This window comes from Castanea sativa, chromosome 7 (assembly GCF_040712315.1).
Source record: "Castanea sativa cultivar Marrone di Chiusa Pesio chromosome 7, ASM4071231v1".
Lineage (NCBI taxonomy): Eukaryota > Viridiplantae > Streptophyta > Magnoliopsida > Fagales > Fagaceae > Castanea > Castanea sativa.
The window spans coordinates 17,088,063-17,159,747 of NC_134019.1; the positions used below are offsets into that span (position 1 = coordinate 17,088,063).

The 71,685-nt window shown below is 35.5% G+C and overlaps 6 protein-coding genes and 3 pseudogenes across 7 annotated transcripts; 5 read left to right on the plus strand and 4 right to left on the minus strand.

Moving 5' to 3' along the window:
* Positions 1-10,535: 10,535 nt before the first annotated feature.
* LOC142643794 (uncharacterized) lies at positions 10,536-14,317 on the plus strand. Its single transcript, XM_075818509.1, has 3 exons — positions 10,536-10,656; positions 13,660-13,798; positions 13,912-14,317. Exons 2-3 carry the CDS (start codon positions 13,691-13,693, stop codon positions 14,119-14,121), a joined length of 318 nt encoding a protein of 105 aa, XP_075674624.1. The 5' UTR covers positions 10,536-10,656; positions 13,660-13,690; the 3' UTR covers positions 14,122-14,317.
* Positions 14,318-17,031: 2,714 nt separating this feature from the next.
* Positions 17,032-17,595, plus strand: LOC142644056 (uncharacterized). The gene has a single exon (XM_075818741.1). It carries the CDS (start codon positions 17,032-17,034, stop codon positions 17,593-17,595), a length of 564 nt encoding a protein of 187 aa, XP_075674856.1.
* Positions 17,596-18,076: 481 nt separating this feature from the next.
* LOC142644057 (uncharacterized) lies at positions 18,077-19,322 on the plus strand. The gene is made up of 2 exons (XM_075818742.1): positions 18,077-18,541; positions 19,293-19,322. Exons 1-2 carry the CDS (start codon positions 18,077-18,079, stop codon positions 19,320-19,322), a joined length of 495 nt encoding a protein of 164 aa, XP_075674857.1.
* A 54-nt stretch (positions 19,323-19,376) lies between these two features.
* On the plus strand, positions 19,377-21,983 carry LOC142644058 (uncharacterized). The gene is made up of 3 exons (XM_075818744.1): positions 19,377-19,640; positions 20,046-20,868; positions 21,424-21,983. The coding sequence occupies exons 1-3, from the start codon at positions 19,377-19,379 to the stop codon at positions 21,981-21,983; spliced, it is 1,647 nt and encodes a 548-aa protein (XP_075674859.1).
* A 7,606-nt stretch (positions 21,984-29,589) lies between these two features.
* LOC142644059 (sugar transport protein 5-like) lies at positions 29,590-34,576 on the plus strand. The gene is made up of 4 exons (XM_075818745.1): positions 29,590-29,728; positions 30,150-30,469; positions 32,283-32,915; positions 33,979-34,576. The coding sequence occupies exons 1-4, from the start codon at positions 29,590-29,592 to the stop codon at positions 34,423-34,425; spliced, it is 1,539 nt and encodes a 512-aa protein (XP_075674860.1). The 3' UTR covers positions 34,426-34,576.
* Positions 34,577-36,667: 2,091 nt separating this feature from the next.
* On the minus strand, positions 36,668-43,276 carry LOC142642492 (ubiquinol oxidase, mitochondrial-like). Of its 2 annotated transcripts, XR_012845671.1 has the most exons (5): positions 42,769-43,276; positions 41,871-41,999; positions 39,290-39,778; positions 36,952-37,091; positions 36,668-36,857 (listed from the first exon to the last, which is right to left on the minus strand). XR_012845671.1 is itself a non-coding variant. In XM_075816851.1 (4 exons), the coding sequence occupies exons 1-4, from the start codon at positions 43,129-43,131 to the stop codon at positions 37,032-37,034; spliced, it is 1,041 nt and encodes a 346-aa protein (XP_075672966.1). In that variant the 5' UTR covers positions 43,132-43,276; the 3' UTR covers positions 36,668-37,031. The 2 variants fall into 2 exon arrangements, 1 of the variants encoding a protein (XP_075672966.1); XM_075816851.1 differs by having other exon boundaries at positions 36,668-37,091.
* A 7,149-nt stretch (positions 43,277-50,425) lies between these two features.
* On the minus strand, positions 50,426-53,596 carry LOC142644060 (G-type lectin S-receptor-like serine/threonine-protein kinase RLK1; annotated as a pseudogene).
* A 9,305-nt stretch (positions 53,597-62,901) lies between these two features.
* Positions 62,902-65,475, minus strand: LOC142642907 (receptor-like protein EIX2; annotated as a pseudogene).
* A 3,240-nt stretch (positions 65,476-68,715) lies between these two features.
* LOC142642535 (ubiquinol oxidase, mitochondrial-like) overlaps positions 68,716-71,685 on the minus strand; it is a 6,423-nt pseudogene continuing 3,453 nt past the window's right edge.

A 71,685-nucleotide genomic window follows, 5' to 3' on the forward strand; every position in this document is an offset into this window, starting at 1 on the left:
CAATTCACTTTTTCTTTTACTTCAGTCGAGTGACCCATTGCCCAGTGAGGCCCAAGTCACTAAGCCAGCCCAATCACGGCCCAACCTACAAGGCTACAACATCACTGCATCAGCTTGACATGCCAAGAGAGCAAAGATTAAGAGGTGCACATGATGTAAAAGTTGAATATGAATGTGCTACTATTCAGCCCTCCGTGGTGTATGAAAATCTACAACTTGATGCAATTTAAGCGGTTGATATCATAGTTCATCCTATGGTTCATATGGTTCAAGATAAAATTGTGTTAATTTCACATATTGATTTTGTGATTTCAAATGAGTTTCATAGTGTGGTAGAATTCAAGGTTTTTCTATTTTTAGTGCTCCCCAAGGCGATTACTAAACTAAATGAAGTATTAAGCAACAAAATCATAATTCTTCAACACTACAAAAGTCGAGGAGTTTTCTTTAACTAGGGGAGTATGATGCAAGAGCACAACTAGAAATTATTTCAATATTTATTTTTGGATTTTCATTGGATAATTTTAGATTTTAACGTTTTCAATTGTTTAGTTTGAGTTGTGATAGGGATTAAATTTCATGTTCTTAGATAAGGATTAGTTTAGTATTTGGATCAATATTTGAGTTCGATTAGGATTCATTTTAGGGATACTTATCTTTATCTCATGTGATTCCCAAAAACTCTATATAAAGCTCCGGATGGTCTATTATGTATCAAACTATTATTATTATTAATTAGAGATTATTCGTGCAAAATTGCATTGTGTTTGGTGGTGATTTCAAACAACCTTAGGTGGTGAAGCCTAAGGTTTACCAAGATTAATCTAAGTGAGAAGTCTATGTTGTCCTGCATTAGTCGCCTTCTACAGTTCTGCATTCTAAAAAATGTCATCTCACTTGTCAACTTACATTGTAAAGTAAAATTTCCATGGGAATACTTCTCAATGACATCTAAGAGACCATATACAAATTGCCTATGTTTTGTAATTTCAATGACATTGAATTGTTATTTGGATTTAACCAATAGCTAGCAGCATAAAATTGTTTGTATAGTTGAGTATTATAGGTTTTTTCTTCCTCATCCGAAACCCCCTGATCATCTCCTCTCTAGCTTTATGGATAGTTGCATATAAATAGCTCATAGCAAGTCTATCATTACTATCAACAATATTTAAGACATGAATAAGTGGCTCAATGACATGAACAATAACTACACATTCCCTTCAAAATATGAAATCTAGAACATTATCCACAATTTTTTTCACCTTACTTTCTTTAGCATATGTTGAAATTGTCAACTCTAAATGTTACCATAGCCATTAGTGCATCCTTTTGAGCCAAGATTCTTCGCAAAGCACTAAAATTTGCAGCGAAGCATGTTGGAACAAGTCAAAGCATCTTTCTTGCACTTGTGTTTCTTCTCATCAAATGTAATGCATAACCGAGGTTTTATACATATTTTGTAATTTTTCCAACATGAAATGCAATATCATTTACTTCATCTAACTTCGTTTTTTATTGTAACATAAAATTTAAGCATCACACAATAAGACCAATGAAATGTACAAAATTCTTTCTCCAACATCCTCACAACAATAACATAATTTGCAGCATTATCAATCACAACTTTAACAACACTTTCAGGACCAACAAATAACACCACCTCTCTAAACAACTTATACAACACATATGTGGTCTTTGAAGCATCAAAGACATCAACCAAATTTAAGAAAATAATTCCCTTTGTATAATATATTAGAAAATTAATAAGAGTTTGCTTACATGATAGTGTAACTAGTTTCCTTGTAACATGATAACTATCAACAATATTTTTGACCTCCTCAACATTCTTGTCCAATAAAGAACCAAGAAAAACATAAAATCATGGGCCCATATGACCAGGATCCATAGATAGCATCAATCATTTGTTGATAAAACTTAGAAGTAATTGCATTGAATTCAATACAAGCATCAATCATTCACTTTGATATAGCTGTTGGAAAATCTAATTTTGTATCTTATACAAGACACACAGCAGAAACAACAAACATGGATCTATTTCATTCATGATTGATAACATGTACTATGTAAATTTCAGAATTTAAGAACAAGATAGCGTATCTTGGTGTGGTGAAATAAAAAAAAAAAGATTAGAAGTACTTGGGAACACTTTTAATTTTCACTCCAATTCCACTTTATGCCCAAGAAGCGTGGTCTCTCAATCAGTTTTCAAGGGGCAATAATTGAGTGGCTACATATACACTATTTCACAATGATATATTTTTCTCTAATAATTTTTTTTTGTATGTTTCTTCTTTTATAACTAACTGATTATCTAATTGGGCTAGCTTATTGGACCTTTCCAATTGGGCTTTAGTGTGTGGCTTGGAGTGGGAACAAAAGGGACCAATGAGACACAAGCTTCAATAAGCCTTGAGCTTTTTTGATAAGTCCAAAATTACCATTAATTATATTTAATATCACTCTATAAATATAATTGCACTCTATGCTTTATTAATAAATTATATCCCAAGACTTTATTATATATGCAACCCATTTATAAAATATTCGCAGTAATACAAAGTCATGAATGTAGATTGTCATTTTGAAGATTACTACATCTTAATCCTTGAGTACCAGGTTTAATCCTTTAAGTTATTCATCATATATTTATGAAATCTAATTTCATAAATATATACTTTAGTATCTCCTTACTAAAGTGGTTAGGCCTAACACTCTAAATAACCAAACCCATTAAACTTATCTCAAAAGAATATTTTATATATCCGTCAGGAGATTATGAATTCCATTTTGAGAATATATGTTCCATCAACACTAAATGTGGCTGCCCAACATACTGAGATTTAGATCGTAATTTTAGATCTCACTCCTAACATATCAAAGCAATTTACACCTCATGATTAGGTCCATTATTCTCTCAGGATTAAGGGTTCATGCAAATAGAAGTCTTGAGATTTATTATTCATTTGACAATCGTTAGGAGAATAATAAATCTCACAACGGTCCAATTCAATATGTCTTAACTCTTAAAACATATTAGCATACCAACTAGAAGTCTCAACTTCCATGATCAAGATAAATCATCTTAGTTAATATGTTATAGTCTTGTGATTCATCACCGACTATGAATTACAATTATGAGTTTACAAAGAACTTGTGATTTATATTTTCTGTGACTTTTCACATGACTCATGTACTATGTATCTCATGGACTATATGATAATGTCCAAATATTCATGTTACCATTACTTTAGATAATAATAAAACAACTTTATGAATCATAACATTAAGTCATACATAGCATCATACAATAGGATTTAAGAGCACACATCCTAACAATAGCAAGGTTTCATCTTTCTATTGCCTTATTACTTTGCAACACATTTTTAATGGTGGGTTGAGCTCTAAAGAGTTGTTCTTGACATAAAATAACCTTATATACCACTTGATGCTTTCCCTTCTCTCTACTAATGTATTTTTCCCTTTGCCTTAACTTCCCCTAATTGAAATACCTTTTCAATTTCCTATAGAGCTAGGTGGGGGCATAGAAGAGTAGGAGATTTCTTGAATATCAACATCATCATCCACATAAATTGGCTCTACTTAATCCCCGAGACCAAACCGATATTAGTTGTGTCCCTCATACACTTGTTTTAACTTCCTATTTTTTCAACATAACCTTCCATTTTTTGTAACACTTGAAAGCGAACTTGTTATAGCCCCACCTAGCTCTATAGTATAAAGGGAAAAGACATTTCAATTGGGGTAGATCAAGGCACAAATGGAAAAACACTTTAGTAGAGAGAAAAGGGAAAACACCAAGAAATATAAGAAATTATTTTACGCCAAGAACAACTCCTAGAGCTTAAACTACCATTAAAATTTTTAAAATATGATTGTAGACATCAAAACTTTATGATGTATTCATAGCCGTCCGATTGTTTATGATAAAGTATTTGTGATCAAATTAATCTCCAATTGATGACGTGGATGATCAGCGGATGAAATCAAGTCACGTGGCAACATCAAATGAAGAAGGCCATATGGCAGCGTCAGAAGAAAAGACCTATATGGAAAGTTTTTATTAAATAAAATACCAAATTAAATTCATAATTCAACTCTCAATAAACGCTAAGAGGAAATTCCAAATTAAATACTATTGAGTTGCCTATAAATAAAGGCTTCTCATATGAAAAAGGGACGGACACTTAGAAAGAAAACCCTACTGACACTTTGTCAAAATAGAGAGTCATCTCTAAGTCCACAAGATTCCATGGTTCATCAAGGTTGATTCCTACTTCTTCAAATCAAAGTGGGGATTCTCCTTTAATCCAGTTCGAGATTAAGCCAATGGCCCTCGCATCAAATCAAACATGTTCAAATATTCATTCAACTTGGAGACATCAAAGCACGATTCAAGATCAAGTCTCATAGCCCCATTGGATCGTAAAGTTTCTTGGAGATCGATTCAGAGGAGTTTATTGTATTCTTTCATTGTAAAGAGTCATACAGAAGATTGTACTCACATATATACAAATCAATACAATTGATAATTTGTTACACTATTTCGTGATTGCATGATTCTTTTTTTACAAAAATTGTGTGTACAATGATGTAAGCTAAGGAGGTAATATAAAGATGTGATTTTGCTATATCAAAGTGGATGATTGATGCTTGTATTGCATTTAATGCAATTAATTCCAAGAATTATTAATAGATGATTGATGTTATTGCTAGTATGGATCTTGGTTATAAGGGTCCTAGATTTTAAGTTCTTCGTGGTTATTTATTGGCCAAGAATGTAATGGAGGTCAAAATTTTTGTTGATAATTATAGAATAACATTGATGGGGACTAGTTGCACTATCATAGTTGATGGCTAGACAAATCGATGTAAGCTCTTATTAATTTTCTAGTATATTGTCCAAGGGTAATTTGTTTTCTTAAAATTTGTTGATGTCTTTAATGCTTCAAAGACCACCAGTTTGCTGTATAAGTTGTTTCAAGAGGTGTGTTACTTGTTAGTCTTAAAAATATGGTTCAAATTATAACTGATAATGCTACAAATTATGTTGCTACTAGGAGGTAGTTAGACCAAGAATTTCTTATACTTCATTGGTTTCCTTGTGCAACTTAAATTTGATATTACAAGATATATGAAAGTTATGTGAAGTAAATGATGTTGTACTTCATTTTGCAAAGATTTTGAAGTATGTATATTACCACGGTTATGCATAGCATTTGATGAGAAAAAGCATGGTCGGACAAGAGATACTTTGACCTGCTCCAACATGCTTTGCAACAAATTTTACTGCACTACAATGTATCTTCACTCAAAGGATGCACTAAGGGCTATGGTAATATTTAGCGAGCGGACAATTTCAGTATACGCTAAAGAAAACAATTATACCTTTCATAAGAAGGATTTTTAGCATTATAATTATATGCTTTCTATGAGAAAGGCTTTTGATAAAATGTTCTTGGAAGAGTGTTTGATATGTTTTAAGATATATGAAGATGGTAAGAAATATATATGTTTTGTGAGATATGGTATTTGTAATATATATTAGAAATATATGTGGGAAATATGTATGGATAGTTTGTGAGGAATGTGTTTGTAAAATATATGTAAATATGATATAGATAATATGAAGGTTAAATATAGTAAATACATGATCTTATAGTTCCTGCTAGAGTGGTTTTTCATGTTATATCATGAGTTATGTTGCTTTCTAAGAAGAAAGATTCTACAAGAGAAATGGAGAAAGATACGGAGATGTGTTTATGGGCAGCAAAATGATGAAGTTTCAAAATAAGAGAGTGAGAGAGGGATGGATGGTGGTGGTAGTGTGTTTGGCTTGGTTCTCTTTATATAGAGCCAAGTATGTAACTAGATGAGATTTGGTTGAAGGAATAATTAGCAAATAAGGAAAAATTTTCAACAAAATGAGTAATTTCTTTAGTTGGTTTTTGGTAGAGCTATTGCAGTTGCAGTTACTGCTGGAGCTACTATTTCTTTTGCTGGAGCTAATGTTGGTAATGCTAGTATTTTGCTAGACAGATTTCCTTTTTTGGAAATCTATAATTAGTCAATGGTTTTATTACAATACATTTTTAGTAAGTAATAAAATGATGGATTGATACTTAATGAGATTTTAGAGATGTAATTTTGGTCTGTTTGTGTTGTGACCAAACTTGGAGAGCAAGGAGAGTATTTAATGTTGGGTGAGATATTATACAAAGATAACCAATAAGATTTAGGCATGTGTTTGGTATTGATTTAAAAGAACATAGCCCCATCTAAGTTTACCTTCACTGCAATTTGAGTTGATGGTGACCATTTGATCCGTGACTGAACCCAAGTCCTATGTTGCATATGTACTTAAGGCTTCATCTGGAAATTTGACATCAAGCCGCATGCTTTTGATGCCCACTTTTGACAAAAGGGCCCAATGTCAAAAGAGGCCAACAATATGAAGAAGATGGGAAGAGAAAATAGTAAAGAAAAGATCAACAGACTAGAACGGCATGAATAATGATCAACAGGCCCAAAAAAAATAATAAATACCAAAGAAGAAGCAAATGGGCCAAGGAAGCTCAAGGAATGAAGTAGTAAACCCATGAGAATAATGAAAGGTAAAGAAGAAGTAAATGAGTCAGGGAAGCTGAAGAAATGAATTAGTAAATTTTTAGGATAGGCATAAAAGCAAATTAGTCCGAAAAGGTAATAAGAGGTAAGGATATGGTAATTGGGCTGGAGAAGCCCAAAGGATTTAGCAAAAGCCCATGGAAGTGAAAGAGGAAGAAAATGGGCCAAGAAAGTGTAGAGAGGGAAAATTCCCGACCTATCACAAGCTGACACATCATACTACCAAAGTCCACAAAATACAACCAATTACAAAGCGCCACGTACTGCTGCTAGGTTTTGCCATCGCTATTCAGAAACCAATAGAAATTTGCCAAGTGTCATTGAAATAAAGGCATGAAATTGCATCAGCAGGTGTAAGCAATGACACAAGCAGCTCCGCACATATAAGCGATGACACAGGCAGCCTCGCACGTGTAAGCAGTGACACAAGCACTCAGCACGTGTAAGCGATGACACAGGCAGCCTCGCACGTGTAAGCAGTGACACAAGCACTCAACACATGTAAGCGATGACATAAGCGGACCAATCAAACTCCGCCACGTGTCGCTCACCTACCCCTAAACTCCTATAAATAGAAGCCTTCCTAAAACATTTAGGAGGACACAGAACAGAGAGAAGGAAGAAGATAGCTTGAGTTCAGAAACCCAGAAGCTCTGCCAGGATCAAACCTCAAAGCCTCCAAGAAATTCAAGAACTTCAACATCGAATACAAACAACATTCGAAGCAAAATCATCCAAACTACTCGTCCAGATCTCAAAGTTCACTGGAATCAAGCTCAAAAGCCTCCAGAAATCTCAACAAACCATAAATCAACGGAGCTCTACGGAATCAAGCCTCTAAAGCACCGAAGAACTTCCACCACAAACCTTCAAACACGAAGAACACACGAAGAACACGAAGAACACGAAGAACAAAGAATTTCTAACAAGCTCATAGCCAGAGATTCATTGTAATTCCGTTTCAAAAGATCTCGATCCATTTCCTCAGCCAAATTGAAGAATATCTTATGTTCAAATCAAAATCACATTACCACAATTCCAATCAATAAATCTTTCAAGGAGATCGAATCAGAGGATCACTCTTTTGTAATTACAGAGAATTGTACCACACATTTATCAATACAAATTCGTATTTGTGAAACTATTTTACTTGTTTGATTTATTTCGAACTAAGAAATTTAGTCGTATACAGAAAGCCCGGGGAATGAAATGGGCCGAGGAAGCCCAAGAAATGGAATGGGCTAGCATAGTAGGAATGTTGGCTAGTGAAGCCCAAAAGAAGAAAGAATGTAGAAAAATAGAAAGGCAGGAGACTTAGCCCGTAAGCCCAGAAGTAACAACGAAATAAAAGAAAAGTAATATCACAATAGGAGCAGTGCAATGGCGTGACATGATCATCTACTAAGCCCATAGACACAGTAAAGAAGAGGACATGGGCTAGGGCCTGCACCCAAGCAATGCTCAGTCTAAAGAGGAGATGGAATGTAGAGAATGTAAGCTCAAAGACTCATGTATTTTTCACGCCACAAGAGTTAAACGAAATCAGACAAATGCGAAGGCAATGACAAATGCATGAAGACCAAAAAAGTAATGGATTCAGATGAAAGTGGAGCATGCATATAAGGCTTAGGCACCACCTACCAGTACTCAGCCAATATAGGGAGGGATGGGTCATGGGTTAGGGATATGAGAGGATGTGGTCTAGCAGTGGGGAGAAGGGGGGAGCCTATTTTGGGGTTCCCGCTCAAACATTTTTGGGGAGAAATGTCCTACTAAGATGACATCTTACCAAAAAGAAGTAAACATGAGCTAGAATCACTATATGCATGCCATAGAGATGGGTGAGGGAGAGGTTTAACCCTTATCCAGATGAGAGTATTGAAAACAAAGAGAGGTAAGAGACAAAACAAAACCATTATTTGTCTAGGAATGAGGCGTGGTATAGCCAATATAGTGTGATGGTAGTGGTTGGGCAGCCGGCAGACCAGTGGGCAGTCTTGGAATGACGCTCACAATGAGCCAAAAGCGGTTGAAGGGTAAAATTGATAAATCCTGTTACCGCAAGTAGTATAAAAGGCTATAGGTGTGAACAGTGAAAGGGGGGAAGGAGAATAACGGCAAAAACAGAGGTAGAAAGAAAGAAAAGAAAGCAAAGTAAACGAAGGAGAAAAAGAGAGAGGAAAGATACAGAAATCCCAAAGAAAAAACATGAGTGATAGGAATAGAGGCATGCATCAATAGGTTACCCATTTGTCTCCCTCTCAATAGACCTACTCTCTGATAAGCTAAGAATCCAAGTTTAAGCCATCTAGGCCCTTTTTCTAAGGTGTGTAATCTCTACGGCTGGAGCTTCTTCTGAGGTTACCCATATTGGAGATCGGCTCCCTTTTTGGACTTGTGTTTGCTGAACAGCTAAGCCATTTTTTTGGCAGACGAATTTTGTTTTTGGTTGATGAATGATTAACTCATTATCTTATTGCTGAACTATTTGCTGCAATTTTGTTATTCGTGATTGTATTTCTCTGCCGTGACCTCATTATTCTCCCTTGTTGTGTTATTTATGTGTTATTATTATTTGTAGAGATGTTTTAGTTATCTTGTCGTATCGTGTTTCCTGCTATAATATTTGTAACAATCGTTCCTGCCGTGAGCATGTTGTACATTCAAGGCTCTAGCCAAGGCGCGTCTACATTTGGATAGCTTAACTTGCAGATAAGCTGACCTAAGGTGTGTTTCAATTAGGCTAGTCCCAACGCTCCTACCTCAGAATTACAGGTCGTGGTACACCAGGAAAAATCAAGCTCAAAACACAAAAAGGCCCACCACAAATGCTAATTCCAATCTTTTTTGGGGTGGCGAGTTGGGCTCATTGCAGTGGATCTTATTTCTTCTATACAACACCAACCAAGCAACCATAACAAAAGTCTTAAGCTGTCTAGGTTGCTAACCCACCAGTGATACTATATCAGAGATAGAATTAATTTGAGGGTAGTCTTTTTTAATTCAGCCGATGATTAGTTCTCAAATAGGTAGAAGATCCACACAACCCCATAGTGCATGGTAGGTATCTTTCAAAGAGCTAGAACAAAGGCTACATAGAGGATTATCCAAAACCTTCCTCCTCTATGAATTTGTTTTCGTTGATAAAGCTTCAAAACATGCATGCCATAGGAAAATTTTAACCTTGTTTGGGACACCCAGTTTCCAAATACGATTCCAAAAAGATTTTGGGGGGGGGGGGTTTGTATTTGAGCTTGAGGCTCTATCCCTCCTCTCCAAATCAAGCAACAATTGGTACCCGATCTTCATAGTGTAATTTCCATTCCTATTCCTCGACCAAATCAAGCAATTCTACTGTCTAATCACACAAAGTGGAATGATTATTTAATTTATATTTATATGAGTCATAAATGGGTGGTTGGATAATTATGTACCCAGCTTATCTATGACCAAACCTAAATCCCACCAAACCCAGTGTGGCTTACTAAACTATAAAGATAGAATGTAAAAGAAATCACACTTCGCTAGACACTTTTTTTTTATTTTTTTATTTTAATAATAGTAGTAAAATTTGCTCAATTCATTATATCTTCTCTTCCCTTTTTATTTTTATTTTTTATTATACCAACAAAGAAAAGAGACAAATTTTTTATTCTTTCACTTTTCTTTTCTTTTCTTTTAAGTTCTTCCAAAACATGTTTCTCAAAAAAAAAAAAAAAAAAACTTCCAAAACATAGCAGATGAAAAATTAATAACTTTCTCTGTCATCAAAATTTTCCCAAGTTTTTGTTCCTTTTATTTTATGTCACAAAAGTATGTCACACACCCCGCTCTAACTCTTACATCCAGTAAAATACCAAATAACTTCTCCATTTTCCACTCCTTACTTTGACAACTTTGACTCAGCCAGCTTTTTTCTAAAACCCTCTCTAAAACCCTACACTAGTCTCTGCTACTCTCTCTCTCTCTCTCTGCTGCAGTGATCAGGTATCTCTGGTCCCTCTTAGCTATCTTAGTTCTGATGAAATTGCTTCACCCACTATTTAGTGTTTGGTTACAAAGAAAATTATAAACAAAACCCAAAAAAAAAAAAAATTTGAAATAGTCTCATCATTTTGTTTGATGCTTTGTTTTTCCTCAAAAAAAAAAAAAAAAAAAAAAATCTTGATTGAAACAAGTGAGTTATTTTGATAGGAGCTTGATGGCTTTTTTTAAAACTCTGGTTTCATTTCTTTTTCCCTCGTTTTCTCTGAACCAAACAGAAACGTATAATTGATTCATTGAAAATTTGGTTTGTTCTGTTCTTTTCTGAATTTGGGATTCACTGTACTGATCTGATTATATTGAAATTTCAGAAAAAAAGGGCTAAATTTGTCTATGATCATTTCATTTTTAAAATTTCTCCTTTGTGTATTCTGTTTGGTTCCTAGGAAAACAGGGAGAAAATTGTGAATAGAGAAAACTGAAACATGACAGATTATTTATTATTCCTGACAACCAAAGAGTGCCTTGCAAGATCTATGTTTTGCAATATTTTGAAAATGGTCTGCGTGAAAAATCTGTACCTAGAAAATGTTGTGGCTTATGGGGCTCTTTGACATGTGGTGTTACTTTGAGTTTTTGTGTAGTTAGAATCATTGCAACCTTTGAACATTGAAAGTTCATTTAGTTAAAAGTTATGAATGGAGTTTAGCTTTTTTGGAAAGTTTTGCCCCAATGGTTAATGGGTCGATGAGCTTTCATACAAAATCTGTGAGGCTTTTGTGAACACATTGTTGACATCCTCTGTCTTGTGTGTGTTTGTTTGTTGAATACCAGATAAGAATGACCATTGTAAGTAAAATTAAAATGTGGAAGTGAAGATTTGATGACAAGGTAGGAAGAATTGTATTTGTTAGGGGTGTTTGATTTTATGCATGCCTATTGCAGTATGTATACTACAAGTCTTTTTGTGAGCTGGGTTTGTCATGCAGTAGAATGATCTTAAATATTATTTACATTTTCTTAGTTTAGTGCAGAAGAGATTTTAGTGTGTACAGATTTTGTTTTTACATGCTGCTCTTTGCCTCTTTCCCCATCCCCTTTAAAGTTTTAACAATTTTAGATAAGTGGACAACTTTATAGAATGCTCTCTGCAAATTTGTTAAATTTGGAACATAATCTCCAATAAGGCAATAACTTACTTTGGGATTGGCCATTGACCTCTAGCTCAAATGATACTTCTTCATCCCTCAATTATGGGATGGATGCCAAGGTGGTGGGTTCAAAATTCATTGGGTGTATGTGTAACTTACTAATTTCTTAAAAACAAAACTTACTTTGGGTATTGGAAATATATGCTTTTGGCAGAGTTGGTTGTTACCATTTTTAGCTATTATGGAGCTGCCACTGAAAGTAGAAATCATCTCTGCTATGATTGTAGCTTTTCAAGAAAATCTTTGTAGGATCCTGATTTTTTGTGAGATAGCAGGAAGTGTCCATCTCTTGGAATGCTGACAGAGTGGTTGGTCCATTAAGAATTGGAAAGGTGAAGTCCTTTACTATAGTCCTTGTTAAGGTGGCTTGGTCAGCTCACATCTATCATGTCTAAATAGAAAGGAACTCCAGAATTCATGGAAGTAGTCTTAAAGCCTAGGAAGCTTTGTTCTATCACAATTATTGGCTATAGAAGGAGGTCCATTTCGAACAAAATTTCTGATTCTAATAGCAACAGAAAAATCTGTTAGATGTGACTAATTTCCCAGTAGCTTTTGGGTCATTAGTTTCTGATTTGTTGCTATAAATTTACTTGCTCTGCTCTAAGAGCTACTTACTTTGTGTTGCCCCTGGGCATGAGCTTATCTACTTAGCCTGTCAGGGGTGAATATCCCTTGGACTACCCGACAACTGAATTTGGTGGGTGGGGTTAGTTGTCTGTAGGTTTTACTGGCTAAAGGCAAGTCCAAAGGCTACTCCTTAGAAAGGTTCCTAATGTTATCCAAAAAAAAAAAAATGAGCTACTTACTATGTGTGGCCATAGAGCTCTAGCTCAACTGGCACCTCCTCCCCTTGCAAGTGCTAGGTGGAAGGTGCGGTCATGGGTTCAAGACTTACTTGGTACATGTATTACATACCAATTAAAAAAAAAGGGAGCTAATCCAGCTGTTCAAAATGTTTCTGGAGCACTAAGCTGCTTGTGGTTTTTTCTGTTTGTTTCCAAGCCTCTGTGTATACTGTACTTCACTTCTTCTATTGAATGATAAATGTCATTTATAAAAGAAAAAATATCTATCTCTTTTAGTTTACATATTATCTACTGGACCTTATATGTATCTTGAGTTTAAAAAAAAATGCAGAATCGTTCAACTTGGGGTCCTTTGAACTTTAGTTGATTGTAGTGAATTCTTTGTCTGGCCTCTCTTTTAAAATATTATCTCTGATTATTCAATAAAACCCTAAGATAAAAACAAATTCTAAAATCATGGATACTTTTTTCTTAAGTGAGACCTTCTATAGCCTGTTGAAAGGAGGTCAGCTTTTCTAGAAATATTTATGAACTCTAAATCCATGTTGAAGAATTAGGTATTAAATATTTCAAGGTCCAATACAAACTTAGCCTGTTAGCCATTCTGCTGCCAAGTTATAGCTAAAATTTCTCCCCCTTCCTGATTTAATCAACTATTTGGTGGGTATAATTTATTAATTTTCTTTACCATATAAAATTTGTGACCCTATTCTTCATCATCAGAGTGGAGTTTGTTTAGCCCTAGTTGCATTTATGGAGAACCACTTGGAACTTCTAAAATTATCCCAAAAGTAGAATTGATTTGAGCACACATAAATCCCAAATACATAGGATGAGATATTCCAAATTACTCCATTGCCTCTGTTAATAGTAATGAGTCATACCATCTTTACTTGATAGTCAATAGAACTTTGTTTTTGTAATTGTTATAGGTGGAATTTTTCTAGCACACCATCATCTAACAAAAGAAATCGTGTTATCTGCAGAGAGTAAGCGACAGATTAATAAAGAAAAAAGATGGAGAAAGTTGTTCATTTCCCAAAACTCCCTATTGAGTTTCTCATGCGGCCTTCTTCTAACAACATCAGAGATGTTTTAATCAAAACCATACCTTCTGCATCAAAGGTACTTTAGATGGAAGGCTACTGTCTCTTCCATTGCTCAAATTCAGTCTCTAGTTATTCTCAGTTGTCCATGTTACTTGTCTAACCTGATTTTGTTATGCTATTTGTCAACAGCCTGAGATCAAGAGGATTCTGGAATCAGTATATGGTTGCGAAGTTGAAAAGGTACGGACACTAAATATGCGAGGAAAGAAAAAGATGAGAGGGGGGCGCTTGATTGCAAGACCAGATTACAAGAAGGCTTATGTGACTCTAAAGAATCCTTCGTCCTTCTCTCCCGACATGAATCCTATCCATTTAGTTAAAGAGGAAAAGAATAAATAAGAAGTCAATTTCAAGCATCATCAAGAAGTGAGGAATCTCACTAAATTGACTAGGATTTAATTTTGAGAAGTAATCAAGTCAGGGAGGCAGAAGTGGCATTAATGTTGATCCAGTGTTGCCCATTGGTTCTATTCCAGATTCATAACTAGAAAGTTTCTCAAATTAATTCAACAGCCCTTTTCATTGCTTTCCGAAATGAAACTCTATTCTTTAATTGTTTAGCTATAAATTCTCTATGAACTCTAGTTTTTGGGAGAGCCCATAGACACTGGAATGTCTAAGGGCCCGTTTGGTACGTGTGTTTAAACAACAATTTTAAGTTTTTTTGAAAATATGTGTGGGTGAAAAAATCTGTGGAAATACGTGGAATGTTGTTTAAAAATTGAAAACATGTGTTTATACACATGTACCAAACATGCCATAAGTTTTCATAGAGCAGAACGTATCTATCGACTATCAAGGTAGTTAGGCTTTTGGGAAAAGATTTTTATCTATTTTGAAGTTTAGGTTAGGGCTGTCCAAGGGATTCGACAAATCGACCCACCCAGACTGACCAACAAGAACCGATCCAATTCGGTGACTATATATAATGGTCGAAGGCGGGTTCGGGGACTTTAGAGTTTGATTCTGATTTCTGATGAGTCGAGTCTCGGTTTCTTTCCTTTTGCTTATAAGAAAAACCAAACCTAACCTGGACTGAACCGTGGACAATCCAAATATTGGTATTTTTATTTACATGGATTTGGAAATGATAAATGCCCATTATTTATGTTTGATTACCCATGCAGAAGACAAAAAAGTTAATTGTGTTTGCCAATTGAGATATCTCTTCCTATTAGAATTTAGGAGTTTGAACATAATTAACTGCTATTGTGTTTAATGACTCATCTGAACGAGAATGAAGTTATTGCTTTGGCCAAATTTTGAAGTTTTTGACCTTTCTATTTACACCCAAAATTTCACGAAAATGTTTTTATTACTCATACTCCTATTTTAAGTAGTTGTTGTCAATACTGTGGGTACCCAAAAGACCTCTTAAGTGGGGTTAGTTGAAAGAGAACTAAATCTTGATAAAGACCCACATCGCCAGGTGGGAGAAGGTCTTGTGCTTTATATGGAATGCCTCGTACTCTAATTGGTAAAAGGTTTTTTAAAACTTTAAGGGTGAGGTTTTGTGTCACTCCCAAATAAGGCAATATTTTGCCAATGAAGAGTTGGGGGTGACAAAATTATTGTTTTGAAATTCGGACTGAATCGGGTTATTCGACCGGGTTAATCGAGAACTAGATTGAGATCTAGTTTTTCACGGTTCTTTTTTTTTTTTTTTTTTTTTTTTTTTTTTTTTAACTTTCTAAAAAAATCGTAATTATTAAATAATCAATGAACCTCTTGAACCTTGATTAGACCGAACAATTTGACAGAACTGGTCACTGTTCAACCACGGTCAAAGCTTGGTTTTTAAGTAATGAAAAATAAACAATTTGCTTGCACCACATCTAGAACCTAGTAGAGAAATTTTTAATTAACCCCCTAACCACTACGCTAAGGCTGGTTATTTATGCTTCTTGTGAGCAAACTAATTTATTTGAGCTATATTTAAAAGAATGCCATAAGAATAATTTAAACTTTCATTACTATATATTTATATTATAATCAATATTAATAATATTTATTATATCATTTATTTTAATTAGACATCTCAAAAGAGGGAATATACATTGAAATAATTATAATTAAAATCCTTCAAATATATTCATAGTTTTATACTTAAATAATTAACTATAACTTTATTGTTTTCTTATGCTTTATTATTGTGAGGGCCTGAGGACCCGAGGATGTAAAGGCATGGATGTAGGGGAATGTACAGAGGGTAAATTGGTGATATATGGCTAAGAAAGTGAAAATATCGGGTTCAAGGGCAGGTAGCTGTGAACTCCGCATTGAATACACTGTACCTAGTTTCTCTTTCGCATTAAATAAGGAGCGTTAGCTTTATCAGTTGCATTGATGTGGAGGTGACCTGAACAGTGCACATCACAGTTAAGCAACTCTTTTCTACCGTCTTCTTCAATCAAACATACAAGTGTCAACAAAAGAAAGGAGTTAGGTGAGAGATGAAGAGTTGAGATGACAAAAACTAGGAGTATAAATAAGAAGGAAGGAAGCCAGGAGGGGGAGACGGTTCAGTGATAAAAGAAAGAAGATACTGGTACATGAAGGGAATGAGTTTTTCCTCATGAAAAGTTATAGGACGAGTATTAATTGCTTCTTTTTATTTGAGAGATCCTTAGGACACAACTGTCCTTTGTTGTTTTGTTCCTTCTCTATAAATTCATTGTTTTGGGCCTGAAATTATTGGATTCATTCTTGGGCTTTTAGACCAGGGCGTGATTTTTGGTTCTTACAATTGGCGCTGTCTGTGAGAACAAAAAAGTGTGACGTTGTGTTTTGGAGGTAAATGGCGAGCGTAAGTCAGGATAGAGAAGAATCAGTTGGTTCGCAGGGGGAGAATTAGTTGGTTCGTAGGGGGAGAATCAGTCTTTAACCATGCAACGGAGAAATGATAGAGTGCGCACCCCAAGTATGGTAGAGGAGTCGTATCACAGTGATTAAGCCAGAAGAAGTCATACATACAGCGAGAATCGCGTTTCTCATGAGGAAGAGATGCAGCAAATGCAAGCAGAGATAGATTATTTGCGTAGAAGGTTGAAACGAAGGAGAAGTAATAGAAGGAGTCCCTCCTAGTCGTCTAGTGATAGCTCGGGGGGAGGAAAGGGTAGGGAAGGTTATGGTGGGAACAAATCCCCCCTTGGCAAATCTCATCCTGCTTTTTCTTATTTCGACAAAGTTAAGAGTGGGGGGAGCAAACGAGCTGTTGGATGGTCATATCAAGGCACGGGAAATGACGCTATGAGTAAGGCCTTGAGGCAAATTGCTAAATCACCTTTTGCAAGAAGGATAAATAAGGCAAAGCTCCCTCATCGTTTCTCTCAGCCTACTTTTACCATTTATAATGGAAGGACCGACCCCGTGGAGCACGTTAGCCATTTTAACCAGAAAATGGCAGTTCATTCAAATAACGAAGCTTTGATGTGTAGGGTTTTTCCTTCCAGCCTTGGGCCAGTAGCTATGCGTTGGTTTGATGCTTTGGGGGAAGGATTCGTAGGGTCTTTTGAGGAGCTTACAAGAGCGTTTGGGGCTCGGTTCATAATGTGCAGTAGGGTCCCTAAGCCTTTAGATGCGTTGTTATCCATGGCAATGAGAGAAGGAGAGACACTAAAAACTTATTTAGACAGGTACTGGGAAACCTATAATGAGATTGATGGTGATGTTGAGGATGTGGCTGTAAAGACTTTTAAGGTGGGGCTCCCCACCGAGCACGGTCTAAGAAAATCATTGATAATGAAAGCTGCTTTAAATATGCGCCAACTTACGGATCGCATAGATAAGTATAAACGAGTTGAGGAGGATTAGATTCAAGGCAAAGGTAAGGCAAAAATGTTACCAGAGAGAAGGGATCCTCGGGGTGGGGGGTATCAAGGCAATCGTCCTCGACGAGATTTCCCAGGGCATTCATTGCCATTAGGGACTCCTTTGGTTAACTCATTGTTTAAGGAACCAGTATATCAAATACTGGAGAAGATATGGAATCAGCCTTATTTTAGATGGCCTAACAAAATGAGTGGAGATGCATCCTTAAGAAACCAAAGTCTTCATTGTCATTACCATCAAGACAAGGGGCATACAACGGAGGAATGTACGACATTGTGTGATCATTTGAACCAGTTGGCCAGGGTGGGGAAGCTTGATCATTTCTTATCTCGGCCGGAAGGACAGTTGGGGCACCAAGGGGCGGGCTCACATCGTGGTAATACGCCCCGACCAGCATTGGGAACCATTAACGTCATTTTGGTGAAGCTGGGGGGGGGGGGAGCTCGAGACATCTTCCAGGGTTATGTCTGTATGGGGTGGTCTTAGGGATGAAGCCATGAATAGAGGTAACCAAATTGCTAAGAGGATGAAGTTGTCGGCAATCCTCGTCTTGGGTTTCTCTGAGAAGGATAAGAAGGGAACGTGCCAACCACATGATGATGCTTTGGTAGTCATTATCCGGATTGGGGGATATGATGTGAAACGAGTATTAGTTGATGACGGAAGTGGAGAAAAAATTATGTATCCTGATTTGTTTAATGGTTTAAATTTGAAAGTTGAAGACCTTGAAAAGTATGACTCACCTTTAGTAGGCTTCAATGGGAAGCCAGTGATTCCTCAGGGAATGATTAGGTTGCCCGTGCAGGTGGAGGATGAAAAAGTACAGGTTAACTTTATAGTTGTAAAGGCCTACTCGTCCTACACGGCTATCTTGACTAGGCCATGGCTTCATGCTATGAGTGAAGTTTTGTTAACTTTGCATGTGAAGGTTAGATACCCCACTCGTGGATGGGTAGGAGTGTTACTTGGTAGTCAGTCAGTAGCCAGGCAATGTTGGTGTTCATGATCATTAGAACAATTGAGAATCTAGAGACGGGGACAAATCAGAAAATTCTATAGCAATTAAAGAACCCTACCCTGGGCTAGGGTTCCGACCTTGGGGGAGATTCGGCTGAAGAGCTCGAAAGGGTATTCATAAGGGGGGATAAGGAAAAGTATTTTTAGGTGGGATCCCAATTACCTATGTCGGAAAAAATAGAGATGGTTAAGTTTCTAGAGGCTAATATTGATGTTTTGCTTGGATGACGTATGATGTCCCGGCGGTAGACCCTGAGTTTATTTGTCATCAATTGAATGTCAGTCCTAAGGCCGTGCCCCGTAAACAGCCTCCTCGGCATGTGTCTCAGGATCATGCTGAGGCCGTAAGGGAAGAGGTAAATAAGTTGAAGCAAGCTAGGGCTATTAAAGAAATATTTTACCCTGAATGGCTTGCTAACACGGTAGTGGTTAAAAAGAAGAATGGGAAGTGGAGAGTGTGTGTAGATTTCACTGATCTGAACAAGGTGTGCCCAAAGGATCCCTTCCCCATTCCAAGAATTGATCAACCGGTGGATGCTACTGTTGGGCATCCTCGGATGAGTTTCCTCGATGCTTTTCAAGGTTATCATCAGATACCTTTATCCTTAGCGGATCAGGAAAAAACAACTTTTTTTGCTCCTAATGGCAATTATCATTATCAGGTAATGCCTTTTGGTCTCAAGAATGCATGATCCACTTATCAAAGAATGGTGACTAGGATGTTTGAATCACAACTAAGGCGAAACATGGAAGCTTATATTGACGATATGGTAGTCAAGAGCAAAAAGGTGGAGGATCATTTTGTGGACTTGGAAGAGACATTCTCAGTCCTGAGGAAGCACAAGCTGCGGTTAAATGCTTCCAAGTGCTCTTTCTGGGTAAGTTCGGGAAAGTTTCTTCGTTATATGATAACACATTGGGGAATTGAAGTTAATCTTGACCAGATTAAGGCCATCATGAGATTACATCCACCTCGGAACCCCAAGGAGGTGCAGAGATTGACTGGTATGGTAGTAGCATTAAATAGGTTTATCTTTCGGTCCGCAGACATGTGTCGACCTTTTTATCAACTCTTACATAAGGGGAAAGATTTTCAATGGACTAATGAATGCAATCTAGCCTTTGAGGATCTAAAGCAATATTTAGCTAGCCGACCAATATTATCTAGACTTGAGAAGGAGGAGGTGTTGTACGCCTACCTGGCGATCACAGATTAGGCTGTTAGTCTTGTACTTGTACGTAATGATAATGGAGTTCAAAAGCTTGTGTATTATGTTAGTAAATCTTTACAAGAAAAAGAAATGCGTTATTTGCCTTTGGAAAAGGCAATGTTAGCTGTTGTACATGCTACGAGGAAGCTTCCACATTATTTTCAAGCCCACACAGTAGTTGTGCTTACTTAGTTGCCTTTATAGGCTCTCATGAGGAAATCAGACTACATTGGCCGAGTGGCAAAATGGGGAACAAGGCTTGGAGCATATGATGTTAAGTACCTGCCTCGGATAGCCGTCAAAGGACAGGTTCTTGCTGATTTTGTGACCGAGTTTACTAAGGGTAATTTCAAGAAAGAAGAAGTAATATTAGCAGTTACATCTGCTAGATCCGTTGATGTTCTCCCCTGGGAAGTTTATACAGATGGCGCGTCTAACCGAAAAGGAGTAGGAATTGGGATTGTATTGATTACTCTCGAGAGACTGGTTATGGAAAAGTCATTACGGTTAGGGTTTATAGCCACTAACAATGAGGCCGAATATAAGGCTTTTTTGGCAGGAGCTTTAATGGTTCAACAGATGGGGGGAGAGGTGGTAGAAGTGTATTGTTTTTTCCGATTAGTCGTGGGGCAAATCAATGGGGAGTTTGAGGCTAGGGATGAGAGGATGCAAGGATATCTCAGTAGGGTGAAAGGTGCTTTAAGTAGGTTTAAGAGTTTTGTGGTGAAGCACATCCCAAGAGGACAAAATGCTTATGCCGATTCATTGGCTATGTTGGCTACATCTTTGGGATCGAAACTCCCATGGGTGGTCCTGGTGCAAGACATGATGAACTCCAGTCTCGCTAGCATATCAGCAGTCGGCATTCACAGTATTCAGGTTGGACCAAGTTGGATGGATCCTATTGTAACCTTTTTAAAGCAAGGAACACTGCCCGAGGATAAAGTTGAGGCAGAAAAGGTGCACAGAAATGCTCCTCGTTATTGGCTATCCGAGGAGCATAAGTTATATAGACGTTCTTATTCAGGTTCGTATCTTTTGTGTGTTCATCTTGAAGCAATAGAGCCCATATTAGAGGAGTTACATGAAGGCATATGTGGGAGCCATACTAGAGGAAGGTTTTTGGCTCATCGGACTCTAACGCAAGGGTATTGGTGGCCAAACATGCATAAAACTTCACAAGATTACGCAAAGAAATGTGATCAGTGTCAAAGGTTTGCACTAAATATTCATCAACTAGGAGGAGTCTGAAATCCATTATCCAACCCATGGCCATTTGCTTGGTGGGGCTTAGACATCGTCGGACCTTTTCCTTGGGCGAGTGGTAATTGAAGATGGCTCCTCGTCAACACAGATTATTTCACTAAATGGGTGGAGGCCGAGCCTTTAGCTAAGATCAGAGATGTAGATGCAAAGAGATTTATCTGGAAGAATATAGTTACTTGGTTTGGAATCCCGCACACTCTGATCTCTGATAATGGTATTCAGTTTGATAGCAAAGCCTTCCGAAGGTATTGTGGAGATTTGGGAATAAGGAATGGGTATTCGACACCAGCATACCCTCAAGGAAATGGTTAAGTAGAAGCCACCAACAAAGTCATCTTGTCCGGGTTGAAGAAGAGGCTAGATGATGCTAAAGGAAGACGGGTAGAAGAATTGCCTCATGTACTATGGACTTATCGTACTACTCCCCGTAAATCGACTAGTGAGACGCCTTTCTCAATGACATACGGCATGGAAGCAGTAATTCCTCTGAAGTCAAGATTCCCAACTTTGAAGTCTGAGCAGTATAGCATTGAAGGAAATCATCGCATGCTCCTGGATAACCTTGATACTGTTGAGGAAAGAAGAGAAGTAGCCAGCGTGAAGATGGCCAATTATCAGCAAAAGCTCAAGCAAACATATGACGAGGGGGTGAAGCCAAGGCCATTAGTGCCAGGAGATCTTGTTTTAAGAAAAGTAGTAGTAACAGCAAAGAATCTTGCGTGGAGTAAGTTGGGTCCTAATTTGGAAGGGCCATATAGAATCACGTCTGTAGCAGGTATTGGAGCTTATTACTTGGAAGACTTAGATGAAAAACTGGAATGTAAACAATCTACGACGTTATTATTATTAAATATAAGATCTCCTTTTGGTGTATAAATTGCAAGCTTGTCCTATTTTACTATTTTGTGTTCCTTTATTGACATAATTATCGTTATAGCAAAACCTCCTAAGTGTTAAACTGAACTTAGTTCTTGTTCGACTTCTCGGGCCACAAGTCTAAGGAAAATTAACACAGTAGCAAAATCTCCTAAGTGTTAAACTGAATTTAGTGCTTGTTTGGCTCCTCGGGCCACAAGTCTAAGGAAAATTAACACGATGGTAAAGTTTCTAAGTGTTAAACTAAACTTAGTGCTTGTTCGGCTCCTCAGGCCACAAGTCTAAGGAAAATTAACACAGTGGTAAAGTTTCTAAGTGTTAAACTGAACTTAGTTCTTTTTCGGCTCTTTGGGCCACAAGTTTAGGGAAAATTAACACAATAGCAAAATTTCCTAAGTGTTAAACTGATCTTAGTGCTTGTTCGGCTCCTCGGGCCATAAGTCTAAGGGAAATTAACACAATAGCAAAACCTCCTAAATGTTAAACTGACCTTAGTGCTTGTTCGGCTCCTTGGGCCACAAGTCTAAGGAAAATTAACACAATAGCAAAACCTCCTAAGTGTTAAATTGAATTTAGTTCATGTTCGGCTCCTCGGGCCACAAGTTTAAGGAAAATTAACATAATAGCAAAATCTCCTAAGTGTTGAATTGAACTTAGTGCTTGTTCAGCTCCTCGGGCCACAAGTTTAAGGAAAATTAACACGGTGGTGAAGTTTCTAAGTGTAAACTGAACCTAGGTCTTGTTTGGCTCCACGGGCCACAGGCATAGTGAAAATTAACATGAAGACAAAATTTTTCGGAAGTTGATTTACATATCTTACAATTTCTAAGTCCAGTTCCAGATAAACGTTTTGGCAGTTTGTGCTTTAATTTTACAAGACAATGTAGTAAGTAAATTGGGATAATATGATAAACCACTGGGATTAATTACTAAGCAAGTAAATAATCAATAACATAAATATCAAAGAGTAACTTCATTGGACTGTTTCTGTCGTTGTCAAAATTAGAAACTAGAACAGTATATGAAAAAATAAAAAACCAAAAGAAAGGCCATTAGTAGCTTCATTAGTCCATGTTTCATTGGCCTATTAAAAAATAATAATAATAATGTTAAGTTCTTAGGGCTAAAGGTTCAAGCTGCGGTTGCTTTTCCTTGGGGTCTTTTTTCTCTGTGTCTCTGTCTTTCTTCTTCTTTTTTGACTGCACAACCTCAACCACGTCCTCTTCATTCTCCACGGCTACCACATCAGCAATTGGTAGCGTGTCTCTTTCTGTTCCTTTGCTCTTAGCTAAAACGGAGGAAGGCTGGTGATCTGGGGAGGCTGTGGGTGCAGGAGGAGTGAAGTTAGAGTCAGCAGGAAGCTCGGGACAAGTAGGTGCTAATTGGAGTGCAGAGGGGTAAAGTACTTTTTCTGGAGCTCGAAGCTCAGACTCAATAGATACCCCAGCAGCATCTAGAGCATAGCCCCACACCTTTGAGTAGAATGCAAGAGCGACGCCAAGAAGTTGGGCAGTTAGACTTTCTGCGGTCTTTTTCATCCCGGCATCATAGGCTGCCTGCTCAGCGTCAGCTTTTTCGTGGTCTTTGGCCTTTAGTTGTTGTTATGTCTGCTTTAGCTCTACCACTGTAAGGGCCAGTCTATTTTGAGCTTTCTTTTGGGCCTCCAGTGCATCAGTCGCTTGTTTTTCGTAGCTCTGGAGGGCGGACTTTGCATTCTTATGCGCTTTTTCAACCTCGGATAGTTGAGAGAGAGTGTGTCTTTTAGCTTCTGCTCTGCTTCAGTTTGCATTTTTATTGCAACCTCCAGGTTATTTTCAACTTTTCTAGCTAAGTCCAGGGAATGATCCACCCATTCCTCGGCCATAAAAGAGGCTTGGACGGCCTACCAAGTAAAAGATTACGAAAAGAGTAATAATGTGAGTACAAAAAAAAAAATAATAATAATAATAAAAATAAAAATGAGTTTATGTTTGTGTAAAGTCATGGTGTATTACCTTAGCTAAATCTTGTTTCAAAGACAAGAAGACTTCTCTTTTCCAGAAAGACCTTAGTTTCGCCATATCCTCAGGTAAGCACAGTGCTTTCTCTAGGCACTCTGCCACTAAACTTGAGCTACCCTTCTTCGGGTCCCTCAGGTTGGCATCATCAAGCATTGGATTGCCTGAGCTTAGAGTGAAGATGGAGCGCCAAATTGAAACCTTCCTAGATTGGTCTCCACTTGTCTCTTTAGAAGTCCCAATGTGTGGGGGCTTCTTTGATCGTCCTTTTCCCGCCCGAGGTTCTTTAGTGGGTGGGTCGGTGGTCTCTCCTTCCTTTAGCTCAATGGGGTTTTTGCTCCCCTGACCTCTTTTCCTCTTCTTATCTACGACCTCGGCAGGCAAGGTGCGAGTCACCACCGGAGTGACTGGATGAGGAGGTACTACTACAGTTGGGGAGGAACTCTTAGCATGGGCTTGCAACAAAGCAAGGAGATCTGGTTCTTTTTCTTGAAAACCCATGTTACCCGAGGAAGAAAGTACGGAAGTGCTGGGAGCGTCTTCGCGATAGAAGACTTCGAAGTCTTTTTCGGTTACTTCGGGATGATGGGGCTCGGGAGTTGTCTCCTTTTCCTCGTCCTCGGGAATGATGGGGGGTTCCTGAGAATAAAGAAGTCTAGTTGCTAAAGGCACTGGAAGTTGAGCGTCTTGGGTTCCTTCTGGAGGAGGTTTAGGCAGCAGGAAACCGGGTACCGCTACATCAATAAGAGCCAAACGTAAATCCTTGGCTCTGATAACGTTTTTTGGGCTCTGAAAACGTTTGGTGGAGGGTTTGTTGCCAAGAATAATGTGGGCTGCTCTAAGCTGTCTGTCCTTGTGCAGAAATATTTCCGACCTGAGGATCCTGTTCAAGTCTTAAAAGTTTACCAAGTGTTTGGCTGGAGCGGTGTGGTATTCGTCTGCCACAAAGGATGAATATTGTTACGAAAGTGTAATAAGTACTGAATCATAAGGTAAAGGAAAAAGGATAAAGAATCCTGAGTATTGCTTCGGTCATTGGGAACCCTACCTGGCTCCCCTTCTTGGGTAGGGCAGTGTAATTCGTCGTACCAATTCCCCGAGACAATGAGGAAATCCTCGTTCATGCCTTTGCTTGAATCAGGCAAGCAGGAGATTAGCCTAACAGCTGGAACTCTACACTTCATATAATACTTGGTTTTCTCTCTTTTTTGGCAATTGTAAACCCAATTTACGTCGTGCCAGGACAGGTTAGTCCCCATTTTACGATTTATAGCATCTACACACCCTAGAATCCTAAGGACGTTGGGGGAACATTGGGCCGGGGTCAATCTATAGTTTAAAAGGAAGTCCCGAGTTACCCTACCCATGGGAATTTCCATCCCACCTTCAATAAAGGTGATCATTGGAATTATCACCGACTCGGGAGGCCGAGGTTGAACCAGCCACTCTCCTTCCTCACAATGTTGAATGTCAATATCGTCAAGAATTCTATATTGGGCCTTAAAATTTGCCCTCACCTCATCGGTATTTACAAGCTTAGCGTATCTACCCATTAAATCTTATGAAAAGAATAAAGTAAAAATAAAAACAACAAAAAAGAATCAACGAGAAAACTAACACACCTCTGAACGAAAGCTAAACTGCTCCTCGAGAGGTTCCTTTCCTTCAAAATGCCCAAAATGAGCTTCAGCCAGCCCCAAGTCTTGTTTATATAGAGGTAAAAATGCGTGGTAACTTTCCCGCTCATAACTTGGAGGGAAATCTGGACCGTACAAATTTGATCGAGCCGTAGAACGTGGGGAGACAGGGAGTCGCCTGACACCATAAGTGATCAATTGTGGATTCTGAAGCGTTAGGAACATTTTATAGGAAGTGAAAAGACGTTAGCATGTGGGAAAGCAAGTAGCATGTGGGAAGTTATTTCGCAAAATTAAAACTTAGCTGTTAGTACTGAATTAAAAGCATAAGTTTTAAGGGGCTATTGTGAGGGCCCGAAGACCCGAGGACCGGAGAATGTAAAGGCATGGATGTAGGGGAATGTACAGAGGGTAAATTGGTGATATATGGCTGAGAAAGGGAAAATATCGAGTTCAAGGGCAAGTAGCTGTGACCTCCGCATTGAATACGCTGTACCTAGTTTCTCTTCCTTATTAAATAAGGAGCACCAGCTTTATCAGTTGCATTGATGTGGAGGTGACCTGAACAGTGCACATCACAGCTAAGCAACTCTTTTCCACTGCCTTCTACAATCAAACATACAAGTGTCAACAAAAGAAAGGAGTTAGGTGAGAGATGAAGGGTTGAGATGACAAAAACTAGGAGTATAAATAAGAAGGAAGGAAGCCAGGAGGGGGGGACGGTTTGGTGATAAAAGAAAGAAGATATTGGTACATGAAGGGAGTGAGTTTTTCCTCGGGAAAAGTTATAGGACGAGTATTAACTGCTTCTTTTTATTTGAGAGACCCTCAGGACACAACTGTCCTTTGTTGTTTTATTCCTTCTCTATAAATTCATTGTTTTGGGCCTGAAATTATTGGATTCATTCTTGGGCTTTTAGACTAGGGCGTGATTTTTGGTCCTTACAATTATTTTTATAAACTTTCTTATATAAGTTGTAAAAATATGCTTGAGAATATTTAATTTTGCTTAGATATATATATATTTTTAATCCATATTGCTCATGTAAGGGGTGGAAATTAGTTGCCCAACCCAAGTTAGAAGAATAGTTATTGTATGATGGCTCAGTACAATTAATTTTTAGAGGTATGTTGTCAAGGTCAACCTTTTCAAGCCTTAATTATTTTGTTATGTAATTTAAAAAGAGATCCTATGCTTAAGTCATCGTATCTACGAGAGATTAACAGTAAGAAAGACAAAGATTTATGTATTAACTCTTCCTCTGAGGATCACCAATTCATATAATATTCAATTCTTGGTTACAAAGCTTCTGATTACACTTTATCTCCTCCTTTTCAATTTTCTATCCCTCTTCCTAATGGAGCTTCCTTTTTTTTTATAGTAGCTGGGGCCTCATCCCAGCCCTCCACCTGGACTGCTATAGATCTTTTATTGGATACTTGTCACATCAATGCCTTGTTGGTGGTGGTAGAGCAGGTTGCAAGCTATAAAAACACTGTTCAAGGGTCATTCTGCCATTAAATATGGTAGGCTGAGTTGGTATAGTGCATTTAATGTGGAGGTGATGGGTGTTTTATCAGAAAGCTTCCTTCTTATCCTATCTGCACATCTCTACTCTCTTCCTCAATCACCTATCATGTTGGTTTTGGATTGGGACTCCGGTTCCTCGAGGGAAGCTCGCTCATCGGAATCCTCGGACTGAACACTTTATTCTGTTTTTGGCATTTGGCTGCCTTGTTTGGACTGGGCCTAATCTAGAGTGAGGCCCAACTATCTCTTCGAAATATCCTAATGCCTCGTACCTTTGCTCCTCAGATTCCTCTCTCCCACAGCTCATTTATTTATTATAAATTCTTCATTTATTAATATTTTAGTTAAATATTAATTAATTATGATGTCATCACGATCCAACTTGGTTAAATCTTAGTCCAACCTCTAAAACTTTGAACATTTCTCTTTTATAGTTCGTTAAATGGTTCGGGTTTCAAAATCATGTATAAAATAGGCTATATAAAAGATAAGTGTGGTATTTTTTTTTATAAAAAGAAAAAGAAAAAGTAATAGTACTTCGAAGATAAAATGCTTATGGGATTAGACCTCAATGTCAAAGGTTATGAGCATGGATATCAATTCTTCAAATGTGGTCTCAGTGAGATTGCATCATTGATCTATACAAATGTCACAATTTTTTTGTCCTTACAAAGAATGCATTATGAAGAGAGCTATAAAGACATGTTCTGACGACCAAAATAAAACAAATTCAGGTTTTACAAATATTAAGTTAATAAAATTTGTTGAATGTATAGCCTGTATTTGTTATTATTTTTTGGTCAATTTCTTCTTTTATTGACCGAATTTCATTGGTCTCATTGGCTCATTGCTATCTAGCCGCATTCTGAAATGCATTATTTCTCAATTTTAGATTAAAAAAAAAAAAACTTTAAAACACTTGGTGACCTGTGGTTCCAACATGAATAAGAATGATCCCTAACTAAAAATTAGGGCCAAGACAACTTAAACTATGTATGCAATTACTTTTGAGGGTAAATTGCAAATTATACTTCTAAAGTTTGGGAGTGTTTGAATTTTACACTTTGAAGTTTCATAATCTAGATTCCAAACATCCTCAAACTTCAAGAGACAAATTCCAAATTTTGCAATTTCAGGGTGTAAAGTCCAAACACCCCCAAACTTTAAGGGTGTAATTTGTAATTTATCATACTTTTTATATAGTGATCATGTTCTATATGCTAGCACTACACACAATAAGTTCCTCAGAATTAGTTTCCAATGTCAAAAATAAAATTTTTTTCGCTGAACTTTTCTGTTTATATTTCCTTTTTTGCTTTTTACTAATTAGTTTATTTGTTATTTTTAACTACAGAGTTTAAAATGTCTTAAAACATTTTTTTTGGTCTGCTGAAATGTATTATTTCTCAATTTTAGAAACGAAAAATCTATTAAACACATGGACCTGTGGTTCCAACAAGAATAAGAATGACCAATTACTTTTTATATAGAAGATTTTCTCTACATGCCAGCACTACAAACAATAAGTTCCTCGGGATATTAGATTTAAATTTCTAAAAAACTCTTCTTCTTTTTTTTGAGTCCAATTTTCTGTTTATGTTGTTTTTGTTGTTGTTAGTTAGTTTATTTGTTATTTTTAGCTTGACAGTTTAAAAAGTCTTAAAACGGTTTTTTGGTCAACGTTTCTGTTAATATTTTCTTTTACTTTGTTTATTTGCTATCTGTAACTGTCTAGGTTTAACTTGCGCTTAATTGTTCCTTCTTTTAGCTAAATCAGAAAAAAGTTCATGATGGCTACCTTTAGTAATAAGGAAAATGGGATACGTGGTCCTTGATATAAAGGGTGTACTAATATTAGTCTATTTCATCGGAAAACATAAATTTTCATAACTACTGGTGACATTGTGGGTTGTAATTTTGACCAATTGATGTATAACAAAGTAACACTAGTGGTGAACCCATGTGAAAATAATTTGTGCTTACTCTTATCATGATTCACCACCTGTGGAAATTGAGAAAACAGTTATGGAAGTATAACTAAACTCTATTCTTGGAAAATGATGACTGAACCAACTTTTATCAATTAGAAACATTGGATATCAACAAAAAAATTGATGGTTGGAAATACCGTACCCAATTATGCTAAATGCCACCATTTTCTCCCATCCTCTTTTCTTTTCTTTGGTACCAAGTTCAGGTCCCATAGGATCCACAGGCGACCATTTTCAGCTGCACAAAATGCGGAAAATAGAATTATATATATATATACTTGGCTGAACCACCTGTCTTCATACTATTTGGAGTGTGATAAATAGGAAAGATTGTGGTTAGAAATTTCTAAAGTCAGACAATCGATCTCTTGTTTTTCTTTTACTTTTCTATTAGCAACTTCAGGTCTCCATACTAGGCAGAGTCAGCAAGTTAGGAGAGAAACTGAAGAAATGGCAGGAGGGACTTTTGCCACTCAAGGAAGTGACCCTAGGCACGCCGCAGATGGAACTATAACGCGGTCCGTCGTCATAATCTGCATTGTTGCTGCTTCAGCTGGGTTGATTTTTGGCTACGATGTTGGCATTTCCGGTTAATTACATCTCTCTCTCTCTACACATGCATGGGATTTTTCTTAACAGATATGATAGAATTTGAATCAATGACGTCTACTACATGATAATAACTCTTTATGATTAGGCCAGGATGCCAATCAATTTTTTGTGTAGCAGAGATTCAAACAATATAGCATGTACAATAATGTGTAGTTTTTATCTTTAGTTTGTTGTAACAATATATTTCTGAATATCTAATCATTCATCTTTTCCAAGATTTCTCTTCATGCTAATTCACAACCTTGTAACTTTGTACAAGATTGGTTGTACGAACATAACTTTTTTTTAGAGTATTAATCAGCTAGGATTTATGTACACAAAGATTGAGTTTTCAGTTTACTTCCAATTGTGATATGTTGAATTAAAGCCAAAATATATGTATATGTTTTGAATTGCAGGAGGTGTAACAGCAATGCCACCATTTCTGGAGAAGTTCTTCCCATCAATTCCAAAGAAAATGGCACAGGCAAAGCCCAATCAATATTGTCTATTCGACAGTCAATCCCTTACTGCATTTACATCCTCATTGTACATATCTGGTTTGGTGTCATCTCTTATAGCCGGTCGTGTCACCACAACTACAGGGCGTAGGGGCATTTTGATTATTGGTGGCATCATCTTCTTGATCGGTACGATACTTGGTGTTGCTGCTGTGAATCTTCCAATGCTCCTTTTGGGACGCCTCCTCCTTGGATTTGGGGTTGGTTTTACAAATCAGGTTACCCTCTAACCAATGATAGCCTATCTTTTATAACGTGTATACGATAACAACCCTTTACTTGCCATATATTAAAACAAAGGTGATGTGAAGCCATGACTCGTGTAATGTGATAGGACAACATTTCCATCCAATACTCCAATGTATAAAATTAGAATACAAGATCAAAACATGTAATGTCAGCATGTACGTACAATTGTAAGATCCACACATTCTAAGTCGACTTCCAACCAAACCCAACTTAATTAAAATGCTTACTGTATACTTTCTTACAAATTAAATATTTTTCTTGTTTCTAGTGTCCTGTACACTTGCTGACAAATGACAAGCGTTCGACACATGTCAACATCCCTTCAAGTTTTGCCCTCTGTACTAAGGGTTCATTCAGTTAGAAGAGTAGAAAAGTAGGAGGATGGAAAATTGTGAGAGGAAGAAAAAGTGGGATGATGAAAAATATTTAGTTTTCCCTCTCGTGTGTTTGATTGGAGGGGTGAAAAAGTGGAAGGGTAGAAAACTCTTTTGTTTGGTTGGAAAGAAAAAGGGAATGATGAAAAATGTAATTTATAGAAATTAACTATTATACTCTTGTTACATAATATGTAAGAAATAGATTTATTTGTACTCATTAAATAATATAAAATTTACCATATCGTATATATAAATTTATATTATTATAATGTAAAAATTATAATAGTGTACATATAAAAGAGAGAAACAATAGAGGAAAGTGATCAGGTCACGTTGAATTGAGAGAGAGAGAGAGAGAGAGAGAGAGAACCTGGACCGTTGGACATTGGTGAAGGTAAGATGAGAAGAGGAAAGTGATAAGGATGATTTGTTGGCAAAAGTCATCAGGTGGTTAGGTGAGAGGGTCATAGGTCATGAATGAAGGTAGATAGGAGAGGGCATTTATGTAAAAGTACTGTGAAATCACTTTTCTCCCCAGATTTTCCTCCCGATTTGGGAAGATAAAAAATGTGGGTCTGGGAGAGAAAACTTTCTCTTGAGTTTTCTCTCATTCTTAATTTCTTTCCCCAATCAAACAGTGAAAAACAACATTTTCACCCTATTTTTCATTCTTCCTATTTTCATCCCAAACGAACATACCCTAATGTGGCGTTTGGTACGAGATAATGTTTTAGGATTCCTAGGAATGTTTTAGGATTCCCATGTTTGGTTGCAAATCATGCTAAGGAATCAGATGCTAAGGAAATTTGGATTCCCTTTTAAACCCCTCTCAGTAGAAATGTGGATTCCCTTTAAAACAGGTGGGAATACAGATTCCCAAGCTTAAAAGAAATTATATTTTTTATAAATTGACAATTTTAACCTTTTTTCATTATCATTTAAGCAATTAAGATAAAATATAAAACAAATTATTATGGATTAAACTCTTTCAAAATTATTATTAAGAATAAAATTATTTGAGAATTTAAATAGTTATTTTTGTATTGTACTTGTCATTTTGAAATGTTAGACTATAATTTTAATGAATTTCATAATTAATAGTTTATATTTGGTTTTTCATTATTTATTTAGAGGAAGATTATTTTTTAAGGACTTGATAATTCACATTCAAATCTAAGAATAGAATAAGAAAAATAAATAATTTATTTAAAATTCTTGGGAGTAAACCAAACATTATCATCTCACATTCCTAGGAATCATATTCTTAGGAATCACATTTCTAGAATTCTGGATGCCAAGAATAATGTAGATTCTCCCGTATCAAACGTCACATAAGGTATTGATTTATGAATTATTTTTAAAAATATTTTATGAGAAAATGATATAGTAATCTGTACGTACACAGGCAGCCCCAATATACGTAACAGAGATGGCACCACCAAAATGGCGAGGCGCATTTACCACAGCCTTCCAATCCTTCCTCAGCGGAGGGGCGCTACTTGCAACAATAATAAACTGGTTTGGGTCTAAGATGGGCGAAAACGGGTGGCGATTTTCTCTCGGCTGTGCCGGAATTCCTGCCGCCATCATGACAGTGGGTGCATTCTTCATTCCAGACACACCCAGCAGCCTCATCCAACGGGGTCAACTTCAAAAAGCCAGGCAATCCCTCAACCAAGTCCGTGGCGTGGACTCGGACACCGAAGCCGAGCTCAACGATCTGATCAGGCACCATGAAGCAGCCAAAGCCGCCACTAAACAACCTTACAAGACCATAATCCAAAGAAAGTATCGTCCACACCTTGTGATGACAGCAGCAATTCCAACGTTTCAGCAGTTGACAGGGATCAACATTGTGGCCTTCTATGCGCCTGTTTTGTTTCGTTCTATTGGACTAAGTGTGGATGGTTCTTTGGTTGGAGCTATTATACTTAATTTCATTAATTTTTCGTCTACATTTGTTTCAGCTTATTCTGTTGATAGGTTTGGACGTAGACTGTTGTTCTTGGAAGCTGGTGTCCAGATGATCCTCTGCCAGGTTAGTTAGGGAATTGAATAACATTTTTCACCACTCTTTTTTTGCAACATTGACCATGACTTAATAACTTATTGAGATTTTGTTTGATATGGGCTTAAAAAGTCAGTTTTTTTTTACTAATCAACTTCTTTTTGCTATTATTTATGAGTTTTATTGCATTTTTTAGTACTATTTACGTGGCCCACATACTATTTTAGCTATTTTTTACCTTTATTTGCAGCACTTTCAGCAAAAAAATTTCGGTTCGAGCTAAATAAGCTGTTCCCAAATGAATTCTAAGTATATATTTGGATTACGATGAAAACTTCAGCATTTGGCGTTTTTATGCAATGAGCGTTTTTTTGTGGGTCTCGTGCACTGTTCACGGGACCCACAAGTATTTTTGTCAACAAAAATAATTTTAAAATTGGGTCCCACGACACTATTCACACATTTAAAATTATTTTGCTACAGTGTTTTCAGTTTTTAACAATAAACGATATTCAAACAGACCCTAAGATTATTTACCTCTCAAAAAAAAAAAAAAACCTTACTAAGATTGTCATCGACACCACTTTTATTATGCACTATTTTTTTTTTTTGGAATGCATTGATCACAATAAGTTTTTTTTTTTTTTTTTTTTTTTTTTTTTGAGAAGGTCATTACAATAGGTTAAATTATGAAAAATGTTGTGTTCCTAAACTTATTGTATACAATTTCAATAATCACTAACAATTTACTAAAAAACCATTTACAAACTAAAGTTGTAATAAACATGATTAATTTCACAAGGAAATAGTAAGTTAAAAAGGGAAATTATTGGTTAGTGTAGAATGTAAACTAATAATTTTAAAATTTTCAACTAAAAATATGTTAAAGATATAACTAAGTTTATTGTGTAGTAATTAATTACTAGTATCACTCATAAATATTCTATCCATTGTACAAAACTCTCATTAAGGCTCAATCTCTGGTAGTATCATTCATGATAAATAAAAATTTTGATTATTTACTTTGGACTTTCCCCTAACTTTTATTGATATGTACTTAATTAATTGTACTATTATTATGTACGTGGTGCAGTTTGTCTTGGCATATATATTTTCAGCAGAACTAGGGACTGCAGGCACAGCAAATTTCTCAAAGGGATCAGCCATTCTGGTACTGGTCCTTATGTGTATAATCTCCGCCGGCTTCGGGTGGTCATGGGGACCTCTAACGTGGATTGTGCCGAGTGAAATCTTGCCGTTGGAAGTCAGACCAGCTGGGCAAGGCATATGCATTGCCAGCAATTTTTTGATGACGTTCATCCTGTCTCAGGCGTTCTTGTCCATCTTATGTAAGATGAAATATGGGGTGTTCTTGTTCTACGCCGGGTGGGTTCTGATAATGACCGTTTTCATGGGGCTCTTTATGCCTGAGACTAAGGGGATTCGCTTGCAAGAAATGGACAAAATCTGGCAAGGTCATTGGTTCTGGTATCGATTCGTTGAGGACCCTTCCTTAAACTATACAAATATGATTGAGTAAGTTACACTTAGTACACAACTTTGTTTGTGACTCAACTGCTGGGACTAGGGGAGTTACTTATTACTTTCATTTCGATACAGCGGGAATCAGAATCATAATCAGCCAGGACATTCACTATGATCTTTGGGAAGTGAAACAGAACTCATCACTTTGATCTTTGGGAAGCGAAACAGAACTCATCAGTGTGGCCAATGATTTGACTACTGTTGTATCGAGGGATTAGATCGCAGCTAGATTAGCTTTTTTTTTTGTTGAACAGAAATCATGTACTTTGTTAACCAAATAAATTTTGTTCTTGCGTTTGTTGAATATTGTCTACAGAATTCAAGAATTCTGCCAAGATCAGCATGGTGCACGCATGCACGCGTTCAAAAGTACAATTCAGCGATTAAACTCCAGATTCCAAACTTGAAATCAAAATTGACCTTGAAAATTGATGTTCGAGATGCTTACAAGTGTGCTCATATGATCAATCACTACTTCTAGCTCTGGGAACACCTCCTGCATATATAGGTTAACACCAAAGACCTGTTTGCCTAAGATCCTACATGATTATTAGGTAAACAACCGCATGCTCATTAACTTATGACAAAAATAAGGCTAAGATCGAATGAACTCATGACACGTTTTGATTGTCTCATTCCATGATGGTATTCAAATATAGATTTGAAGGAAATACATTGTAGTGGACTTCCATCTTCTAAGTAACCACGTAGAGATTATTCATCAATGTCAAAATCATCTAGAATCTGGCTCTCTTTTTTTGACTTGTTGACCATTGATTCATTATGCAATATTTTCCATTGTTAGAGGTGGCTCTACTTGTTAATCAAGGTGGTGACCACATCTCATTTTTTTAAGTGTTGATAGTTATACCATGCAAATGCAAATATTTCATTTACCACTTGAGTTGCTGAAGGGACAATAAGAAATTCCTACAAGTTATAAGTTGCCCTGTTGAAAACTTAGGGATGAATGATCCAAGCATGAAGACTCATTGCAAGCTGCTTTTGATTGTCTCATTCCATGATGGTATTCAAATATAGATTTGAACAAAATACATTGTAGTGGATTTCCGTTGTAGTGGATTTCCATCTTTCAAGTAACCGCGTAGAGATTATTCATCAATGTCAGAATCATCTAAAATCTGGCTCTCTTTTTTTGACTTGTTGACCATTGATCCATTATGCAATATTTTCCACTGTTAGGGCTGCTTTACTTGTTAATCAAGGTGGTAACCATATCTCATTTTTCTAAGAGTTGATAGTTATACCATGTAAATGCAGATATTTCATTTACCACTTGAGTTGCTGAAGGGACAATAAGAAATTCCTACAAGTTATAAGGTGCCCCATTGAGAACTTAGGGATGAATGATCTAGACATGAAGACCCATTGCAAGCTGCTTTTGATTGTCTCATTCCATGATGGTATTCAAGAATTCTGCCAAGATCAGCATGGTGCACGCATGCACGCGTTCAAAAGTACAATTTTGCGATTAAACTCGACATTCCAAACTTGAAATCAAAATTGACCTTCAAGATTGATGTTCGATATGCTTACAAGTGTGCTCATATGATCAATCACTACTTCTAGTTCTAGGAACACCTCCTGCATATATAGGTTAACACCAAAGACCTGTTTGCCTAAGATCCTACATGATTATTAGGTAAACAACCGCATGCGCATTAACTTATGACAAAAATAAGGCTAAGATTGAATGAACTCGTGACACAATAAGACAAACAGATTTGATTTCTAGGATATTCGATCGTTGTCATTTTTTGTGGTTGGTTGGGATGTGACCACCCAGGGCTCCAGCTCAAATCCAGCATCAACACTCTTTTCCTCCGCTTAGGATACTTGAATGACTTGATTGCACACAGGAAATAAAAAATAGTCCGATTATCATAAACATTTAGCTATAGTTATGAGGCCCCTCTACGCTAAAGTGGAAATGAAATCATGAATTCAATCCAACACACGAGTATGTGAGTGTATTTTCCTATCAAAAAACCCTTTTAACAGCCAGAGGATAATGCAAAATTCAGAACAACTGCCCAAAGACAGGAAATGATAGATTTAACTGACCATTGAGCACCCATGGGACCAAAAATTGTAATCCGAAAGCAAATGCCTTCACTGATCCGTGTAATACTCTCTAAATGGATAGATAAATTGAATGGTTTCTATATATATAGACGCTGAGAAGCCCTGACATGGTATATGTGAAGACATTTAACTTTTAAAGCATTCATTGAATTATGATAATAACGTGAATGCCGTACATATAAAGCAGAAGCAAATGAGAATGAATTTAAAGGCAACCCACAGGCACATCTGATCACCACTTACAATTGTTTTAGAAAAAAACATGCCTTTCCCATCTTCATTGCAGACATCTAACATGCTTCCATAAAAATAACTGACATGCTTGACAGACACAACAAAAACATGCAATTACAAATCGCCATTATAGAGAAGCTGTCATTAAAGTCAACCAAATTGGATTTAAAAATCCACATACCATATATTCCATCCTCTCAAACTCGTCTGGCTAAAAATATGTCTGAAAATTTATCCATTTGAATCTTCACAGAATACATCTTAATGATAATCAAGAGGGGCTGGTGCCTCTCTCAATTCCTTTCCCTGAAATTGAATGTCCTGCAGAGAAAGTACAGTCATAACCCAATAACAAAAAGTAGATGAAAGATAAGCATCAGGATTATTTTTCAACAAAATAAGGACATGCTTGATATATTATATTAGACACTTCCAAGAATAACAAAAACATAGAACAAATAAATTTTACCGAGACTAAAAAATTACCCCTAAGACCCACCTCTATCCTTTCACAGTGAGACATTCAATGCAGTTAAGCTAAGCCATTTTTCCATCAAAGCTATCTATAGGTCAAATTGAGTATGCTTTTAGTCAAACCTAATTCAATAAATTAACAATATTCCATATCTCTTTTCTATTTACCTGTCTTTTTTGAAACAAAGATGGAACATTATAAACTCACAAAAAGAAAAATAAAAGATGTAATCAAACAAACTCCTGTTTGTGTTCTACACAAAATCTAGGAGATACTAAAGAGACAAAATTAGTAAATTATTTGACAACTGAAATTTAAAAATGAAAACACAAAGATGAAACAGCATTTTTTTTTTTTTTTTTTTGCCTCATTTGGGCTGCCTTCCTATCCCCTTAGTACAGAGTAATTGCTGAGAGACCTAAATTGGAAGACGTCAGCAAATTTCCTAACTCAAATGTTAACATACTGATCAAGGGTCTGCTGACTCAGCACTTAGGTTACGTTGAGTTTTTTTTATTGGTAATTTACACATGCACTCAGCAGCTCAGCCTCACCATCCACCCATACTTGTAAGCCACTTGTAAGCCATAGAAGTCTTGTCAGTCTTTGTAACCAATACAGTACTAAATACCAAAGCAAATGATGTCCAATCAAACACATTTTTCAATAATATTAAGTTAAATCATAATTGTATTTTCAGAAAAAAGTAGGCGAAGTGTTCAAAAGAAAAAAGTAGGTAAAAATATGCAGATAAAATTGTAAACAATTGTAGATCAAATTTGTAAAACTAACTGTTAACCAAACAAAAAAGAAATTTGTTATCAAGTGTTTATATGTTCTATGGAAAAGATCCAGTAAAAGGAGGAAACTGATACTGTTTAGGCACCATATAATGATGACTGTAATGACGGAATTCTCCTATTTGTGAAGTACAGAATTTCATAATACCCCATCAGCTAGCCTACGTAACCAAAGTCACCATCCCAAGTAAAGATGGGAGGCTGTTCATACAATACAAAGGGTTGTTACACCATGAACATGATATCCCTACAAATTTCATTAAAAAAATCTCCCCTATTGGTTCACCAACCTTAGGAAAAGCCTTTAACACCAAAATGAGTTAGCATCCAGGTCATTGAAAAATAAAATTTTCTTTAAAAATGGCAGGCTAAAAGTATGAAACAAAATGCTATGAATTGACACGTGCGATTGGATAACCAGTGACAAAACTCAAATTCTAAGCCAATATAAGATGGGAAAGAAATAAATAAAACAGATAAAAAAATGGATCTCAATTAGAAATGAATTCACTTCACCATAAATTCTTAAAGAAAACCATTTTCTTCTAAGCAAAACAAGATGCCAGAAATTGGGAAGATATTTTAGGAAGAGCATCTATATGCTCACAAGATATAAAGATGCATAACACATGGAGAAACAGTTTTAAGGATTTTTTTTTGAAACCTCCATACATATTTGGGTGCAAAATATTCTGTTTTCAAATTAATTCTTTTAATAATATGACTCTGTGACTAAATCTAGATTTACAAACTGGGAAATTTAAAAAAAAATTTATATCAAAGTTTAATTTAAAAATATGGGAGGGGAAAATTTTTAATGAGATTTAGAATAATTTTATTATTATTATTATTAACGTTTAATTTAATAATTTTTTTTTATTGAGATGCAGTGCATGTGTAGCATTTTCCATCCATTATATTACCAGAAAGCTAACAGAAGGGTTGATTATACAATTATCAAAGTACAGGGGTCTATTTGATTTTGAACCAAAGTTCAGGTGATGGTTTAAAATTTTTCCCATGCAAAATCTCTCATTTGTCATATTATCTCTGGATCAGCAATAGATTTTAAAAAATCTTATGTACCATGCAAATTATATGTCTATATAGAATGGAGAATAAAACATAATGACATATTTTAGGTGACCAGATACATTTGGAAATTATATACATAACAAATGCGAAGAAACAAATTTGTGAAAAAAATATAGAGCATGATCATGGGAAAGGAAAGTAATACTTACAGCAGCAAAATGGTTAACATCCCGATGGTGAGCTTCATCAGCACGAATTACAACTATAACATCCCTAAGGGTTGCATCCTTGGGTAGCTTCCAGTAGTCTATTGCAATAGCAGGAGCCGGAACATTTTCAATTGCACCACTATCAATTTCATTCAAATACTCTGTATATGAGTGTACTGCTTCCTCCTCCAGGTAACCAACAACTCTATGGGCCAGTTTGGGGGAGAGAAGATATACAGCAAAGAAACCATTGAAGAAGACTCCCTGCACAGTGAGAACCAGAAGTCTTTCATACCACTTGGGCTGTACAAGTTCTACCATGGTCATCAAGTGCATCCTCTCATTCTCTGCTTCTTCAAGCAGGGCTTTGATCCAACCGCCACTTTGCTGGAACTTGCGGAGAGACCTTAGGTGCAGCAGCATTCCCCCTACCATACCAGGAACAGCTGCCACTGTTTCCAGCATCATTGCATGACAACCATACCGTTTCTGCAAGATATTATACAAAATGAAACTCATAAACATATACTTTGGCAGCAATATTGAGAAGCAGACACAATGGTTGCTAAAACATGCTGTCCCCAGAGAAGAACAATTCAAGTGTTAGTTTAGTACATCCACTGAAAAGAAGGGACAACCAACATACAATTGCAATGAATCGAACTTGAATCTAGGAACAAAATATTTATGTTCTGCTCAAAAACCTATCAAGAGATCTTCCCTACACATTAAAGGAGGTCACTTTTCTTCATCTCATTGCATCTACATCAGTAAGTTATACCATACAGAGCGCATGCACACATGCACAAAAAAAAAAAAAAAAACTGTGTGTGCACCTTTTTTTCTTTACTTAGGAAGTCACATCTGCTGCCACTCAGGCACATAGTGTTTAATTATTATAATTTAAAAAAGAAAAAAAATCAAACATAATATAGTATTTCTATTTCAACTACAGCAACAAATTTCCATTTATAGAGTGATCCATTCTTCTTCAGTATAACTAACTTCCCCACTATCCCATCTCACATATTTGTCTCAAATTGTGATTAGAGAAACATGAATAATTCATAAAATGTTTGCTTATTCGACAGGCATAAGTATGTAGTTCTAGTGCTCTGTATTATTAATAATCAATAACTGGCTTGTAACACTCTGCATGACTAAGTAATCCAAATTACATTTCCTGTTTTGCACAGTAATTTCTATTGGTATGTACAACACTTAACTCAGTCTGACTTACATAAAAATTTAATTAGCTTCTATGCAAGATATACGTCAGTGGTGAACCCAAGGCTCTCCATAAGAGCACGCTAAAAGATATGCAACTATTTTATAATTGATCTTTATTGGTCCGCCTATCAATACAATATTCATGATAGCAACACCACATCTTAAGCTTGTTGAGAATGTGAGCCCAACATGCATTATTCCTATTGACAGTCATTAAAGTTTGGAAAGAATATGGTCATCTTAATGAAGAATACTGTGTAAAATTAGAGAGCAAAGACCCTATTGACTATTGAAGAAAGACACTGGCGTGGACACCTGAATCAGACGTTTTACCAATTTCATAAATTTAATTAAGCTCCCTCGGTACCAGTACTTCAAAAATGTTCAACTATATATTTTGAAAGATCTTAAGAAAAATGGGGACCAGAGACAGCAAAAAAAAATGATATAAAAGAACAAGTCAAAATCACAAGGGGGTGGAAGATTAAAAATGAAAATGAAACTAGCACCATCCTGCTAAAAGGACAAGGCAGAGGAAAGCATAAAAAATTTGTCAAACATTCTTCCTGATTTATGCAAAAGCAAAATAGAAATCGAAGATATCAAAGAAATTATCAAAAAAAAAAAAAAAAAAAAATTCAATTCTAAGAAGAGTCCAAAAAATTTATGATGATGTTAAAAATACATCTTGCTTCAAATGGACTTCAAACATTGACCCAATAAAATTAATCTTGAATGGACAAATTGCAAAATAGGAACAAATAAATATTCCATGGTCGCATTGATAAGGCTCCTACACAAGATATAAAAGTAACTAAAAGAACTTCTAAACCAAGTGAGAAACTACCAAAACCAAATATAAAGAAGGTCTTAAACATAAAATAAGAGTAATGGGCCAACAATATTATATAACCTATTCCAGAAATTTTGAAAATTACCAAATAACCCCACTTTAAAACATAATTAAAAGTGAACCACCAACTTTCTAAGTAGATAAACTTGATACTAAGACTCAATAGTGACAAAAGTAGTCTATGGGCGGTGCCAAAGAGTCCTCACACCAAAACTAGACCACAATTCTTGAGTCTTCTTGCCATTTGATCTTACATATTTTTCCTTGAACTCAGTTGGCTACATCACTATCACTACAAAAATACTTCCAACAGAGCATTCTTGAGTTTGCAAAATTTGAATTCTACCTAAGAGAAGAGTCTTTACACTCTAGGAAATACACGGCCAGTGTTAAAAATATTTCGCTAGGAAAAAAGAATTAAAAGAAAAAAAAAACAAGAATAAAAGTTAACTATGCTTTTTGATGAATACAATACAACACACAACAAAGGTGACTTACCTTAAAATACAAATCTGATAGAATTCTAAGAAATTTCACGGTCCTGTACGCAACTTTATCCAAAAACTTCTTGGGCACATGATGCTTTGTCAAGTCTATTGACAAGTCTGCCACATAAGAGTCCCATGGCTACATTAGAAAAGAAAATCGGTTAATAAGCCTAGTATGTACACGTAATAAAAAAATTTCTTGAAGTTCCATGTAATATAAACTCACAAGAGAATAGAATAATACGTAATGTGGATGACAAGTAAATTTTTTGTTTTAGAACAGAAAGAATGGAATAATGAAATATAGAACACATCTCCAAATTAAATGTCACAATAACATTCGGGAAAATGCCACGCGTATTGGTTACTGAAATTGTTGCATTATCAAACTTAATAGATGGTTTTATAAATGTATCTAAAATACTTGTCATTTTTGTAGATTGATTCTTCAGATCACTTTAACTAAATGAGTAAATCCTAATCTGCAGCTGAAAATTATCTCACTGAAGAATAGCTGAAAACAAAGGGTTAGAAAAGTGAGTAACATATCAAAATAAACAAGTGCCTATGTCAGTCAATGAATTGGAGACTCAAAAAGCTACCAAATTTTTTTTTTTTATAAAGTTTTAACCAATAACGCCCACTTCTAATAATTACGTTTTTTTATTATTAAATCAAGACACCAATCAGTTTGAGGCGTAGGCGGAGATTGAACTACCAAAATGCTACCCGGCTTGAATAAGAAGGTTGGTCTAAAATTGATATAGCTAACCATGACCGGTTCATCCACTAAAATTTCAACGCTATTCCTACTCGCTTAAAACAACACATGGTAGATTTTCCTTTAAAAGAAAAAAGTTGTAAAATCTGAAAGATCTCTTAGATAAATAATCCATGTTAAGATTTACCATGAAACAATTCCAAGGCCAATCGGTACCATCTGGTCTCTTGATACTAGGCCCTGACAGCCCCCAATAGCTATTCACCGTTCCTTGCTCCTCATCACTATTCTTCTTCTTCTTTTTCTGCTTCTCTTCTTCCTTGATCGCTTCCACTCCTCCTCCATTAACAACCTCTTTGCTCTTCTCCGCCACCGAGCTAATCATTCTACTCCAGTAGTAGTAGTAGTACGGTTGACTCTGCTGCTTATTCATCATCACTCCCTGCATGCTAGCAGGCCTCGCCATCATCTCAGCCGTCGACATGTAACCGCCGCCGCCGCCGCGGCTGATCAGCCCCCTCGCCAGACTCCCCGCCACAAACCGCTTCATCTCTTTTGTTTCCTCAGAGTTCGGAGAGATGTCTGAGCAGTTTTGTTTATGTCCGAGATGAAAAAAAAAAAATAAAAACAGAGAGATAGAGAGAAAGAGAAAGAGACTCGGAGTTTGAGGACTGTGCTTCGCGTTGTATGGATTTTGGTTTGGTTTCTATTTCAATTACAGTGATTATTGTTACGTAGCAGGCTAACCATGCGACACGTGTTACTAAAAAAAGGAGTGGTCAGGAAATTAATCGTTCGGGCGACCAAAGTTGACTCAAGGGGTTTGGAAGAACTTAGGAGCAAAAATGCATTTAATTAAGGAAATTTTATAATGATTAACAAATCTAGAATAAATACCATCGCTCTCTTTGATTCTGTGGTCACTCTACAAGTATAAATGTTTGTGAGGTGTGGGAATAAAGGCCGGAGTTTAAGTTTTTAGGGCTTCATATACATATACACTTAGATTAGGTTAGAGAATAAATTTTATCTTGTATATAAAAAAAAAAAAAAATCTAGAATAATTAAAGGGTTTGAGTTTGCTTTTCTAATCTTGGTTCTTATGTGGATAGTGGCACAGGCACTAAACAATTTTGCTAAAAACACCAATTTTTTTCACAATTTGTTAAGATGGTAATCATATATATAAGATTTCAATTAATGTCTAGTTTTCTGTCACATGTATAATTTAAGAAATTTTATTTTTGTGACTTGTTCTCAAAAAAAAAAAAAAATATATACCAAGTTAATTATTCATTTAAAAAAATAAAGAGTAAACTAATCATACACCTAATCTAATACCTTTTTTTTTTTTTTTTGTCTAAATAGTAAATACCTATGATCTAAAACACCTTAAGGTGAAAAAAAAAAAAAAAAAAAAAAACTTAAGGTGTGTTTGTTTGAAGGTGAGATAAGGTAGACAGAAAACTTTGAAGAGAAAATAGGAAGAAAAACTTTTTTGGAGTGCGTTTGGTTGGCTGAGGTGGAAGGCAAAATAAGTAGTGAGACTCGGGTGTTTTCTCCCCTAACTCACCAAAAAGTTTTCTTCCCAAAATGAAGAGAAAATAGGGCTACTTAATGAAGAAAAATGTCCATGCCCAAGTGGCTACTTAATGGACAAAAATGCCCATGTGCACTTGCACATGGACAATTCGTCCAATTCCTTTCTTTTCTTTTTCTGTGCTTTCGTGGGCAATTGTCTCTTCCTTTTTTTTTTCTTTTCCTTTCCTGGACATTGCCTTTTTTTTTTTCTTCTTTTTTGATTTCCTAGGTTGTGGGTGTGATGGTTGTGTTTTTTTTTTTTGTTTTTTTCAACTAGACATAATTTTTTTTTTTTTTGGGACATGATTTTTATATTTTAATAGATTAGGTTATTGCTTTTTTTTTTTTTTGTTAATCACTTTTTTCTGTTTTAATTGACCATCATTTTTTAATAAGGGTGTATGAGTAAATTTATACAAACTCACTTTTTTCATCCCTCCACTTTTTCACTCCCGACCAAACAAAAATGAGAGAAATTAAAATATTTTCTATCCTCTTACTTTTCCATCTCCCACCATTTTTATCCTCCCATTTTTCCACAATTCCAACCAAACGAACCCTAAGGTTGATCTTGGTATAATATGTGGCATTTTATGGACTATGTAACCAACTAGAAGCTCTATGTGGGCATGATAGATTTCATTTTAATACTCAATAAAATGATAAATATTTGTTATTGGCCAAATTGTAATTATATACAAGTTAATTAGGATCAAAATACCTCTTTAAAGCTGTGTGATAAAATATTCAAAATAAGTGCAAACAAAAAATTACATGACATTATCATATGGTTTAAGTTAAAAATTGTTGAGGGAGAAAACTTTGATGTTCCCAAGTACAAGGTAGGGAAGTCAAACCGAAACTCAACAATGGGTTCTTGAAATAAAGCCCAAAGGCTTTCAGTGTGGTGATAAGCCTGTCTAAGTAAGAGATAAGGCTGCACCTTGACAAAAGACAACAACAAAGCCCAACAAACGATTAATTATTTGGGTTAGTGGTCCTTTTACGATATTACAAGAATAATAAATTCTCCAGCGGCAAGGTGAAATTATACTTAAGGTTCGATAGTCAACTATTAAACAAATTTAGGAAAGTATTCACTTCTAGAAGTCCCTGTGTGTCTTAGTCAAAAGGGTCTATGATACTTTCAGCCTTCATTACATCAATATGAGGGAATAATTCTATGGTTACAAATACATTATATCCTACAATAATAAAACAAGAAGTAAAGACTAATGGTTCCATGGTGAAAAGAAAAGGGTTATTTGGCATGGTGTGAAGGGAGAGAGAGGGAGATTCTAGCTCAATGCAGCAAATGTAAACCAAGATTCTCAAGGAATATGTATGTGGTACATGAGTAGGATAGCGAAAAGGGGTATTTTGGGTGAATGGTTGTGTAGGCTTATAGTGGACTAGTGAGAGTGATGCAAAACCAGGTCTGTAATGGGATAAGGTTTATTTGTGGCTGATTAAGGAACATTTATGAGATTAAGGTATGCAGAAAAGGGGAAAGGAATGCCTGGGTGTGGGCTAAGAGTGGTGACTTGTGAGTTGGGGAGGGCTAAGCTACAAGCAGAAATTTGACAAAGTAGCAAGAATGACAAAATTTTCAGATAGGTTGTGACAACTCCTTAAAATGTATACTTGTTATATATTTATGTGGGCGTTATCTCCTTATTACTATAATTAATTTGTATAATTGAACTATGATTTTCACTAGTCCTTATTATTTATCTTTACATAATTACTTGAATAAGATTTCTACTTTCAGGAAATCATGTGAAAAAGATGAGTTTACAAGAGTTTGTGAGGGAATGGAAGCCAAACTAGAATTAAAGTAGAGCTAAAAGACTATGCTTAAATGTATAAGGAGGTGCAGCTGGAATGCTTGGGTCATCTACCATGTTTGGAAGCTTCAAATAAGGAAAGAAATCAAAGAGATAGAATCTGAAAAGGAAAAATCATATTGAGCACTGATCGGTATTTTGGGCGTATCTTTCTTTTCAAAAATCCAATTGACACAACGCCAAATGGGTTGGAACCATGACTTAAATATCTACAACTTTTCAGTTTTAAGTTTTTCAAAATTCACAATTTTTGAAGGCCTAAATTAACTTACAATTTACTGCTGTAAATCTAGACAGAAATTAAAATAGAAAAGTATTATTTTCGTTGGACACTTTGACATTAGGGTTTTGAAGTGAGGTTGTGTAGAATGAATTTGGTGGAGAAAACCTTGTATTTTTCTTTCTCTAATGGTAGCCTAAACTCTTTGCTAGGGCTAGGAGTTATGTTTCTTCTATACGGTACGAATATTCAATTTTAAGTTTTAAGTTTTTCAAAATTCACAATTTTTGAAGGCCTAAATTAACTTACAATTTTACTGCTGTAAATCTAGACAAAAATTAAAATAGAAAAGTATTATTTTCGTTGGACACTTTGACATTAGGGTTTTGAAGTGAGGTTGTGTAGAATGAATTTGGTGGAGAAAACCTTGTATTTTCCTTTCTCTAATGGTAGCCTAAACTCTTTGCTAGGGCTAGGAGTTATGTTTCTTCTATACGGTACGAATATTCAATGTGATTTTTTTTAGGATTTTATCAACAACATATTTGATTGTTTAATTAGATTTCTTTTGATTTATTAGTTCTTCCATGCTTTCAATAAGTTCAAAAATATTTTTCTTATTGTTTAGATGAATTTCTAATAGTTTCAAATAGAAATCAGGTTTTAAAGTGAATAAGTTTTTATGAAAAGTTTTCTAACCGCATTATTAATCTAGGTTATCATGCGTTCTTGAATTTCTCAATTCAACCAAATCATAAGTATTTAATTGTATAAAACAATCAATTATGAAATATATAATTTCTTAGATCACAAATAATTTCATATCGATATAGGGAAACACTTCGTTGCTCTAGTATTTACATTATTGATTTAAATTAGTTATCATTGTTATTCTTGTTTACAGTCACCAGGAAAAAATTAATCTTCATCTTCACCAAAAGGTTTTTTTTTTTTTTTAATTACATTGTCTTTGAATTTACCTCACTCCTTGTGGTTCGACCTCAGTACTCCGAGAATTATACTGCTACGATCTCCTGCACTTAGGAGTGAGCAAGCAATTTTGGCGCCGTTGCCGGGGAGCTGTTGCGTGTTTAGAGGCAATTTTTGAGAGCAAAGCACAATCGGTGGAAATTCTTCTATTGGTAACTTCGTTCCATTTTCTTTACCCTTATTTTGTATTTTATTTTTTGTCTGTTTTTCATTTTAAATTTGATTTGATTTGATTGTGCATTCATTGTTGCATGAGCATTTAGGTTAGAAACAAGAGAGGCAGATTAGAAATTTTTGAAACTTACTTTGGTAATCTTTTTGACACACCTTTGCCTTCACCTTGTTCATCAATCATGGGTGATGAAACACGTAATAATCATAAGGAAAATAGAAGAATTATGTATGAACTGTTGCATCCCACACAAAATTCTGTTCCTTCATGCATCATGTTTCCACCTAATGCACCACATGTAGAAGTGAAACAAGGTTTATTAGCAATACTTCCTGACTTTAGCGGACGAGAAAATTAAAATCCTTATGTCCATGTTAGAGATTTTGAAGAGTTAATTAGTAGTTTATATCCACAAAATATTATTGAGACTGCTAAGTTATGTTTCTTTCCTTTTTCTTTTAAGGATAAGGTAAGAAGTTGGCTTTACATCTTGAAACCTAAGTCTATAGGTAATTGGAGGGAGATGACCCAAGAGTTTTTTAAGAAACATTTCCCTCCCCACAAAGTCCAGCAAGTTAAAAGAAGGATAGCTAGTTTTGTCCAAGGAGATAATGAGACCTTATACCAAGCTTGGGAAAAGTACAAAGATCTTTTCAATTTCTGCCCAACTCATGGGTATGAAGATTGGAGATTGGTTAGCTATTTTTATGAAGGACTTACACCTAGGGACCAATAGTTTGTTCAATTCTCATGTGGAGGGGACTTTTTACCACAAAAAAAAAAAAACTCGAAGATGCAATGGATTATCTTGATAAGATAGCTAAAGACTCTAACATATGGACTGGACCTCGCCCTATGGACTCCACTAATAGGACTAAAACTAACTCTAGTGGAAGTGTTTTCAAGTTAAAGGAAGATGATAACATGAGTGCAAAAACCGGTATTTTAACTAAAGAAATTGAGCCACTCAAAATGAAAGGAAGTAAAAGTGTTAGTGCTACCTTTAGAGAGGACCCAATGGAGGTGTGTAAAATCTATCATGAGATAAACCATGCTACAAATGAATGTGCAACACTTTCATCATTCTTGAATGTGTTGAATCCTCCTATTCCAAGGAATTTTAATTCACCACATGCATCATCGCCATCATCTAGAACTTCCTTGGAGGTTGCACTTAGTACTTTCATTCAAAGGCAAAGTGAGCAATGATATGCCAAGAATGTATTGACCCCTTGTGATAAATTAACCAATTAATTAACCAAGTGAATTAATTAGGTTCAATTACATGCAACAAGCGTGGCAGCACAGACAAATCACCAAATAACTAAATATGCAGTGGAAATTAAATGACACGGTGATTTGTTTAAGAATGGGAAAAACCTACATGGCAAAAACCCCACTAGGTGATTTTAAGGTCACCACTCCCGAGAATCCACTATTATCAAAACAAGCTGTTACAAGTAAAGGAATCCCAGTATCTTATACGAACCTACAGTTGAACCCTTACCCCAATACCTAATTGGACTTGTTCTGTAGTGACAATTTCTCATTTTCAATGCACGACTCCCAATACGTGACTAACCAATAAATGCGTGGATCCCAGTACGCGACTTGATCACCAACTTAAGAAGGATGTTGGCTGCAAAGTTCTTATGTTCTTCAACATATGAAGATCACGAAGTTGCTTGGTTACAAAATCCTACAGTGTACAAATACAGCAGCTTTTTCAAGAATTTGGGCAAACTAGGTTTGTGGTCATACTTGTGAAATTATGCTCTTGTGCAATTGTGCTCTTGGCTGTGCAACCTGATACGGCCCTTTAAATAATCCTTATATATATTTAGGGTTGTGAGAAAAGAAAGCCCAAACATATAATCATGGATTGGATGAAAATTAGTCCAAAAAAACTGAGTTTCATAAATCTCGATAAATACCATAGCTATTAAGTAGCTGTTGAGCCTCGGGTTTAACCGGCTCTTTTAGACCTCGATAGATGCTAGCTGTCGAGCTAGTTGTCGAGTTTTAATGAACAACACTTTTTCACTTGTTTCTTGGACAAACTTGCATGGCTTTAACACTTGAACTTGAAACTTTGTTTCTCGAAGCATTAAACACATCCTAAATCTACTAAATTTGTGTTTTGTCAAAAGATTAGCCAATACATAACATATTGACATATGTTCCTAACATCCAATCATATATGCCCTAACAAGCAAAATCAAAAGTTTGAATCCATGCTCACTAGGCTAGATGAAGAGGTAAGACCAAGAGTCATATAACTAGGCTTACAAATTCAGCCATCGACATGTAACTGTTGCCGTTGCCGCTGCGGCTGATCAGCCCCCTCGCCAGACTCCTCGCCACAAACCGCTTCATCTCTTTTGTTTCCTCAGAGTTCGGAGAGATGTCTGAGCGGTTCGGTTTTGTTTATGTCTGAGAGGAAAAAAAAGAGAGAGAGAGAAAGAGAAAGAGACTCGGAGTTTGTGTACTATGCTTCGCGCTGTATGGATTTTGGTTTGGTTTGTTTTTTTAGGCCGTTGCTTGGGCTTCAAGGCAAAGCATCTGACGGTCTAGATGAATTTAGATTATTAGATTAAAGGAGATATCATATATATTGTATTGTTGAATTTGAGTGGAGTGTGACAGTTGCATTTTTGGAAAACCAGATTACCTGCGTCCGATTTTTTGTTTCTATTTCTGTTACCTACCCTCCACTCTCACTAATTTCCTTGTTTAGAAAATATTCACACCCCACCTATTATGGGTCCTCTTTATTCTATCCATCTTTTTCTTTTTTCATATTTTACACTTCTATTTTATTTATTTATTTAATCACGTATAGACTATAGACTATTATAAAAAATCTTGCAAGTCAAATAATTAGTATCTCTTGTGATTTTTAATAAATACATTTAGGGTTTAAAAAAAATGTATGGACTCTCAAATCATTTTAAAATTTTAAATGACATAATATGTAGTTTGTGCACTTATAAATTTATAAAATTTGATTTAAATAAAGAAATCTAATAAGACTTCAAATTGAGAGGATTAGTTTACCCCCAAGCATTGACCACATGAAGATCAATTTGTCCTGATTCTTCTTTGCTTCTGGATTTGGTAAGCCGCCATCCGGAAGTGTGATGGAATTGTTGTTTCTGATTTTTATAAAAGTGTTCCCGCCATTAAGGTTGTTGTCCATTTTCCCATTTGAGAGAAGCAGCTTCTTCTTCCAAAGAGCTATCACCTAATCTGAAAATTGCAACAGCACACATACAATCTTCCATGCAAGACGTTTTGCATTGATCTTCTGTATAAGGCTTCAGAAACTTGTAGTCTGAGTTTGGCCAATCAGTATTTATTAGCACTTCAATAGAATAAAGATCTTTTCTAGGACTTAGCTTGTCTTCTTCACAGCCTTGTATGAAGTCCGGAATGCAGCTGCCATACGGATCATTTGGATCAAGTAAGGAGTATATGTTAGGGCATGTACACATCGGCCTTCGATCTGGTTTGAGGGTACATATACTATTATAACCACAAGTGCCACTACCTGTGCGTACATTACTGGAAACACAAATATTATCTGACAAAGACCATATCACAGTCCAGCTTACATTGGCGTTGGAAGTCTTTGGGTGAGAATATTGGGTGAAAACACTACAAAAAACAGGGTCTGTAGCCACGTTTCAAAAACGCGGCTATAGACCCTGAAAACGCGACTATAGGTTATAGCTGCGTTTTCAACCCAGGCCTAAGCGGCGCAGCAACAGCCCCCTACGGGTCTGTAGCTGTGTTTTTATAACAACGGCTAAAGGTCATGCCTAAAGCCGCGTTTTTAACCACGGCTATAGTCTGAGACCTATAGCTGCGTTTTTTAAAAACGCGGCTACAGGCCCACTTTGAGCTGCGTTTATAACCGCGGCTGTAGGTTTTATTAAAAAAAAAAAAATTCTGGGTTTTTTATTTCCCCCAAAAAATTCAAAATTCAAACGAAAAAAAAATCAAAATTAAACACAAACCCAAAAAATTCAAAATCAAATACAAACCCAAAAAGTTTAAAATCAAACACAACATATTCACAATACAAACATACCCAAAAAATTCAAAATCAAACACAACATATTGTCAATACAAATACAACGTGCTCCAAAATATAACAATTCAAACCCATGAATCTCCTCTCATTCAACAAAACCAACCCAAATTTAACACTAAATCCATTCAAAGAACACAAAAGCACAAGCTCAGAAACACAAGAACAAGCTCAAGAACACAAACTCATTTAAACATAAACACAATATCAGCAACAAAATAGCAAAAATAACCTCTAGCAAAAGTATAATACCCATAAAAAGATTAGAAAATTTTTACCTTGAATAGTAGAGATGAGTGAGCCTTTAGCTTTTCTTATGAAGTTTCTCGGTGACCCTTACCTGAAAAATGAAGTACATGGTGGTGTGGAGTGTACCGGTGGGACACTGAGGGAGAGGAGTGTGTGCGTTGTGTTGAAAGAAAAAAAAAAGAAGGAAAGAAAGAAAAAAAAAAGTGTTGTGCTGGAGTGAAGAAGGAAGAAAGAAAAAGGGAAAAAAAAAAAGAAAAAAAGAAAGAAAGAAAGAAAGAAGACCTTGGCATGATTTGTAGAGAAGAAAGAGAGAAACCCAGGAAATTAAGAAACCCAGGAAAGAAAGCACGCGTGTTGAAGAAGGACCAAGAAAAGAAAAGATAAGAGTGGGGGTAGGTGGCAAAGTGGGGTTCTTTTCTTTTTTTTATTGCTGTTACCTATAGCCGCGTTTTTAAAAACGCGGCTATAGCCCCTCCCTTATATAAAAAAAAAACAAATTATTGGGATCCACAGACCATCTTTTTAAAAAACATATATTATTTGGCTAGAGCTATAGCCGCGTTTTTGAAAACGCGGCTATAGGCCCTCTGTAGGGGAAATTTTTTTAAAAAAAAACATGCATAGGCCATCTTTTTTTAAAAATATATATTATTTGGCTGGACTTATAGCTGCGTTTTCAAAAATGCGGCTACAGTCCAGACTAAAAAACGCAGCTCAAGGCACCTACAAACGCAACTTTAGACCTAACCTAGGGCCACGTTTTAAAAAACGCGGCTATAGATTAGGTCTAAAGCCGCATTTCTAGGAAATGTGGCTATAGCCCTCCTTTATAAAAAAATATTTGTTCCGCTGTACATGCCATCCTTTTAAAAAAAATATTTTTTGGCTGGACCTATAGCCACGTTTTGAAAACGCGGCTATAGGCTAGACGTAGAAACGCAACTAAAGGCACTTACAAACGCGGCTTAGACCTAACCTATTGCCGCATTTTAAAAAACGTAACTATAGCCCTGCCTTTATAAAAAAATATTTGTTCTACTGTACATGCTAGCTTGCTAAAAAATTTTATTTGGTTGGACCTATAGCCGTGTTTTTAAAAACACAGCTATAGGCCGGACGTAAAACGCAGCTCAAGTCACTTACAAATGCGGCTTTAGACCTAGCCTATGGCCGCGTTTAAAAGATGCGGCTATAGGTTAGGTCTATTGCCGTGTTTCCTAGAAACCCGGCTATAGGTCAAGTATAGCCGCGTTTTTTTATAAACGTGGCTATAGCCCGCGTTTTTTGTAGTGAAACTCCATCAAAGTTTAGAGTAGCTCTATAATAGGAATCAGCAGTTGAGCCTACCATTGCCTAACTTAGAGGAAATGTTTGGTTGTTATTTTTCAAGATGTAAATGTAGCCTGACTCATTGAAGACCAATTGTTTACCAGGACTTGATGCACTAGAATCACCAGCAGTATAATAAGCATCATTAGGATTATTAGTGGGCAAGTTTATGGTATTGAGCAAAAGATTATCAATGAATCGTAGCTGGAACCTGCCTTTGGAAAATTTGGTCTCCGATTGTTGAGATGAAAGAACCCATCCCCTTTCCAAAATTTGTGTAGGCAACAATGTATCCCATGGATTCTTGAAGCTCTCCCATAACTTATTAAAGTTGCTATCTTCAAGCACAGAGTTGCCTGTATTGTTCATATGACCATAGAGAGTACCAGAGGTATTTGTTGCCCATAACTCATTGCCTTTAGGGCCAGTAAGTACTAGCCCACTATTAGTAATTAGCTCCACTTTTGATCCCCTCGGTGCAGGATTATCCACATTAGCATACCAAACTATGGTTTTGTCTGGAATTTTAGCAAATTCATACAATAATTAGGCAATGAGCCTTGTTAGAAGGTCAGAAAATGAGATTATACAGGAAATACACGTCCGAAATTCACGTTGTGGATATTTGTGGAAATTAAGGCTCACAAATGAGTAAGATATTACCACACACAAGAGATGGGATGTAGTGATAGGTTTATTTGATGGCCATCTTTGACGAGACTGCATGGACATTTTTCATCAATATTAGAATAATCAAGAATTGATTTACTGACATATTTGGTTTCTTTGTTGTGTGACTTGTTGACCATTAAATTATTAATTCATTATGCAATATCTTACGTAAGGCCAAAGATTCATGTTGTGGACATTTGCATGCGTGGAAGTCATGATTAAGTAAAATATCATGAGTTTGTGCTCTTAATGACATGATTGACTTAGTGATAGCATAGACTTTAAGCCAAACCCCCAAAGCTCACCACACACAAGTGATAAGATGTAGTGTTGGATTCATTTGACTACCATCTTTTACGTAACCACGTAGAGATTTTTTTATCAATATTAAAATCATCAAAAATTTGACTTGTTGACAACTTTTGTTTTTTTTTGTTGGGTGACTTATTGACCATTAATCCATTATGCAATATTTTCCTTCCACCGTGGGGCATAAGTTTCATGTAAGGCCAAAAACTCATGTTGAGGATATTTGGTGAGAGAGTGTAATTAAGTGTGTGTGCGTGTGTGTTTAGCAATTAGTTTATTTCTCAAGTAAATAAAATAAAAGAAAAATTGAACATTGAAGGCGCGTGAACTTGAAAAAAGTGTGAGACAAATTGTAGAAATACAATCTTCATATTTTTCACAAAATATGGACCGACCTAAGGGGGGCGCATAGGGGCCTGAGTCCCTCCTAACCCAAAGAAGACTTTTTTTTTTTTAAAGTATAATTTTTTTAATGAGTTTTCCTATTGTATGCCCTTAGGACATATGTTAGTAAACCATTTTAGAAAACTTTTTATGGAAAATCTTTTTCCTAAAAAAATTTCAAAAATAGATGACTAATGTGTACCGTAAGAGCATACATTAACCAAACCTCTTTTTTTTTTTTTTTTTTTTTTATAGTTGGGCCCCCTATCCTCCAAGATTATTAGCTCACTAAATTAGATAAATCTATAAATTGAAAACTAGTAAATCTATAAATTGAGATTGCATAGATGATTGCACTATAATATATTTGAAAACAATGGTATTTTGTTTTTTTTTTTTTTGTCTTTATTAGTAGATGATTACATCTCTATATGTTAAAAAAACAATAATTTTATGTATTTGTCATAGTTTGTTAATACTTTATAGATACTTATTTGAAGTTTTTTTTTCTTGTACTCTAGCTCCCAAGCTTGAAATCTTGTGTCCATCTTGCACAAAAGCATATAAAGCTGGAAGGAGGTTCAAGGCTTCATTGAGTAAGCTACTCCAGTTAACCTGCAAAAGCTCAAGCAATTATCAATATGCATGTACCAAAGATAGAGAAAGAAATCATGGCTTTTTTTTTAACAGACTACAAAACATCATTTGGTGCATTGCCCAATTCACTACATAGAATTTTAATTTATAGTGATCATTAAATAATTATTATTTTCCTGCAAATGCATCAATAATGTTTTTTTTTCTTTTAAATATATATAGGCGAGATTCAATACGATGTCTACTATTTGATAAAATAAAACTTTACATTCAATAACATGATTAAAAAAAATGATATTTTCATCAATATATGTACTTACATAAAGGTTTTTTTCCCTTTTTATCTCAGGAATATTTAAAGTTGACTTGAAAAAAGTATGACAAGAATACAAAAGAATTGGTAGAATTGTTGATTTGAAAAGAAAAAAAAATCACCGTCATTTGAGAGCAAGATACCGCCATATCTAACACTTGTAATGTGGACTTGTACAACTCCAGAGAACTGAATCACAAAAATCTCCACCACTCACGTGGCTCATTGCCAAAACAAACGTATTCTGTATCTCGTTTCTCATTTCTCAACACTTTCATTGTGATAGATCCCTAGAAATGAAGCAAATTGTAACTTTTCTATTAGTCTATTTTAATAAATTTCTCCCGTGTTATTACGTTTGGATCTAAAGTTTCTTACAATTTTTACTTTTATTTTTAGTTTAGATCTGTGCAATGTGTGAATTCATTTACATTTTAGTCATAAGAGGATTCACATAATAGAAAAATAAGTGTGTATTTGATGTTATTGTTGAATGTTTATAAGGTGTTTGTTGTTAAAACTAAACCAAGACTTCACTTTGGAGCGCAATGTAATGTTAATGTAGGATCTAGTGGTGGCTGTTTGGGGGGAAAATTATTGCATAATCTAAGACTTTGCTCCCTACCTCTCACAGAGAGGTGGGCCCCATGGTGGGTGGGACCCACCCCTTTATAAGAGTGAGGGAGCATAGTCCCGGACTATGCAAAATAGCCTTGTTTGGAGAGCTTGGGATTACTCTAGGATCTATAAACAAGGTACCAAAGTACATGAAATAAGGGAAATCAATTCATAATTCATAATTGTAGCAAAAAAAAAAAAATCATAATTAAGATTGCAATTAAACCCTTAAAAGTTAAAACCCTCAAAACAAATTTGAATCCCATAATATGGACTAGTGGAATCAATTGGCATTAACTTGGTGTCTGCACCACGGTACAAAATCCTATCCTAGTTTAAAATATGTTGCATCTGAATGGTGCATTATTGTTTACACGATCTCAACCAAGGACGGACCCACGCTAGGGCAAGGTGGGGCCATTGCCCCTCCCCCCCCCCCCCCCAAAAAAGCTAATGTATATATATGTGATGAAATTTTAAATTTTGGTCCTAATAGCCCCCGAATTTAAAAAAAAAAAAAACTGGTATACATATGTAATTTGGAAAAAAAAAAGAAAAAGATTTGCCCTTAAATATATATATATATATATATATATATATATATATATATATATATATATATATTTGGATCTCCTCTAAAATAACATTGAGTTCTATTTAGATGAATATGTTGAAATGTTTAAGAAACACCTATTTTATATGTTATACTTTGTTGACATTTTTATAATATCAAATATTTAAGAAACATTTATTTTATATGTAGTATTTTGTTGAATATGAAATAGATGTTAATTTTCATTTTCATAAAAAAAAAAAATTTGTTTTAAGCTTTGCCCCTTAGGTTCGAATCCTGGTTTCGTGCTTGATCTCAATGATACTAAAAACTACAAAAGCAGGTTTCGACTCAACATAGCAACTAAGATAGTATCATATCTTACAATAAACATCCGAATATGGCATCATTTGTTTAATAATATCTTTCCATCTAGATCATTTCATAAAAGAATTAATTGCAAAAGGAAAGCAACCACAACCAATCCCTCAAAATAGTTGCTAATCCAAACTTTGTACGTGAAGAAAACTCAAAGCATACAGAACTACGGGTTTTTTTTTCTTTCTTTTTTTGATAACAAGGATGCTTAGACCTCTTTAAGTATCTGACTATCGCCTTGAGCATGTACAGTCCTCCCATCTCACACACTGGGTAATTACAAGGAGGAATCACTTTGGAGTCGCCCCAAGATGCTAGCAAAAGGAAATCATGAAGCCTTAAGAACTACTAGGCCAACCCCTTAGCATAAAGTAAACTTGAAAGAAAACTTGAGCATAAAGTAGTACGGACCTATGTTACCCGTGACTCTATGAACATGAAGAAAACTTGAGCATAAAGTAGTACAATCTTCATCTAGATGCCATAACTATGTAATTTACAAAGGTCGGCGATTGCAGCTTCAAAACAGTTAAGTGAAAAATAAGATAGCTAACTAATAAACATGGAAAAAGTACACCAGGGTGAGAAGGTGCGGCATAAAATTATGGCTAATCAACATACACCAAGCTCCATCTCCTTGGGTCCTCTTCATACGTTGGAGTATATCATGCGTCGTCGCTTTAAGTTGCTCATTCTGTAGTCTAACAGTGCTTCTTCATTATGAAGTACCTTAGTAGCCACCAAAACCCCAATGTTGGGCATTGATCACAGTTCCATCATACCTTATTATCTTATATGTGTTCTGCACATCAACTCAGGTATCCAGGAATGTAATGTATAGTACGTTGGTAGAGAATACTCCGCCAAGCTAGAAGGCCATGACAGCACCAACATCACTTTCACCATCTAAATAAAATCCTTGGCTGGCACCTGGCTTCCTTGTGTGGCATTTGAGATGGCTTGATAACAAGCTTGTAACAATGAGGTCCTGTAGTCTTTCGGAGAGTTTAGAACGATTCAATGGCTTTGTTTCAGGAACAACTGTGCTGAACAATCATTAATAGATAGTACTTAAAATGAGAGAACTAGAACACACAAGAAATATGTTGCACTGCCTAGCATAAAATCAATTTAAGTATCACTAAGAAATAGTTTTCCTTGATATGCCTTCCATAAAATCAATTTAAGTATCCCCAAGAAATAGTTCCCACACTTTGCTGCCCAATTGTAGATTACTTTTGCCGACACTTCAGTTCAAAAGTGATTGGATGTTAACAGTAACTCTACTTGAATAACTTTAAACTTTTTAAATAACTAAATTTGTTCAAGGTAACTAGTCAAGAAGTTAAGGTAATCAAAAAAGATCTTTCCCTTGAATCAAGATAGTCCCACTACTACAAACATAGAAAGGATGGGTCTCAAGAAAATTATAAGATCATGAACATCTCATGCTGCACTCACACAACTTCAAGCTCATAATGCAGCATTGGAAAAAGTTTCCAGATTGCAAACAGAACCTTACCAGCACGGTCAATAGGTTGGCCATTCCAACGAGGAGCAGCTGCTGGTTGTGGAGGCAATTCATGCGCATCACCTATCCTTTTATTATCAGGAATAAGAAGCCAAATGGCAAAGTAGGGAACAAACAAAAGTTGTATTAATTTTCTAAGAGTAGTTGTACTGTTCTACAGCTTATTTTTTAACAAGATAAGGTAGTCAAAATAAGCTCATCCAAACACAATCAAGAAAATTTATTTAATTTTAACTTTGTAAACATGATTTATATTAAAACAAAGGCCTTAACAACTAATTTATTCACTTATTACAAAAAGAGCTTAGGATTTTGATTATTAAAAATGGGTTATCCTCAAAGTTACACCAAGCTAGAAAGCTATGACAATACCAACATCAGCTTCCCCATCTAAACATATACCTTGGCTGGCTTCCTTGTGAAGTATTTCACCATCAAGCTTGTAAACAATGAGGTCCTTTAGTCTGTCAGGGAGTTCAACACAATTCAATGATGTGCAGAAAAATCATTAGTAATTGGTACTTTAATGGGAGAACTAGAACACACATGACACACTCACAAGCTCCTAAGTAATCAGAACTAAATGTGGAAATTTTGTAATAATTAATTGAGACTTCTTCTGTACCTAAATAGAAGATAGGTACTTAAAACCCAAATAATGCAGTAATGGTAAAAAAAAAAATGTGTTGTACATATAAACCTTCCTCTTTTATTCTCTTCACAAATTCATAAATTTTAATATAAAAACTAAAATGCCATAAATTGCATTCTAACTTCATGTGTTTTCTACATGTAGGCCGAAAAGGGCATTGCTTAGCTATGTTAATAGTGGCATAAGTAAAAACAACTTATTAAATACAAGGAGGAGCAGTTCAATAATTATTAAAGACAGCAAGGTCAACAAGAAAAATCAAATGAAAGTGTCAGATGATGGAAATGTTGAGAGCCTCTGCACCACAAGATGCAAAAGAGAGGGGCGATACATGATCGTGTATATCAAACTAAGTGTGGCAAACAACGCAAAGCAATCTTGCCACCAAAGAAAACCTAAGGAATTTCACAATTGTTGGACAAGTAACTCAGCAGAAGACAACAATAAAGATTTCTGGATTTTGATGTTTTCCTGTAATACGAAATTTATCCAAGCTCAAGAAGTACATATACTCTAGTACATTAAGCAAAAACTGATAGTCTTGCAATCAAATCTTGGTTCAGAAACATTCTAATTTGATTTTAGTACAGAGACTGATATGGGGTACTACTTATATGCGCTATTGTAATGAATTTTGTAACAATCAAACATATTTGACAGCAATGTATTATGGAACAGGCACCCAATTGAAGCCCTCTCATCCAACCTCTGATACCGCAAGGGTTGATTTGATGTTATTGGGAAATATATTCAGGAAAAATTTTGCAACATTAACCATATAATTAAAAGAACACCAATTAGTTCTTACCACATAAGGAGATTAAACTGGACAGCATAAGTCCAGCTTGGAGGACATCCTTGTACTTCTAGAAATACTGATCCATGTATTTGTTAGCCAGCAACACGCCAATACAATAACTTCCAATCAAGGCCCTAAAGAATATCAATCAAAACTGAGAATTTCACATAACCTTTATAATCAATTTGGTTTCCAAGATTCAACCCAAATAACGCCATGTTTTAGGTTACAAATTGATTGAATTCCTTGTTTAGCTGCAATAAGAATGGCATTCAAAAAAGAACAAATGCTATTTTAGAGCCTTAACTTCAATGAAAAGAAGCCAAGAGATATTCTAGAAGGTATTAACAGCACCAAAGCTTGCAAGTAATCTTTTTGTTTTATTGGTAAGTTGCACATATGGGTGGGTCATGAACCCTCAATCTCACCTGCCACCTTGTTCTTAAAAGAGGGGGAAATACTCATTCGCAACATTGAAGTTTGCAAGACATCTAACAACCAGAGCACATTATCATTCCAAAAAATATAAAATCAACAATTCATCTAAGAATATTAATTTAGAAGTACAAAAGTTAAAAAGTATAGAACTGTGCATGAATCACATCACAAACACAAAAACATGATTTCAAGAAAGACCTTATAGAAGCTAGAGATAACAGATAGAGCATTAAATACACCAACAAACTCCCAATAGGTATTCTGGAAATAGTAATTAAGTACTTATTGACGATGTCTTCCATAAAATCGAGTTAAGGCATCTTCCCCTCCACTTCACTGCCCAAATGTAGATTTCTTTTGTTGACACTTCAGTTCAAAAGTGATTGGATGTTGACTTCGAATCTACTTGAATAACTTTAAATATTTTTAAATAACTAAATTTGTTTAAGGAAACAATTAAAGATCTTGAACATCTCAAGCTGCACTCACACAACTTCAAGCTCATAATGCAACATTGGAAAAGGTTTTTTTTTTTTACAAACATAATCTTACCAGGACGGTCTGTAGGTTGGCCATGCCTGTCAATATCAAAACCAAGGTCACTCTGACACAGAGCAGCTATTGGTTGTGGAGGCAGTTCTTGGACCTACTTTTAGTATAAGGCAGAAGAATTTCATCTATACACATGAATGTTCCGAGCATGAATGTTTTCTTGGACCTGCTTCTGTTGATCAGCAAGAGAGGCTTTACAAGCCATTTCATTGAACTCCTTTGCTTTTGCCTCATCAGCATCCCTTCCCAAACAGTTAATGAGAAAGAAAAAAAATTGAGATTAAAGGACAACCAATGAAGTAGTACACTAAATGACAAAGGTAGCATAAATTCACATAAAGCCAAGTGGTAAAGTAGAGAGAACAAAAAAAATAACATCTACTCAAAATGCAATACCATGATTTAAAAGTTCAATTTTGGCTAAATCAACAAATTAAAAATAAATTTTACTTTGTTATGTTACTTTAAATAGGTGTGCAACATCAAACAAGCAGAAACTTGGATAGAAGTGAGGCAAACATTAAGATCAAGTTATGTCACATCTACTATTATTTGACTTTTATAACCATGCAAGTAATGCAACTTTTTCAGATTTTAAGATTTAAGAAGTTTTGAAACCAAAATAGGCACAAAATATATATTTAATACTATCTTTAAATACCACAGGGACAGGAACTAGAAAATAGTAAATGCCTAACCATGAACTTTATACGCTAAGGTTCTGTTTGTTTTAGATTAAAATATCAATTTAATTTCACCACCAACTTATGTAAAGCTTTTTGAAGCCTCACTTTTTTAACTATAGTTGTATTTTTAAACAAAGTAAGATAGTCAAAATAAGGTCATCCATACTCAATCTCAATGATAATTTAACACTTCTTTTTTATTAAATTTAAAATAAAAATAAAAATAAAAATCTTTAACTAATGCATTCACTTATTACAAATAGATCTGACACAATATATGGCAATTGATAGGGTTGGACCTTAGCATCTAGTATTTTTTTTTATCATTTATTATTATTGTTGGTATATTATGCATTCAGTAAGTTTTGAATCAAAACCTTACCCTCTATCTCATTATTATGGACAAGGAAGTCATTTGAGGTAGATCTCACTGTTATGGTAAATTTTCTTTAATTAATTTGACCATAACAGCAAACTCCATACAGTTACTACTTCAAACATAAGCATGCCTATCAACATAATTGGGTAAAAATTTTAGGCTTTTTCACTGTTTCCAACGCCGCGATTCTCAGCTATATATTCCTGGTTGTGAAGGTGAGTTTTATTTGGAAAAGATGTCATCACAATATCCTATTCTTGACAATCGACCAATTGATCAATGGAAGGTTACAGAGGGTAAAAATTTCATTCAAGAGGTTAATAAAAACCAATCAAATGGTCTACACTACAGATATGGTCCCCATCTTTGCACATTAATACAAACAATATCCTTAGTGAAACTGGCCAGTACCAATAGGCAATAGCCTCATACATTCATATGCAGAGGTAACAAACGAAATAATTCAAACGACAAAGTCATAGTTACACTGATCTGGTATAAAGAAACAAATTATTTATGTTTGCTTCAATGTAATTATCTTGGATTGCAAGAGTTTTCACAGCCTATGAATATTTTTTGCAAAAGAGCAAAAGGGTCATACAAAAGCACGAAAAGAAAAGAAAAAAAAAAAAGCATAGCATAAATGAAAGAACGTTTTAATCTTTATGATTAATATTGTTATCAAAACCCAACTCAATTCAATAAAAGTCATAGATTTGGCTCAATTGAGTAGAGTTTGTTGGTTCCAAAATGAGAAACCCATTTTTGAAATAGGGAACAGTATTATTAGTAATATTGTTATGTCATAAACCAAGGTTAAAGTTATGTCATATTTGTGAAATAAAATCCAAATGACTATCACATTTAGCTATGAATTAAATTGTATATTCAAAGTAGCTAACTACAACATTAACATGAAAGAAACAATATTAAGGACATATAACTTGAAGCAATACCTTTAGGCTAGATAACAATGCCTCACTTAATAAGGTAGACTCTTAGCTTTTCCAGTAAATTCATCTTTATCATTATAGTCACATAAATCCAATCTTTTATTTCATCGGCAAATCTAAAAAAAGCATGCCTCCAAATCCTGTTAAAGAGGAGAGCTCCACAAATTGCCCAAAAGCCAGTTGCGAATCCAACTCCCATACCAATGTAGAAGCTAGAGTTTTTAAAATCATCTTCAACACTGCCAATTGGTGATCTATTCAAAGATTGTTCCTAAAATGTGCAGCTTTTTGGAAGAGGATCACCACATAACTGAGGATTTCCAATGTACCTAAGGGCATCAAATGATTGAAGCTGGGTGCTTGAAGGAATTCTACCTGAGAGGTTATTGTATGACAAGTCCAAGAGACTAAGAAACGTCAAATTAGACATGCTTGGAGGAATTTTACCCGATAAATGATTTCTAGAGAGATCAACTGACTCTAACTCTTTCATACTCCCAATTTTTTCTGGTATCTTTCCCATCAAATGATTTCGAGACAAATTCAAAAAACGTAACTCAGAAAGATTTGAAATTTCAGTAGGGATTGATCCAGACAAGTTGTTACTTGAAAGGTCTATGAGCCTAACTAAATTAAGGTTCTCTTTGTATTCCATTTCTTTCCCTTTGGGACCCAACTGAACATTCTCAACATAAAATTGATATATATCCCAATATACAAAAGGCACAGAATAAGAAAATGAAATATCATAGGAATCTGATAATGCCATGCCGTTAATATTTCTCAAGCAGTTTGGAATGGATCCTGATAGGCTATTATTGGCAAGATCCAATACTCTAAGAGAAGAAAGTTGGCATATTTGTTAAGGTATATTACCCTTGAATGCATTTGATCTTAGACGGAGAACTAAAAGATTTATCATTTCTCCAATCCATAGTGGTATGATGGACAAATGATTATCACCCATATCAATAAGCCTCAGATTTGAGCAATTTTTCAACAATGAAGGAATATCTCCATAGATGCTATTGTTTTGTAAACGCAATGATTGGAGGTTAAATAATGCCCCCATGGAGTTGGGAATTCTACCTACTCGATTATTGCTCCCTAAGTTTAAATGGATCAAAGACTGCCAATACTTCCAGTGGTGAGAGAGTTCTCCTAATAAGAGATTGTTTGATGCATCAAAAACCTCTAATTTATTCTTTCTAATTTTCTTTTGGCATAAGAAAGTAGAAATTGGTCCATAAAATGAGTTGTTAGCTATATTGAGCACTTTGATAGTAGAACTCAGAAAAATGTCTGATACATCAAATTCTATGTGGTTGTTAGACAAATTGATAAATGTAATGTTTGAAGTCCAATTCCAGAACCAACCTGGAGCTTTGCCTGAAATTCCTGACATAGACATGTCTAAAAGTGTGAGGGATCTTTGTGATTGTAGCCATGAAGGAAAATTGAGACCTATATTTATTAAGCTCATGTAGGCATAGTAAAGTTGGAAGGGGGGAACCCAATTGGAATTGACATTAAAGGACAAAGGTACTCCAGACATATAGAGATGCTTTAATTTTGAGAGTTTTCTGAAATGCCCTGCATCTACGGTACCTGTTAAAGAATTGTCTTCGACATACAACACCTCTAACTTAGAGAGAAGCCCAAGACTCTTTGGAATGGTGCCATTCAACTGATTTTGGTCAAGGAATAATGTTCTTATATGAGATCAAGAATTAAGTCCGAGATCAAGAAATTCTAATTTCTCTAAATTGAAAATGCTAGGCGGTATATCGCCTTTCAAAAAACTATTCATCAGGTCAAGCCTTAAGAGGCCTGTACTGAGATTAGAGAACCAATTAGGTATTTCATGATTGAAATGATTTCCAGAAAGAACAAGGAATCGAAGAGACATGAAATTGACAAATCCAAGAGATGGATTTAGGCTATCAAGCTGACAATCGAACAAGTATAGCTCTGAAAGAGATGGGAACTTACTCATTATTTGAAGCCAATCAACTTCTCTGTGAAGGTCGACATCACTTAGGCCAAGGTGTTGAATGGCAGAGAGACTAGACATCCAACGAAGGTTATCTACATAGAGGTCAGAATTATCTCCAAGAGACAGATAGCGAAGGCTAGAAAGGTTCCCAAGCTGATGAGGAATGAGTCCACAGAAGTTAGCACTTGAGAGATCAAGATGTGTGAGATTGAACATTGAACCAAGGAAAGTTGGGATCGGAGTACAATTAAAGTCATTGTGACTCAAATTCAAGTAATTCAATTGTTCTCATTGGAGCAACGAACCACTAATCTCACCCCCTAACCTCGAATTATTGAGGCGGAGCTCAGTGACTCGGCCAGTTTTCTTGTTGCAGAAAACTGCGTCCCATATACAACAATTTTTATGGTCAGACCAGGATGAGAGGACGTGTCCATGATCAGTGAGACCACGTTTGAGGGTTAGAAGGGCTTGCTTGTCTTTTTCATTGCAAGAGACATTTAAGATTGACTCTGCTTTGAAGAAGAAGAAGCTTAAATTGAAGGTAGCAGGAAGGAACCATACTAAGAAAAGTACATGAAGAGTTGCAAAACAGGCGGCCATTGTAACGAAGGAAGAAAATCTGAAGTATGAGTATATTGTCACTCGTCATGATATATATATAGTGATCCTTCAAAGCCTTTCTCATTTTTCTTATTATTATATTATTTTAATAAGACCTTGACTTGTTGACTAATGCTTTTATATTATTGTAAGCCAAATTCACAAGGATCAACGCTAACCACTCAGGTGATGAGATGTACCGTCCGTTTGGGAAGAAATTTATTAAATTTTGTAGATTTTTTTTTTATACTATTTGAGAGTCTCATTATACAGTTAGTACTATTTATAAGTCTCATCGTACTATTTAACTAATTTTTGACTTTTTTTTTTCTATACTTTCAGCCAAAAATATTCAGTTTCAACTAAATAATTGTTCTCAAACAGACCCGTAGTATTAGGTTCATTTCAGAACCATCTTTCACCTAATAATGTAGAAATTTTCCATAAATATCGTAATCATCTAGAATTTGAATTATTGAATTTTTTTTTTATTGGGTGACTTGTTGACTATTAATCTATTATGCAATATTTTCTACCACGTGACATAATTTTCATGTAGGGCCAAAAATTCATGTTAAGGAAATTTTTTTTGGAACTTAAGGCTCATTATTGAGTACAATCTCAAGTCATGTGTATGTGTTCTTAATGACATAATTAAATTAGTGATAGTATATGCTTTTAGCCAAACCCCTAGAGATCAATGCTCAGCACACACAAGTGAAGAGATGTAGTGTTAGGTTCATTTGACGATCATCTTTCATGAAACCACGTGGAGATTCTTCAACAATAGCAAAATCATTAAGCATTTGTCTTATTGACATCTTTTGTTTTTTAATTGGGTGACTTGTTGACCATTAATCCATTATGCAATATTTTCCATCATGTGACATAATTTCATGTAAGACCAAAAATATATGAACTTAAGCCTCATGATTGAGTAGAATATCATGCGAATGTGCTCTTAATGTCATGTGATTGAGTAGAATATCATCTTTAAGCAAAACTCCCAAAGATCAATGCTCACCGCACACAAGTGATGGGATGTTGTGTTAGGTTCATTTGACATCCATCTTTCAAGTAACCGCGTAGAGATTATTCATCAATGTCTGAATCATCTAGAATCTGGCTCTCTTTTTTTGACTTGTTAACCGTTGATCCATTATGCAATATTTTCCACTATTAGGGACGGCTCTACTTGTTAATCAAGGTGGTGACCACATCTCATTTTTCTAAGTGTTGATAGTTATACCATGTAAATGCAGATATTTCATTTACCACTTGAGTTGCTGAAGGGACAATAAGAATTCCTACAAGTTATAAGTTGCCCTGTTGAAAACTCAAGGATGAATGATTCAGACATGAAGACCCATTGCAAGCTGGTTTTGATTGTCTCATTCCATGATGGTATTCAAATATAGATTTGAAGGAAATACATTGTAGTGGACTTCCATCTTTTAAGTAACCACGTAGAGATTATTCATCAATGTCAAAATCATCTAGAATCTGGCTCTTTTTTTTTGACTTGTTGACCATTGATCCATTATGCAATATTTTCCATTGTTAGAGGTGGTTCTACTTGTTAATCAAGGTGGTGACCACATCTCATTTTTCTAAGTGTTGATAGTTATACCATGCAAATGCAGATATTTCATTTACCACTTGAGTTGCTGAAGGGACAATAAGAAATTCCTACAAGTTATAAGTTGCCCTGTTGAAAACTTAGGGATGAATGATCCAAGCATGAAGACTCATTGCAAGCTGCTTTTGATTGTCTCATTCCATGATGGTATTCAAATATAGATTTGAACAAAATACATTGTAGTGGATTTTCGTTGTAGTGGATTTCCATCTTTCAAGTAACCGCGTAGAGATTATTCATCAATGTCAGAATCATCTAAAATCTGGCTCTTTTTTTTTGACTTGTTGACCATTGATCCATTATGCAATATTTTCCACTGTTAGGGCCGCTCTACTTGTTAATCAAGGTGGTAACCATATCTCATTTTCTAAGAGTTGATAGTTATACCATGTAAATGCAGATATTTCATTTACCACTTGAGTTGCTGAAGGGACAATAAGAAATTCCTACAAGTTATAAGGTGCCCCGTTGAGAGCTTAGGGATGAATGATCTAGACATGAAGACCCATTGCAAGCTGCTTTTGATTGTCTCATTCCATGATGGTATTCAAGAATTCTGCCAAGATCAGCATGGTGCACGCGTGCACGCGTTCAAAAGTACAATTCTGCGATTAAACTTGACATTCCAAACTTGAAATCAAAATTGACCTTCAAGATTGATGTTCGAGATGCTGACAAGTGTGCTCATATGATCAATCACTACTTCTAGTTCTAGGAACACCTCCTGCATATATAGGTTAACACCAAAGACATGTTTGCCTAAGATCCTACATGATTATTAGGTAAACAACCGCATGCGCATTAACTTATGACAAAAATAAGGCTAAGATTGAATGAACTCGTGACACAATAAGATAAACAGATTTGAAGAACCCTGCAGCACATCCTTTTTGGTTTCTAGGATATTCGATCGTTGTCCTTTTTTGTGGTTGGTTGGGATGTGACCACCCAGGGCTCCAGCTCAAATCCAGCATCAACACTCTTGTCCTCCGCTTAGGATACTTGAATGACTTGATTGCACACAGGAAATAAAATAGTCCGATTATCATAAACATTTAGCTATAGCTATGAGGTCCCTCTTCGCTAAAGTGGAAATGAAATCATGAATTCAATCCAATACACGAGTATGAGAGTGTATTTTCCTATCAAAAAACCCTTTTAACAGCCAGAGGATAATGCAAAATTCAGAACAACTGCCCAAAGACAGGAAACGATAGATTTAACTGATCATTGAGCACCCATGGGACCAAAAATTGTAATCTGAAAGTAAATGCCTTCACTGATCCGTGTAATACTCTCTAAACGGATAGATAAATTGAATGGTTTCTATATATATATAGATGCTGAGAAGCCCTGACATGGTATATGTGAATACATTTACCTTTTAAAGCATTCATTGAATTTTGATAATAACATGAATGCCGTACATATGAAGCAGAAGCAAATGAGAATGAATTTAAAGGCAACCCACAGGCACATCTGATCACCACTTACAATTGTTTTAGAAAATAACATGCCTTTCCCATCTTCATTGCAGACATCTAACATGCTTCCATAAAAATAACTGACATGCTTGACAGACACAACAAAAACATGCAATTACAAATCGCCATTATAGAGAAGCTGTCATTAAATTCAACCAAATTGGATTTAAAAATCCACATACCATATATTCCATCCTCTCAAACTCGTCTGACTAAACAATACATGATCCTATAGACAAAAGTCCTCACCATATGCAATTCAAGACTATATATGTCTGAAAATTTATCTATTTGAATCTTCACAGAATACATCTTAATGATAACCAAGAGGGGCTGGTGCCTCTCTCAATTCCTTTCCCTGAAATTGAATGTCCTGCAGAGAAAGTACAGTCATAACCCAATAACAAAAAGTAGATGAAAGATAAGCATCAGGATTATTTTTCAACAAAATAAGGACATGCTTGATATATTATATTAGACACTTCCAAGAATAACAAAAACATAGAACAAATAAATTTTACCAAGACTAAAAAACTACCCCTAAGACCCACCTCTATCCTTTCACAGTGAGACATTCAATGCAGTTAAGCTAAGTCATTTTTCCATCAAAGCTATGAGTATGCTTTTAGTCAAACCTAATTCAAGAAATTTACAATATTCCATATCTCTTTTCTATTTACCTGTCTTTTTTGAAACGAAGATGGAACATTATAAAATCACAAAAAGAAAAATAAAAAGATGTAATCAAACAAACTCCTGTTGTGTTCTAAACAAAATCTAGGAGATACTAAAGAGACAAAATTAGTAAATTATTTGACAACTGAAATTTAAAATGAAAACACAAAAATGAAACAGCATTTTTTTTTGCCTCAGTTGGGCTGCCTTCCTATCCCCTTAGTACAGAGTGATTGGTGAGAGACCTAAATTGGAAGACGTCAGCAAATATCCTAACTCAAATGTTAACATTCTGATCAAGGGTCTGCTGACTCAGCCCTTAGCTTATGTTGAGTTTTTTTTATTGGTAATTTACACATGCACTCAGCAGCTCAGCCTCACCCTCCACCCATACTTGGAAGCCATAGAGCGTCTTGTCTGTCTTTGTAACCAATACAGTACTAAATACCAAAGCAAATGATGTCCAATCAAACACATTTTTCAATGATATTAAGTTAAATCATAGTTGTATTTTCAGAAAAAAGTAGGCAAAGCGTTCAAAAGAAAAAAGTAGGTAAAAATATGCAGATCAAATTTAAACAATTGTAGATCAAATTTGTAAAACTAACTGTTAACCAAACAAAAAAGACATTTATTATCAAGTGTTTATATGTTCTATGGAAAAGATCCAGTAAAAGGAGGAAACTGATACTGTTTAGGCACCATATAATGATGACTGTAATGACGGAATTCTCCTATTTGTGACGTACAGAATTTCATAATACCCCATCAGCTAGCCTACGTGACCAAAGTCACCATCCCAAGTAAAGATAGGAAGCTGTTCATACAATACAAAGGGTTGTTACACCATGAACATGATATCCCTACAAATTTCATTAAAAAAATCTCCCCTATTGGTTCACCAACCTTAGGAAAAGCCTTTAACACCAAAATGAGTTAGCATCCAGGTCATTGAAAAATAAAATTTTATTTAAAAATGGCAGGCTAAAAGTATGAAACAAAATGCTATGAATTGACACATGCGATTGGATAACCAGTGACAAAACTCAAATTCTAAGCCAATAAATAAAACAGATAAAAAAGTGGATCTCAATTAGAAATGAATTCACTTCACCATAAATAAATAAAGAAAACCATTTTCTTCTAAGCAAAACAAGATGCCAGAAATTGGGAAGATATTTTAGGAAGAGCAAGATATAAAGATGCATAACACATGGAGAAACAGTTTTAGAGATTTTTTTTTTAAACCTCCATACATATTTGGGTGTAAAATATTCTGTTTTCAAATTAATTCTTTTAATAATATGACTCTGTGACTAAATCTAGATTTACAAACTGGGAAATTTCAAAAAAAAAAATATTTATATCGAAGTTTAATTTAAAAATATGGGAGGGGAAAATTTTTAATGAGATTTAGAATAATTTTATTATTATTATTATTATTAAAGTTTAATTAAATAATTTTTTTTATTGAGATGCAGTGCATGTGTAGCATTTTCCATCCATTATATTACCAGAAAGCTAACAGAAGGGTTGATTATACAATTATCAAAGTACAAGGGGTCTATTTGATTTTGACCCAAAGTTCAGGTGATGCTTTAAAAGTTTTCCCATGCAAAATCTCTCATTTGTCATATTATCTCTGGATCAGCAATAGATTTTAAAAAAGCTTATGTACCGTGCAAGTTATGTGTCTATATAGAATGGAGAATAAAACATAATGACATATTTTAGGTGACCAGATACATTTGGAAATTATATACATAACAAATGTGAAGAAACAAATTTGTGAAAAACATATAGAGCATGATCATGGGAAAGGAAAGTAATACTCACAGCAGCAAAATGGTTAACATCCCGATGGTGAGCTTCATCAGCACGAATTACAATTATAACATCCTTAAGGGTTGCATCCTTGGGTAGCTTCCAGTAGTCTATTGCAATAGCAGGAGCCGGAACATTTTCAATTGCACCACTATCAATATCCTTCAAATACTCTGTATATGAGTGTATTGCTTCCTCCTCCAGGTAACCAACAATTCTATGGGCCAGTTTGGGGGAGAGAAGATATACAGCAAAGAAACCATTGAAGAAGACTCCCTGCACAGTGAGAACCAGAAGTCTTTCATACCACTTGGGCTGTACAAGTTCCACCATGGTCATCAAGTGCATCCTCTCATTCTCTGCTTCTTCAAGCAGGGCTTTGATCCAACCGCCACTTTGCTGGAACTTGCGGAGAGACCTTAGGTGCAGCAGCATTCCTCCTACCATACCAGGAACAGCTGCCACTGTTTCCAGCATCATTGCACGACAACCATACCGCCTCTGCAAGATATTTTACAAAATGAAACTCACAAACATATACTTTGGCAGCAATATTGAGAAGCAGACACAATGGTTGCTAAAACATGC

Excerpts from the sequence above, each read along its gene's own strand:
- LOC142644059 (XM_075818745.1), top strand. The coding sequence starts at position 29,590 with ATGGCAGGAGGGACTTTTGCCACTCAAGGAAGTGACCCTAGGCACGCC. Across the intron at positions 29,729-30,149 it reads CTACGATGTTGGCATTTCCG|GAGGTGTAACAGCAATGCCA; the intron begins GTTAATTACATC and ends TTTGAATTGCAG. Across the intron at positions 30,470-32,282 it reads GGGTTGGTTTTACAAATCAG|GCAGCCCCAATATACGTAAC; the intron begins GTTACCCTCTAA and ends GTACGTACACAG.
- LOC142643794 (XM_075818509.1), top strand. The coding sequence starts at position 13,691 with ATGGAGAAAGTTGTTCATTTCCCAAAACTCCCTATTGAGTTTCTCATG. Across the intron at positions 13,799-13,911 it reads CCATACCTTCTGCATCAAAG|CCTGAGATCAAGAGGATTCT; the intron begins GTACTTTAGATG and ends ATTTGTCAACAG.
- LOC142644057 (XM_075818742.1), top strand. The coding sequence starts at position 18,077 with ATGTCTGTATGGGGTGGTCTTAGGGATGAAGCCATGAATAGAGGTAAC. Across the intron at positions 18,542-19,292 it reads TGTTAACTTTGCATGTGAAG|GTAATGCCTTTTGGTCTCAA; the intron begins GTTAGATACCCC and ends TATCATTATCAG.
- LOC142644056 (XM_075818741.1), top strand. The coding sequence starts at position 17,032 with ATGAGTAAGGCCTTGAGGCAAATTGCTAAATCACCTTTTGCAAGAAGG.
- LOC142644058 (XM_075818744.1), top strand. The coding sequence starts at position 19,377 with ATGGAAGCTTATATTGACGATATGGTAGTCAAGAGCAAAAAGGTGGAG. Across the intron at positions 19,641-20,045 it reads TGCAGAGATTGACTGGTATG|GCTCTCATGAGGAAATCAGA; the intron begins GTAGTAGCATTA and ends TTGCCTTTATAG. Across the intron at positions 20,869-21,423 it reads ATATAGACGTTCTTATTCAG|AAGCCACCAACAAAGTCATC; the intron begins GTTCGTATCTTT and ends ATGGTTAAGTAG.
- LOC142642492 (XM_075816851.1), bottom strand. The coding sequence starts at position 43,131 with ATGAAGCGGTTTGTGGCGGGGAGTCTGGCGAGGGGGCTGATCAGCCGC. Across the intron at positions 42,000-42,768 it reads GGCCTTGGAATTGTTTCATG|CCATGGGACTCTTATGTGGC; the intron begins GTAAATCTTAAC and ends TTTCTAATGTAG. Across the intron at positions 37,092-39,289 it reads ATGTTAACCATTTTGCTGCT|GACATTCAATTTCAGGGAAA; the intron begins GTAAGTATTACT and ends CTTTCTCTGCAG.